The 72,089-nt window shown below is 38.3% G+C and overlaps 1 protein-coding gene across 1 annotated transcript; it reads right to left on the bottom strand.

Moving 5' to 3' along the window:
* Positions 1-28,253: 28,253 nt before the first annotated feature.
* slc7a11 (solute carrier family 7 member 11) lies at positions 28,254-58,299 on the bottom strand. The gene is made up of 12 exons (XM_017703727.2): positions 57,886-58,299; positions 48,234-48,360; positions 41,025-41,140; positions 40,587-40,712; positions 39,844-39,943; positions 39,050-39,094; positions 38,297-38,420; positions 36,259-36,362; positions 34,861-34,957; positions 33,787-33,936; positions 32,755-32,932; positions 28,254-32,607 (listed from the first exon to the last, which is right to left on the bottom strand). The coding sequence occupies exons 1-12, from the start codon at positions 58,127-58,129 to the stop codon at positions 32,552-32,554; spliced, it is 1,467 nt and encodes a 488-aa protein (XP_017559216.1). The 5' UTR covers positions 58,130-58,299; the 3' UTR covers positions 28,254-32,551.
* Between the last annotated feature and the right edge of the window lie 13,790 nt (positions 58,300-72,089).

Here is a 72,089-nt window from a genome sequence, read left to right as displayed (position 1 = left end):
TCTCTGCTTCCTTCTCAGCATATGAGAACTGTGCACAAGCTGCCTCTGCTTTGGCTCTTGCCCATGTAGCTGCTGAGCTGGCTGAACTTTGACTTGTGCGACTTAAGGGTCTGGAACCGGAGACCTGTTACCTTGTTTCAAAGGTTTGCTGCATTTGCTCAGACTCTTTGCCTTCAGCAATTTTGAGCTTTGAGTGTTAACTGTTCAATTTACAGACTGCAGTGTGCTGACTGTAACAATCCCCTTATTGAAGTGATGCCTTTTTACTATTCTGCCCTCGCAGATGCGTGTGTGAGCAAAAGCTAGACAGATAGCTAACAGGAATTCCAAGAAGAATCAAACTTCATAAAAGGACTGGCTTTATCCACACCCTTTGTTGTTTAATTGATTCTTTCCTTTCATCCGTACATGTAAAACTGTAAATACCAACACAAATACAAAATGTATTTTTACCATAAGCACAAATAAGATGGACATTACACCTTTATCATCATCTCTGAGTTGGAACTGATTCAAATAGTTAGCCATACTGGTTGTGTAAATATGTACAGATGCTAATTAACATTAAAATAACTACAGTGAGGTAAGAGCTATCAAAGCTAGCATAGTATTATAGTGCAGCAGCCTAGACTAGCTAGCTAACCAATGAACAGATACAGCATGGATTAAACACAAAATATCCAAAGCATCCCCTACCAAAGAAATACAAATCCTAAGTTTTATGCTTCTTAAAAGTGCTAACAGTAATGAAGTTCTAAGATTTTTGAACTTACAGGCATATATTCACAGATTCTGAATCTGAATCTGAATATATTTCCGTAGACTCAAGCAGAAAAGGAGAAAGTGAGTCCATGTGCACTGCAGCTCTCCTGAAGCTAGACTGAAAACAAAATGGAGGCTGCCTTGCCTGAAACAAATAATTCCCTGCACTACCAAAAATGCTATTAGCAAAAGTGCTAATGAACCTGAATAACTGAACCTGAATGGGGGACAGAATACTCCCCGTCTGGTATAATGTAACTGTTATACCACTAAACACAGTCCGTCCATTCACTCTGTACTAGATAGAAGTAAGACTACCTCTGAAATAGGTCTGAGATATACCCTAGCAGTCCCTTGTTTGAAGATCATCACTTCAACTTTGCGCACCCTGGTGTCCTTACTGGGCACAGTTTTCACAATGGTTGACATGGATTCAATGACTTCAAGGTGAACTGCTCTGGTGCTTAAACAGGTGAACATCACAGCCCATCTTTTACTCTCAGCACTGTTCTTTCTAGTGTAACTTGATGTAACACTTCATGGTGCTAATGAACCTGAATAACTGAACCTGAATGGGGGACAGAATACTATTGTATCCCTATGTTTTACAGTTACATTTTTTATTTGGCCAGTGCAGACTCTTTAAACTTTATAAAGCCCATATTCTAGGTCTAGATTTTTCTATATACCCAAAACAGTCATAATTACTGTTTCTGAACATGCATGACAAATTTTGCCATCTTTTTATTCATTAGAGTTAAACATGCTGTTTTTTGTTATTGTCCCTATAAGACTTATTTAGACTTAATTATTATTATTATTATTATTATTATTATTATTATTATTATTATGTACAACCCAAATTCCAATGAAATTGGGACGTTGTGTAAAACATAAATAAAAACAGAATATGATGATTTGCAAATACTTTTCAACCTTTATTCAATTGAAGACACTACAAAGACAAGATATTTAATGTTCAAATGGATAAACTTTATTGTTTTTTGCAAATATTCACTCATTTTGAATTTGATGCCTGCAACATGTTCCAAAGAAGTTGGGACAGGGGCATGTTTATCACTGTGTTACATCACCTTTCCTTTTAACAACACTCAATAAGCATTTGGGAACTGAGGACACTAATTGTTGAAGCTTTGTAGATGGAATTCTTTCCCATTCTTGATTGATGTACAACTTCAGTTGCTCAACAGTCCAGGGACTCTGTTATCATATTTTGCGCTTCATAATGCACCACACATTTTCCATGGGACACAGTTCTGGACTACAGGCAAGCTAGTCTAGTACCCACACTGTTTTACTATGAAGCCACGCTGTTGTAACGTGCAGAATGTGGCTTGGCATTGTCTTGTTGAAATGAGCAGGGATGTCCCTGAAAAAGACGTTGCTTGGATGGCAGCATATGTTGCCCCAAAAAACTGTATGTACCTTTCAGCATTAATGGTGCCTTTACAGATGAGCGTTACTCATGCCATGGGCACTAACACAGCCACATACCATCAGAGATGCTGGCTTTTGAGCTTTGCGCTGATAACAATCCGGACAGTCCTTTTCCTCTTTGGCCCGGAGGACAAGACGTCCATGATTTCCAAAAAGAATTCAGACCACAGGACACTTTTCCACTTTGCGTCAGTCCATCTCAGATGAGCTCGGGCCCAGAGTTTCTGGGTGGTGTTGATATAAGGCTTTCTCATGGCAGTTTTAACTTGCACAAAACACAGTTTTCCATTATATAAGCCAAACATAAACAATAAGAACAACAACAACAATAATAATAATAATAATAATAATAATTGTTAATTTAGAGCAATTTTCATACATGTAGTAGCTCAAAGTGCTTTACAATAAAATATGTAAAAAATAAAAGCAAATTTTAAAAATAAAATAAAAAAATGCAAGAAAAAAAAAAAAAAATATATATATATATATATATATATATATATATATATAATGACAAATTAAAAAGAAAGAAAATTACATTTAAAAAATATACAATCCAGATGTTTCTTTAAAGTGTATGTTGAATGTAAGAGTGGATTTAAGTGTATACTGAGTTCCACAGTTTAGAAGCATATTAAGAAAAAGAGTCTGTAATTTTGCAGGGGATTTTAATACGATCAGTGTGTGTACTATGGACATTCCAAGGCTTTAAGGCCATTCAGAGCTTTGAAAACAAGTTTTAGATCAGTCCTTAAGGTTACAGGTAAACAGTGCAGTGCAGGGGTTTGAGGACTTTGAGCAGTGTGTATTAAATGAAAGAATGCAAGCAAAGTAATATTATTTAAATTATTCTCTCTTTTGGGGTGACTCTGTCCCATTAAAATCTGGACCATATCAATTAGTCATTTTTCAAACTCAAATGAATCAATGAAATGTACAAACAATATATTTTGCCCATAGCTTAACTCACAGGTCATCTACGATAGACAAGTTTCTCACATATCCACAAATGCGGGTTTGAGCATTGTTCTGTCATCAGTCTCATTTCTGATTTTAAAATGTTCTTACACTGACTCAAAGGTGGATCATTTGTCGAGGATATCCCAGTCTCAGGAGTCCCGTCCACCCATTGCCACTTACTGTACATGGTAGTCAAACCAACCCAGGCTGAGCTTGACTTTGTCAGGAGACTCTGGATGAACTCCTGCTCCTCTATGCTGTTGATGATCACCAGTTCAGCATTCTTGTGCTGGCATGCCACTCGAGCCTCGGTCCAGGGTTCGCGCTCCTTGGACAGGTGGTAAAGGCTGTAGTTAAAGTATGTCCATCCGTGCTCCAGTACCTGTTCAAGATTAGATGGTGGGTTTGTAGGAATAGAAGCAGCAGCACGTAATGTGATCATGAGGATGACCAGCAGAAAGCTGAAAAACAACAAAGCCACAATTGCTAGCCTGTAAAGCCAAATCCGAGGAGGTTTGCTGCTTTCTTCTGGATTTGCTGGTGTGGTCGGCTCATGCCTTCCAAAGTTCCTGACCTGGGCAGTGCGGAGGGCTGACATATCTTCATAAATATCCATTCCCAGCAGTTTTGTGAGAGCCAGCAGCTAAGGTGTGGTATAATCTAGCTTGTCTGAATATCTTTAGTGTAAGTGGTATTAGATGGAACAGAAAGAGGAACTCCTCATCCTGTTGGGTATTTCACGACTAGTGTAATAGACTTACGTGGTCCACAACTGAGGATAGAGTGACAGGTTTCCTGCCACACTGAATTACCCAATCTTTTATTTATCAGCATTTAAGTTTCAATGTGATTACTCAACAGGGGTTCAATCAGTGAATTAATGGTGTAGATATGATCATAAATTATTATCAAAATCACAGGTTTTGTTTGAGATTGAACACACAGTTGAAAGTTTTAATAGTTTCTGAAATAGTTTTTCTCATATCCCAAGCTAACCATATTCTTAGAAGTATATTATGTAAGAACAAATGACTCATTATTATTGAGTGACTGTTGCTCATACTACACTGTAATCTCTGTGTGGGAATGCTTGGTTTGGTTTGACTGCTCATATCCTGATGTAGGCCATAGGCAGTGTTCAAAATAAAGGAAACATCATAGAATTGTCATTTACATTCATATTTACAGAATTTAGCAGACACTTTTATCCAGAGCGACTTACAAAAAGAGCTTTGTCTATCTAGAGAAAGTATCTTTGCTAGTTTCCAATAGGTTAGAGAGAAAGCTAGTCCTGAGCTCAGATACTGCTAGAAACAAAACATCACTCTTATTAATGAGAGAAAAAGGAACAGTGTTGAACTCGGAGCAGTGCTGTATAATGCAATACAATACAATATAATACATAAGTGCAGTACAATATATTACAATCAATGCTTAACTCAGTGCTCATTTAAGTGAGTGTGTCTTCAGTCTGCATTTGAACAGCGAGTAACTCCGCTATATAGGCAGCCAGTAGGAGTTCGTTCCACCACCTGGGTGCCAGTACAGAGAAAAGTCTTGTTGCTTGTCTTCCGTGCACCTTAGAGGATGGCAGGTCAAGCCGAGCTGTACTTGAAGCTCGAAGGGCTCACAGTACAGTTCGAGCACAACAGCGCCTCTTCTACCACAGGCAGCGGAAGTGGTTTGGTATGAACCCCCGCATCCTCAGAATATTCAATACATGTACTGTGGAGAGTGTTCTAACAGGCTCCATCACTACCTGATATGGAAACTGCACTGCCATTAAATGGAAAGCTCAGCAGATGGTGATGCGGACAGCCCAGCACAATACACCAGATTCTATAGGACTCCACCCACCCAATCCACTGTTTGTTCTCACAGCTGCTGAGCGGGAGAAGGTACAGGATCATAAAGTCCAGAAGCAGTCGGTTCCGAAACAATTTCTTCTCTGCACCCCTCAGTCATCATCTCCGGGACAATCATCACATCCACATCTCTTCAGACTCACTCTGATCCTCTGCACCTTCAATCTAGCAAATCTGTACTTACACATATAGATTGACATCTTGTACATCTTCTATCCATATCCTGTACAATCTGGAAGACTTCTATGTCAGTATTCTATCCCTGTGTACCTGCATCTCATTTATTATCTACCTCAGACTAACTGCACATATGGAATGTGTACAACAGCACATTTCATAGTTTTATTGTAGAATGTATTACTGTACAACTGTACATTGGAATAGTGCAATATTAGTGTATATTGTGTTTATGTGTAAATTCAGAGTCTGTGTGTGTTTTTGTGTGTGTGTGTATATATATATGTATTGTGTATACAAAAACACACATTGCACTATTCCAATGTACAGTTGTACAGTAATACATTATACAATAAAACTATGAAATGTGCTGTTGTACACATTCCATATGTGCAGTTAGTCTGAGGTAGATAATAAATGAGTGTTAATATTTGAGTAAACAATATATATATATATATATATATATATATATATATATATAGTAATTAAAAAGTAACTCCTGGTTTGGCCAATCAGTGCTTCATTAAATCGTGCTCATGATGTAATTGATTATATTAACAAGTCTCTGCTGTGGCTGTGAAGGTGTCAAGGAAACATATGGACCCAAGAAATTCTTGTTACTTTTTATAGTTTTTAAATGTTTATTTAAATTATAAAGATGCATAAAACATTCGCACAGTACTGTTTTTTTTTTTTAGGCTATTTATATACTTTTTGTATTTAAATTCTATTTAAGGGGGCTACCCACCTAAGATTTTCATTCACTTTTCACCTATGTAAATGTGATGTGACAATTAGTGTAATTTGATTTGACTTAATTTTGGTTTGAAATATGACCATTGCCATAAACTAGGGAGGGTCTGGTCCATTTTTGGCTTTGTAAGCAAGTATTAGGGTTTAAATCTGTTGCATGCAGCTACAGGAAGCCAGCGAAGGGAGCGCAGCAGTAGGGTGACGTAGCTGAACTTGGGGAGATTGAAGGTCAACTTTAACTCAATTGTAAAAGCACAATTGCCTTAGTCATGAAAGACACCAGGCAATCAGCTGTTTGATATGTACATTTTCAATGTAAAGCCATTTCAGTCTATAAGAGGCTAAATAGAGTGTGTTTGAATGAAAGATGCATATGACTCTCAGGGACTCTCATATTCAGTGGTCGCAAAGTGTTTTTGGCCATGCCTAAAACTGTATGAAGTTGATTGTTTTAGGAAACAAAATGTCAAACCAAGTCACATTTATTTTAAACACACCCTCATTTTCTTTTTTGGAAACTCATTCTTCAAAAGGCATCTGGTGTGTTTCATGTGATTATTGTTTGAGAAGTTTTTTTTCTAGATATCTGTTTGCCTCCAAAACACCCTTCTACATTTCAGAGCTCATGATCCCATCAAATAAACTCAGTGGCACAGATGACTCGTCATTCTTGTGTGACTGTTACTCATAGGTTATAGTACTTATTCTTTGTGTGTAGCAAAAAAAAAATAAAAATTGGCTTGGCTTCTTGTATCCAGATATAGGCCAGTGGGTGGTGTGTTAAAAAATGTAAAAATTAGGGTTTTTTTTAGTTTTTTTGCAAAAAAGAACATAATAGTGCCCCAGACCCAGATCCAAACATTCTTACCCCTTCTTTAGAGGGTTTGGAGAGCAGATTAGATTTGTTGCTTATTTCATTTAATAAAAACTGTTGAATGCTGTGCAGAGTGGGATATTACAAAAGAACTGAAGCTATACTGAAAACAAAGACAGTGACCATAATTTTTATTGGGTCTTTGATATATTAACCCATACTGAGTTATCATTTTTCAGGCAAACCCACCATACACATTTGATGTACTTTACAATTTAAAGTTACTAACTGTAACCCATTAAGTGTACAATGTATCAGTTGTCCTTTTCCCAGTTATTGGAAAGGGAGAATAAGACCACCATTGGTCCGATATTATTTGGCTTAGAGGGACATTCTCACGCCAGCCATGCAGTACCAGGAAAACCCCCTTCATCATATCTTTATGGCAGTAGAAACTTTTGAAAAACTTTTGAATCCGTTTCAGTGTCGGTGTTTGTGGGCAGGCTGTTATGACTGATTGTATGATTCATTTCTTTATAAGAAATGCTATATCACATCACTGCTAGAATGCTGAATATCTTCTTGTGGCTGTAACTGTGGTAACTATTTTTAAATCATTACAATGGAGAGAATAACAATAAAACTTATTTGTCAGATGTAGAGGACAACAAGGTACAAGCAAAAGCTAGCAAAAATTCCAGCTATCTAGATACCTTACCTCAGCTAGTTTTTTTTCCTGACTGAAAGTGTAAAACACCTTTCTCTAGTGTCCATTTGCGCAAAAAAAAATACAATTTTTGGACCAAACACTGGACCAACTCTTCACCCTCTCCAGGATTCTGGAGGGTTCATGGGAGTTTGCCCAACCAGTCCACATATGCTTTGTGGATTTGGAGAATTCGACTGTGTTTTCCGGGGTATTCTGTGGGAGGTGCTTCAGGAGTACAGGGTACATGGCTTTTTGCTACGAGCCCTGTACAAACAAAGCAGGAGTTTGGTTCACATGGCTGGCAAATCTGAGGCTATGGTTCTCAAGCAGAAAAGGGCGGAGAGCCCTCTCTATGTCGGGGATAAGCTCTTGCCTCAAGTGGAGGAGTTTAAGTATCTCGGGGTCTTGTTCATGAGTGATGGTAAAAGGGAGCGGGAGATTGACAGGCGGATTGGTGCTGGGTCAGCAGTGATGCGGGCTCTTTACTGGTCTGTTGTGGTAAAGAAAGAGCTGAGCCATAAGGCAAGGCTCTTGATTTACCGGTCAATCTACGTTCCCACCCTCACCTATGGTCATGAGCTTTGGGTAATGACCGAAAGAATGAGATTGCAAATACAAGCGGCCGAAAACAGTTTCCTCTGCAGGGTGTCAGGACCCTCCCTTAGAGACAGGTTGAGAAGTTCGGTCATCCGGGAGGGACCACTGCTTCTCCATGTCGAGGCGAGCAAGCTGAGGTGGTTCGGGCATCTGGTTAGGATGCCTCCTGGATGCCTCCCTCGGGAGGTGTCACAGGCAAGCGCAACCAGGAGGAGACCCCGGGGAAGACCCAGGACATGCCGAGGGAGTGCCTCGGAATCCCCCTGGGGGAGCTAGTGGAAGTGGCTGGGGAAAGGGAGGTCTGGGCCTTATTGCTTGGGATGCTGGCACCGCAACCTGAACCCCACAGAAGCGGAAGATAATGGATGGATGGATGGATGGATGGATGGATGGATGGATGGATGGATGGATGGATGGATGGTTGGATGGAAAAATAAAATAACAGTTTCTTCATGATTCTGATTGACAACTGAGGTAAGAGTTGCGCTAATGCTAGCTTTTGTATGTATTATATGTATTGGCCGACAGTGGCAGGATAGCAGTAATAATTGTTTGACACCAAAAGGATTCCCAGTGGTTGTATGATCAATGACAAAAAAAAAAAAACATAAAAAAGTGACACAGATTCATGATTGTGTCAAATCAATAAGTCTAATGGCTATGCTGCTCTATTTCAGAATACTGCACAACATGACAAATGACATGCTGAATTCTAGTTTTAGGCCTCAAAAACGCATGTTGAGTTAAAAGAACAAATGTCGGTGTGTTTTCTTGCGTGTTCTTTCGCTCACAAAAGAGCAATGGTATCTCAGTAACACTTTATTTGAAGGCTACCTACATAAGGTCTTCATAATGCATTCATAAGCACGGAATAATGTGTTTATGAAGCACTACTTGAACATTTATTAAGAGCTTATGCCAGTACTCGCAACATGACATCTTATGTCATGTTGCGAGTACTGGCATAAGCTCTTAATAAATATGGATAAATGTTGAACATATTTACAGCAAAAAACATATTTAAAACACTATACATAACTATTTATGTCAGCATTCTCAGGATGACACCCCCTCTTCCCTCCATGGTATGGATAAGATGATTGATGTAATTTTATACATATCACATCAGAAGGTAGATTATGACAGACAACACAAAGGGATGAATACACAAAGGTTTTTTTTTTTTACAGTTTATGTATGAATTTACGTTTTCTTCATGTCATTCTTTTTCTCTCTTAAACCACATATATGAAGTCTTGACAGTAGTGTCACCAGGACAGTGCTTACCTGTTAAGAAATATGTTTGACAACTTCATGAAGAAATTTGATACCCTTAAACTAAAGTGATGCATATTTGCTTCATTTGTAACACTGTTATGAAGTATGAGTCCCACAGGATGTAGAGTCTATAAGATAGATGAACAATACATATCAGTTCTATGAATGATTTTAAAGCCCTCAGCATATTTTCCATTCATAACACCTTCCTTAAGAAGAATTCACTAGACATGGTGAGTGAGAAAATGAAGATAATGTTATAATGAAAAAAAAGACAACAAATGGAATACTACTTTACTTATAACAAAACAACATCAATATCACAAATACAGCACCAGGTCACATCCTTATCCATATTACTGATATATACCCAACGTGCCTTAGAAAATACAAATATATGTGCCGTATACATTTTAGGCCTGTATATTTCTTGCCTTTGCAACAACAACAACAACAAAAAAAACAGCAGCATCGAGTTCACAACTTCCATTGTCTTTCAAAACAAAGGCATTATGCTTAAGAAAACAAAAAATATAAATGTCCTTCTCCTGAATATACTGCTGCTAAATCAAACAAACGAAAAAAAAAGAATTACAAGCTCATGCTTCTTCATGTTTATTTCTGTGAATGAATAATGGATAGAAGCTCCGCTTTGCCTTTCATTTCAGGGATTTGTTTTTTGATGTCTGCCGTGAGCGCAGAATGACATCTATCTGCAAATTCAGCAAGCTTTTGTCACTCCATGATGGAAGGCTGGCAAAAACATGTGGTGAGGCAATGCTGAGTTCTGTGATGGGTGCAGTAGGGGCAATTGTGTTCCTGTCCACACCCGGGCAGTCAAAAACTCTCTTTATTGATCCAGCTTCCTTGTAATACTTTAGGGCCTTCTTGTACCTGTTTATCACACCAGCCATGGTCTTCACTGCAAGTGAAAATAAAATTGTGTTAATAATAATAAGTGAGACATAATTTGACAACTTCTATAAGAAAGTAGGTCAAAGCAGCCGCAGGCCGTGTTTTTTGGGAAGCAATATTATCGATGACTTCGATTTTTTTAACTAGAAAATACCCTGCTAATTATTTTTAGATATCATCCAGGCCTTGTGAAAGCTAAAAGAGAAAAAAGGATGCAAGACAGTCCTAAGGGGGAAAAAAAAATATGACAGCAGACTGTACATCCTTGGTAATGTTATATATGAAACACATAGGCTGTAATCTGTGTCATTGCTGTCTCACAGGCTTAGTCACCTAAACTCAGTCCTATTTCAGGGTAGTATGCAAACAAATACTTCATCTCAAGAGTTTGGTCATTCTTTGTCCATCTCACACCAAATAAGCCTTAAAAGTTTGCAAAATCCTGTAATAAAATCCTTTAATGCTACTCTACATTATAAGTAAACATGATCTTTCTCTTTTGAAGTTGTCTTTGCTGGTGTTTTGCAGATATCCCACTCCCTAGCATGACCAGAGAAATAACGAAAATCAAGAGTGTAATCTGTAGTGTCCATAGGCCTTCATGATGCGCGTGCACAGAAAGGAGTGTTGGAAGGGGAACCCAAGACCAAAAAATTCCCGTTCTTGCATGTCATCATCATCATCATCGTTGACTGCTAGTCCAGATAGGGTCGAGGTAGCAGTTGGGAGAGCAGAGAATCCCAGATGACCCTGTCCCCCGCAACTTCCTCCAGCTCATTCCTGGGGACCCCAAGATATAATCCCTCCAGCGGGTCCTAGGACGACCCCGGGGTCTTAACGGTAGGCCGTACCTGGAACACCCCCACCAGGAGGCATCCAGGGGGCATCCAGATCAGATGCCTGAACCACCTCAGCTGGCTCCTCTCAATGTGGAGGAGTAGCGGCTCTACTCTGAGCTCCTCCCGGATGACCGAGCTCCTCACTCTATCACATAATGTGTAGCCCGCCACCCAACAAAGAAAGCTCATTTCCGCCGCTTGTATTCGCGACCTTATTCTTTCAGTCATTACCCAATGCTCATGACCATAGGTGAGGGTTGGGATGTACATCAACCGGTAAACAGAGAGCTTCGCCTTTTGGCTCAGCTCCCTCTTCACCACTATAGTCCGGTACAGTGACTGTACTGTTCTTGCATAATGCTTCTTTAAATAAATCTAAAATTCTAATATTATATTTTTCAAGAACAATGCCAACATTTAAAGTATTTATTTTAAAGTAATAATCCAAACTATTTAGACTGCTATTGGTCATGTGATTTCTGACTTTAACTACAAACTCAGAGAAGCTGCCTTATGAAATGATAATTATGTTTTAACAAAATTGGTAAATAGGAAATTAATTCACTTGTTAATCTATCATGTTTTGTGAATATTATTAACATTTGCTTTATTTGTCAAACAGAATTCTATAAAATATTTCTTAACAAAATCACCTTTATAGCAAACATTTATGTTGGCTTTGACATGTGTTCAGTATAGTCCCTCCACAATTGAACAAATATCTCAAACCAAAAGAATTAGTTTGCCTCAAAACAGACTAAGAAAATGTTTTATTGAAATAGTAAGTTAAATAGCATTGAAGATGGGCTTATATGACATTGATGTTTTTTTCCATATTTTATCAGCCATTTAATCAGTCATTCCGATACCAAACATATTAGTGTGCATGAAAACTGATGCACAAATACTTACGCTTCTTATCATCATCTTAATTTGATAAATTTACAGCACTAGTTTATGGTCATTACCAATTTGTAGCCAGAAAGACATGATAAAAGAGAATGTTGTACACAAAATGTAACACGTCACCATATGCATAATGGACAGAGTATTCAAACTCACTTCTTATACAGTGGTTGTCGTAGTGGGATGACTTCTCCTTTTTGACTTGTGGTTTAGCCTCTTCATCAGATGACAGCAAAAAGTTGAAGGACCCAGCAGACTCTGAGTCAGAAGATATCTTTATGCTGGAAGACATGGCTATAATATAGACCAAGAATACAGAACCAATAATTATTATGTGATAATTCATTATTATTATTATTATTATTATTATTATTATTATTCTGTGATAAAGAAAAAAACATGTATTTAAAGTAGCTTTACAGAAGAAGGCAAACACTTTTCAAGTAATTCTGTGCTACTTCAACCAAAATGAAATAGAGAAATTGTGTTGGGGTAAGATATTTTATTTGTGTGCAACTACTTTCATTTTTTTTCAGTGTAATGCAAGCTTTAGTCCTCCCTGTTAACAATAGCTAGCTAGCTAGTGTAGTAGGTCTTGCAGATTTCCTGACATGGTATGTTTAGCCAACAAATTTATTAAACCTTCTACATTTAAATGTGTACATGATCTGTATCTCTGTTTGACACTACATTGATCTGTTGAAAGAAGTACATCAGAGATGTGTCTGCACAAATGGCATCAAAAAAGAAGTCTGACTTTAGAACGTTTTGGTGTCATGGGCAATGTAAACATACATGCATAATATACACACAGCTAAGGACATTTTCAAAAACATACAAAAAAGTATACAGTACAACATATGCATATCTGTTTTAACTATATGACTGTTCTCCCATATCTGGATTCTAATCTATATTGATTATTATCTCACTTTCATCCATGGACTCCCAAGGAGAAGGTGAAAAAGCTTTTTTGGAGAGAAGTGCATTGTATTGAATATGTTTACTTGACCTTATGACAATGAAGTGCATGCAATGACAACTTTCTATTGCTAAGAATGGTGAACCATTTTATATACAATGTTGTTACAACATGCTGCATCATAATGTGATTTTGTATACTGAATAGCCATTTATTAGGACATCCCTAGTGTAACTCATCTTTAGTGTCAATATTTAGCATAAAAAACCTAATAAAATGGGTTTTGGTGCTTTAAACTAAATGTAAATGTACTGTTTAAATGAAATGACAACATTTTAAACAAACAAACAAACACTCAACATACAAGAACTTGAGGACTGGCCTTTCCCTTGTGATGTAAGCAGGCTCTGGAGGAAGGCTTTATCAGTTTGAAGCTTATGAACCTTGTCTTCAAGAAAATAATACTTTGTCTTTTCAGTCTGGAGCTGGGCCATCACTTTTTGCAGCTACAGAACTGCAGAAGGAGAATCTGACATGGGAGAAAAAACTCATGGTGCTAAGCTCAGTGAAATGGCCATTGCTTCAATGGCAAAAGTTAAAAACCTGCTGGTTACTCCTGAGTGGTGTGAGTTGGATCCCTGGTGATGCTACAGTCATCCGTAGCCGGAAGTCCAAGAGAGCAAAATTGGCCTCACTGTCTTTGGGTGCTGTGGCAGAACTTACGCAGCGACACTTTCAGGTATCCATCTTGATTGCTCTTTGAAATAAATACTTTCAGAGTTATAAGGGCTCTTAAAACGTTTAGCTACACAATAATATGATGTTAACTGTGATATACATATCCAAACACTGTTAAAATTAATAGTACTCACCACAGCAAAGTAATGTTACTTACATTCAAACCTAAGTTAGCTAGCTAGCTGATGAAGTTAAAAATCAAGCTTGTGATAAACATGTAAATAAGCAAGGTCGTTTTCTTGCTTAATAACTCTATTAACCAATGTGTGGCTAGATTACTTGCTCAGTGGCCCTGTCCATTCAATGCTCAGCATTTTCCTCTGGCATGCATCACAATCTCTCAATTCTCTGTAATTTTAGCTAGCTAGACGTCTGACAATCACGTTAGTCAGTGCATTGTGTGAGTCAGTGCAGTTTGCTTAGTCAGCCAACGTTAGCTAGCTAATTAAGCACAATTATCTGAATACCTGTTTAAGCATAAATACGGTTCTTTAATTAATAAGAGTATAACATATGACAAATAAGAGTAAAAGAGCTTTAAAATTGCAATGCTCAGCATACTTAGATTTATCTTCAGTGCCTTGTTTCGTGTTTTTTCAGGATGAAATGCTTGTTCGTGCTTGTTGCTGGAGGCTGGTAAAGACTTTGTGGGTGGGTGGTGTCACTAAAAGTGCATGTGCATTGCAGTGTTAAAACTTCTCCTGAAGTGTCTTTAAAAGTGCTGTGTAGACACTTAATATGTATTTGATTAATTAAAGAGGATATTAAAAATGTAGTTGCATTGCTCTTGTACTGCTTTTACCTCATTGGATTAGTTAACCAAAAGCTAACCAAAAGTCATTGTCATTATGTATTAGAAAGGCTCTTTCATGATATCAGACAAATGATTCAGTTGTTATAACCAGTAAAATGTACCAGTTGTGAGCTTGATACTGCTTTTTTTTCTGTCGCAAAAGCAATAAACATTGTATTTGTTTTGAGATAAAGACGTGACCTGGCGCTGTATTTGTGACATTTATGTTTTTTGCTATAAATAAAATTGTAGTATTCCATTTGTTGTATTTTTTTTAACATTATCTTCATTTTACCACTCACCATGTCTAGTGAATTCTGCTTAAGGAAGGTATCATGAATGGAAAATGTGTTACCACTTTAGTTTGAGGGCCTAAAAATCATTCATAGAACTGATATGTATTGCTTATAAATAGACATCTATCTTATAGACTCTACATCCTGTGGGAATCATACTTCATAACAGTGTTATAAATGAAGCAAATATCCATCACCTTAGTTTAAGTGTATCAAATTCCTTCATGAAGTCGACAAACATACTTCTTAACAGGTAAACACTGTTCTGGTGACACTACTGTGAGACCAAGACTTCATATATGTGGTTTAAGAGAGAAAAAGAATGACATGAGGCAAAAGTAAGTTCATACATAAACTGTAAAACAACCTTTATGTATTTATCTCTTTGTGTTCTCTGTCATAATTTACCTTCTGATGTGATATAAAATTACATCAATTATCTTAGCCATACCATGGAGGGAAGAGGGGGTGGTTTCCGGGCATATTTCACCTGATATCAAGACAGTATCATCTTGGGAATGCTGACATAAATAGTTATGTATAGTGTTTTAAATAAGTTTAGTGCTGTAAATATGTTCAAGGCTTACTCATTTTATTTCAGTACAATGTCATTTATTTCATAAAACATCTTATATCATATTGCGAGTACTGGCATTAGTGCTTAATAAATGTAGTCCTTCATAAACACATTATTTAGTGCTTATGAATGCATTATGAAGCCCTTATGTAGATAGCCTTCAAATAAAGTGCTGCCAGTATCTCCAAGCAGCAGGAGTGAGTCATAAGGTGAACCCTCTAGGGGTCACTGAACACACACATACACACACACATACACACATACACACTCAGAGATGTCTGCAGACCGCTGTGCAGGTATTTATTAAAAAGGGCATTTTCTCTAAATGGGTCAAAGACTCTCAGCTAACAAGGTCAGAGTGTGTTAATGTCAGAGTAGTTCAGAGAGCGCTGATTGTGTGAACGCGTGTGCAAACTTCCATTAATAATAGTATGACACATGTATGTTTCGCATGCAGAGACAACCAGGTGACTCGTACGCAGACGCACACATGCGCACACATACACACACAGGCCTTTGGGCAAACGAAATGTCAGTGTGACATGAATCACTCTGTGGGATATGGAGTGTAAGTAATGTCACTCACTCTGCCTGTCAATCAAACATCACACACACACACACACACACACACACACACCTACACACACAGACACACACACACACACACACACACTCAAAGTACACTCAGACAGAAAAGACAAAGAGACACAACTTTATACACACACAGTGCTGCAAGGCATCGGTGAGGAGTCTGCCCACCCTGCTGCTCTTTTGATGCTGCCTGTAAAAACACACACAGCTTTTTATATAATATTAGATCATGGGGTCATGCATACATCTCTCATGTACAAGTATCTATACACATATGTACATATGTAAAGAGACTACCCCATGTTCTGTGACAGCTAAATATATCCAAAACCATTATTTATAAGGTACTTCCTAACAGTAGAATTGCTAAATAAATCTTTTTGTATTTTAATATAAATATGATGTTATGTGAGTATGTTCCACATTTAATATATATGTGTTGGTACATACATATTAATTTTAATAATTCCTATATAGATTATTTGATTGAAAATGCCTATATATGGTTGCCGTGTATGTATTGTTTGTGCTGTTGGGCTTCTCTGACCACCAGACTATATGTCAATAATACTAATAATAAGCCCCATATGTATTATTTACATGTACATTGTGTAATGAAGATTTTTTTTAACTTTACCCTTGAACCTTAAAAAAATACTCTTTCACTTATGAACAAATCAAACATTAAAAAAGCACATAAAGAGCACTTTATTAAGTCGGCACCTTTTTCTAGTTTTACTATAAATTAAGGACCACGTTGTAAAAAAACAAAAGTAAAACAGAAAAAATGCCCTTTATTCTTCCATGAGATAGTACCATTCTGACAGCAGCTTAATGGAGGATCTCACGAAGCAGTGGTTCGGCATAAGCTTAACAATCCATGCTTGAGTGCTCCGGGTTTCTGAATCAACACAAAATGCAAGTTGATATATGTGCGCTTGGACAGACCGGTTATTATTATCTTTTTTTAATAAGTGGAAGTGTGTGGGCTCAAGGTCCAGTGTAGACTGGTCACTACTGATTGGGCTCTGTAATGAATTCATTAGCTGGACCTTGTGCTCGTGCCCTCACTGAATGCCAGAGGGTCCAGCCATGCTCTCAGCCTCACACACTCCCACACACACTGAGCCTCATGCTAATTTAGTGTCAAGATTTAATCGTCTTTGCATTCCTCCACTGAGAAGGATATGGTCAGAATCCTCAGCTCAAGGCTCAAATGCATCAGACATGTCAAGAGTGCTCTTCGGTTTTTGAGCTTGATGAGCCCTCGTCCTCACGTGTCTAAATATTTATGACTATAAATATACATAAACTGTTGGTATGACTTTAAATACATACAGTGTTTCCTGGAAACCTGACCAACCACAAGAGAATACTAAATTATTTGTTGATGTTACTGGATATCAAACATCTTGAAAAAAAGATTAGGACCAGTACTTGATCTGAGGTGGAAAACAAACAAATAAATAATTAATTCATAACCCCTTTTCTATCCCCTTTAGATTAATGTGATATTGCTAAAGGTGAACACCACTGTTTGTACAACATTTCTGCATAATTAAATGGTTACGATGCAAACAGAGTCATTCAGAGTGGTATTATGTGAAACGCTCTGTTCCAGAGTCAGACCTGTTCACAGTTCTGGTGATAGGAACCAGACATCCACATCTAAAAGCTCCCTCAAAGAAAGTTATTAGATGAAATGGTTAAGAATACAGTGCCTGATGTTTGAGACACATCTGTTTTATGATGACTTGAGATACTGTGTTGGCCTAAAACGTCTTTTAATCCATTGATTTTATTCCCCCAAAAAACATATTTCTTCAGATTTAGATATTTTATCATTATCAACATTATCAACATTACATATAAAACTCATATAAGGAAAAAAAAGATGTGCAGGTTCACTGGTCATTGTGGACAGTAAATAAAAATAGCTATATTTACATCATAGATGTTGTGACCTCTGTTTCCCACTGGGGAATTTTTCATTTTTCAGCATGTCTGCACAATTTAATTATTGAAATGTAAACAAAGTCAAAACCAATGTTCATTATAGACATGTATACTCAGATATCTTTACAGTGGTGACAGGAACCAGGGGTCATGATATCTGCAATGCAAATGTATTCATTTTAATTACTACCGAAATCAGAGCAAATAGAAAAAAAAACTGGACTACTTTAAACATTTTAAAAATGCATTTCAAGCTTAAACCATGTGACCAGATATCAGCTAGCACATTTATATCTGTTTCCTGCAAAAACTTTCTGTAAGGGAGCTTGTGGCAGTGTGAAACTGATCTGTTCAGAGCATTTCATATCAAAATATCATTGATGTTAACATTCATTGAATCATGTAGAAACTATGAAAAGTCAGTAGAATTCCTTTGCCTTTAACTTTACTTGATATCACTTGATATCATTTACTTGATATTAGTCCAAAGTCTTTTGTTTTTTTGTTTTTGGACCGAATTAAGCTTTTGAGCTAATACACCTCCAGGGAGTGCACAAAGGAGGAGGGGCTCAGCCCCCCTGTATGCATTTACAGAAGAGGTGGTTATGTAGAACTTCAGTTTCCAGTGGTGATGCAGTGGATTGTTTGTGCACCTGCCGTGGGGAATGCCACAAATGCAGCAAAGTGTAAACTTTCTTTAGAAAGAAAAATGGGTGTTATAACCAGCGTTAACAAGAGAAAGATGCTTGGACTGAAACTTATAAATTACAGCTTGTGATCTTGAAGACTTCTCTAACCATTTAATTAAATAAAGGTCAAATGAATATAAAAAGATGGCTCTACCAGCTGTGTCTCTACGATGAGGATTTACAAAGTTAGCTTAGTGACATATTGCTGCCAGCAATGTTGCTAATGCTGTTAATATCTAAATGTTGCCATTGGCAACTACTGTGTACAGTTTTGTTAGTGGGAATAAAACACAGGTTTAAGAACTGCTCATAGGCACCAATCCATCATCTAGCACTGCATGTAATAATAATAATGATAATGATAATGTTAATGTTAATGATAATGATAATGATAATGATAATGATAATGATAATGATAATAATAATAATAATAATAATAATAATAATAAGCTAAATTAGGTAAACACAAAGTGTCAAAGTCAGGGTATTCTGGGTGGTCCTGGAACCCCATATCTTGGACCTCTTGAATGTCTCAAAATCATAATTCTGGGGGCTCCCTTAAGAATAAATCTCTTCTAAATTTATGCTGTCCATAACATTAGACAGTCAAATCCAGATTCAGTGAAGCTCATTTTTTATTTGCTCACCCACAATCAGCTTCTGTCTTTGGTGTTGTTAACTAACTAGAGCTGCAGCACTGATCTGCCTCAGGGTGGTGCTATAGCAGACTGGTTTACCCAGTCGGTTCTTCATAGCCTAGAAACTGTAACTCTGAAAAACTTTACAATGTGCTGCAACATATCTAACTCATCCAGTTTCCCAAGAGTTTGATGTAAAGAGTGACTGTTCCTCATTTCTCAAACTGAAGACAGAAGATGAGTAAGATCTCAGTTAATGCGAGGAAGAGTGCATCACCTAACTAAAACAGAGCATTTCCACAAGAAGAATTGATAAAACAAACATTTTGCTGTCATTGAAGCATCAGTGCTGCTGTGGTGAGTGAGTTATCAGACTGACAACATGTTAAAAAAAAAAAAAAAAACATGTAACCAAACCCAATATTACTGACCACACAGAAACATGGTCATCAGCTAACCTTAACCCTACAAAGCACTGAACAGAGTCTTGTTATTCAATGGCTCCACTTTCAGTGACCTAAAAGTCTTCATGTGAGCAAGAGGCCAAACTGTTGAATGTTCTATCTAAAAATATCTGTAGACATGTGGGACTGAACAGACATAGATAGTTGGAAAGAAGGAAGGTGATCCAAAATCAGTGGACTTATTTAAATGTTTCATACTGTATGAGTCATGCAGTCAGCCCACCTGCTTCAATCAACCATCTATCATTCAGGTTTATATATTAGGGCGGATCTATATATTGTTTGTTAAATTAGCTGTTTGCCTAAGCAGTGTTTGTACTTGACTGTATAGATGAATGTTTCTGTGAGGGTTCTGATTGATGGTTTTCATCAAAACCATCAAAGGTACAGTTCTTTGGTCACAATGCAGGCTTTAACAGTGTCACATGACTGTTTCACTTGCAGTTTTTCTTTTTTTTTTCCATAGTGTATAAAATGTGATGATAACAGTATCTCACAATAGAATATGTAATATTTCATCCTCATTGTGCATCCCTAGAGCAGCCAGGAGGTGGGAAATTAAAACGTGACTACTTGCAGGTGAGAGATGGAGGAGAGAGAGGGGAAAAAGAAAGAGAAAGACAAAGAGAGAGATGGGAGGAAAGACAGAGAGAGAAAAAAAGGAGGAGATGAAAAGAAAGAGGGAATGAGAGAGAGAGCAAGAGAGAAAAATAAAGAAACAGAGAGAGGGAGAAGGAGAGAGGGAGAGAACAAGAAAAAAAGAGGAACACACTGAGATAGAGAGAAAGAAAGGGAGCGAACAAGAGAGTGAAGAGAATTAGGTAGCGATGGAAAGAGAGAGAGGGAAGGAGAGAAATAGAGAGAGAGAAAAGAGATAAATGGAGACAGAAAGGGAGGGAAGGAAAAAGAGAAAGATTAAGAGAAGAAGAAAAAAAGTGAGAGTAGGAAAATGAGAGAACAAGAGAGAGAGAAGGAAAGAAAGATAGAAAAAATAAGAGTAAATGAGAGCAAAAAGCAAGATAAGAGAGGGAGAAAGAGCATAGATATGGAAAAAGAGAATAAGAGAAAGAGAATAGATATGGAAAAAGAAGCTGAGAAATGGAGAGAAACAGAGAAAGAAGGATAGAGAGAGAAGAGAAAGATTGACTGAGAATAAGAGAACAAGAGAAAGAAAGAGTGAGAAAGAGAAGGGAGAAGAATAAGAGATGAGAAATGAGAGAAGCAGAGAGGAAGATAATAGAAAGAGACAGAGAAATGGGGACAGAGAGATGGATGGATGGATGGATGGATGGATGGATGGATGGATGGATGGATGGATGGATGGGCTAAAAGAGTAGAACCAGCTTCTATTAAATGGGCAGAGAAAGAGTAAAGGAGTAAAGGTAAAGAGAGATAGTGAGAGAGAACAAGTAAAAAATAAGGCAGTAGAGAAGAGCAGACGCAGCTCATATTGGGCAGTGACAGAGCGTCACTGAGGCCAAAGACCGACCAGTAAACACGATGCCTCGGGATGAGCAGACAGACAGACTAAAATGGACAGACAATTCTGTATGAGCTGCTGTTGTTGTGTCTGAGTGAAATGCCTCTGCGCTGCTGTTTTAACGAACAGATGCCGTCTGTTCAGCTTCACTCTATCGCCCTCAAGTGACTATAATGGGAACTGCAGTGTTGAGGAAAGGAGAGAGCAGAAATGAGGTTTGGAGAGAGGAAGAAAGGAAGAAAAGGAAGAAAGGAATGAGTGAGATAAGAGCAAGCAGAATGTATTGAACATTGACTGAACTCAATTTACCTCTGAAATAATTTCCTGATGGCTTTGTTTGTTAGAAGTGATTTTTTAGGTCATTCACTTTAAACCTTGAGTCCACACACTGTGCTAAATGGAAGAATGCTCAGAAACATGACTGTTTGAAAAAACAATTGACATTGTCACTCACAGCAATCTTTATGCACCACTTCCTCTCTGAGTATGAAATGAATGAAAACCTGAATCTAAATCATCCTTTTGTGCTGCTAAATGTTCAGTGTTTAGCTAATATACAACAGATGCACCCAGGTGGCCTGATCTGAAGGTTTTAGCAACATAACAATAATAAATAAGATTTGTCAGACTTATCAGAATTTTGCAGATAGTCAACTAGCAAAATTATGAGTCAGCTGATCACAATCGGCTCTAAATGTTCCTTCCTCTGTTGAGCCTGAAGGAAAAATGTAACAAATCTGCAGTGAGAACACTGAGTTTTAACAACAGAAAGTGTGAACTGGGGATCTTGTATATGTGACACTGTGATCATTTGATCTGGTTAGTTTTGGTTCCCCATTGCAGTTTAGTTAGCTCACTTAAGAACTCTGCATGTCACATGTGCATTCTGTTATCATCACCTGCATATGCTGCATCTCCCTGTACTGGACACTGATTGGTTTGTAGAGGAGTGTATGACATTGGCATGATGTCTGTACACACTTAAAAAGATGGCTCTTTAAGGGTTCTTTAGAAAAGGGTTCTTTGCATTGTGAAAGTGTTTTTCACATTGAGGGAGAATGTGATGTAGATGGTTCTATATAGCACCTTTTGAAAAGAGTTCCATATAGTACCAAAAAGGTACTTCTGTTGTTACTTGACATCAGAACAGTAAAAGAATACTTTTTAGTGCTATATAGAACCATTTACAGCACATTGTCAGTCAATCTGAAGAACCATTTCACATTGCAAAGGTATATGTGGCCTCCTCCCTGTGAGGTACTGCATCTCATCCTGGTTCTTCTGTTGTTTAATGGGTGATGATATCCTGCCTTAAATTCCTGCAATTGGTCTGAAGGTCGAAACCATCCAAAAAAGTGTTTTCACTTTTCTAAATGGGCTAAATGAAATGGTACTGACAAATCTTGAGATCAGTTTACTTACTAGCTGCTGACAGTTATATTCATAAATCAGATTAAATAGGCTTATACAGTGTTTACATTTGTGATTGATTATATGCAAAGATAAATATTAATGCACACGCTGTTCTTTGTATTGTGTCAGTAAAGTTTGGTGAAGGACTTTATGTAAAAGATGATGCATCCTCAGCAACTAGGCTCTGTTTGTCTTTAATGTTAACTTTAGCCTTAGCTCTTCTGAGAGATAAGTATTTGTTGCTCAAACCTCCACAAAATCAAACAGCAAAACTTACCACTTAAACAGACAGACAGATTTTCCCTGGGTCAGTTAATATAACATGCCTCCTCGTGTTCTCTGCCCCCAGTTTCAGCCACTTCTGCATATCTCCATTCTCTCAAAATTAAACAAAATGCCATTATTCAAAAAAGAAATTGCTTAGAAATTCAAATGAGTCTTAGACATTATGCAAATATTTCTCCTGAACATTAATTTAGGTGAGCATAGTGCTTTTGTTTATTTACAGCTTGGATCACTGATTTTTTGTTTTGAGGTGGCTGATAATAGATGTCCATAAGCTAAATGTAAACATGATTTCCATAATTCTTTTGTTTTGCTTTAAATTGGCCAACATGCATATTCTGACAGTTCCCATGCATATCTGACTGCATTAAACATCTTGTAAAGCCAGTATATAATTTAAATAATAACATATTTTCATCTGTAAAGTAACTTCTCAGTCTGCACCTACATTTTCCTCTTTGCGACTGAACCTTTTAGTTTGTAAGCACAGGTGCTATGGATGTTACCAGGTGGACTGAGCTGAATGTATGATGGACATAGCAACAGTATCTAAGGGAGAATTGTGTAAGAGGTTAGTTGATTTGTTGGGTTTTTGTTTGTAAGTGCTCACATTGGCTGAGCATGAAAATTGGACCATGTCTGCATCTCTATCTATAATGAAAACAAACATACACACACACTCACAAACTTTTCATGATGGTCCCCAGTTTAAGTATCTCATTGCATTTGGACGCTGTCCATGACTGAAAGGGCAAGACTGCATACCAAATGAAGTATGTGTGTGTGTGTGTGTGTGTGTGTGTGTGTGTGTGTGTGTGTGTGTGTGTGTGTGTGTGTGTGTGTGTGTGTGTGTGTCTGTGTCTGTGTCTGTGTCTGTGTCTGTGTCTGTGTGTCTGTGTATGATTTAAGCCAAGGCTGTGATTTAAGCCAAGGCTGTGAAGTTGGCACACAATCTGACTGCATCAGTTCCAAAGCGACACCTTATTCACAACTGTGCCTTGTAAAGCACTCGTTCATTTGAACTGACTCTGCAGCTGAATCTAACTTTTCTGTAGCATGTTTTAGTGTTTACTTTCATCAGTGTTACAGTTCATCTCAAAAATGTTCAGTGGGGTTGAGGTAAGGGCTCTGCACAGGCCACTGGAGTTCCTCCACATCAAACTGATACAGACAGTTGTGAATAAGGTGTCACTTTGGAATTGATGCAGTCAGATTGTGTGCTAACTTTACAGTCTTGGCTTAAATCTTTTACACAGACACAGACACACACACACACACACACACACACACACACACACACACACACACACATACACACACACACACTGATTTTTGCACAAAGGTTCAGTCAACAGGAATGGCTCTTCCATTCTACATAGTAGTATTTGGCTTGTGTTCAGCTGCTCAGCCTTGGAAAGCCATATTGTGCTGTTGTTGCTTTCAGAGGCAGTTGAGTGTTGAAACAGAGGGTAATTTTCAGAAATTTCACAGACTTACTTATGGCAGAGGTGCCACATATAAAGGTGCTGAACTCTAACTCACTAAAACCCATTCTACTATCAGTATCTATGGAGATTGCATAGCTGTGTGCTTGATTTTATACACATGTTAGCAGATGGGTGTGGCTGAAACGTTTGCCCATTTTGTGTATGTGTTTGTGCAGCTCTGTCTGTGACTGTTAGGGGATCCCTGCTGGAGAATTTATGTGAGCCAAGTCACTTTTCGACTTGTCGAAAGAATCAAAAACAGGCTAATGAGCTGATTTATTCAGCCATGTTTCACTCGTTCTCAAACATCTTCAACTTAAGATTCAACCCAGCCACTCTGCCTCTGTTAATACTTTGTATCACAAACTATGTTGAATGATCTGATCTGATTGGACAGTGAGATGTATAGCCGTTCATACCTGTCATTTCCACAAGTCTCAACTGTGTCTCCAGTGACCACATATGGTTGAATGCAAATGTAAATATAAGGGCAAACATTTAAGGTGATTCGTTGAAATTAACATTTTTAAAAGCACAGCTTTTGTTAAAATGACTCAAATGTATCATCGCTTGTCAGTTGAGCTGAGCATGAAATGATGCAGTTTTTGCCATGTTAGTGTGAGTATGTGCGTCAGCATTACTGATTACAACACAAACATTACTCACAGACATGAAGATGAATGGTTTGAGTTTGTGGTTGAACAAATACTTCCCTCCTTTGCAAAGTCTCACCATCTCAATTATCATCCCCCCTCTCTCTCTCTCTCTCTCTCTCCCTCTCCCTTGTCTGGGGCATTAAGTGGTAATATGATCATCCTGCTGCAATGGATCAATCATTCTGCCCCCAAATCCCCTTTCAATGCCAAAACCACCCCTTGAAAAACACACACATATACACACTTCAAGTTTCCGCTGTTATTTCATCGACTCACTCTTTTCTCTAAAGCCATGGGCTCCGTAGATTGAGACCTGTTCATTGATCAACGTCCTCAGGGGTGTGCAGTGACACCACTGCAAGCACACTTAATGCTTACATGTTCAATACACAACTCTCTATATATCAACCTGTTATTTATATTGCATCATTCACCGCACACAAACTCTACACAAGGTCTGAGCTTTCCTTTTAGCACGCATTGGGCCTGAACCATGACTTTTAAAGTGATTTATAATCATTTCAGCTACGTAAATATCCAGGAGAAAAGCCGGTGCACATTAATGGTGTGAAGACTGACTACATAGAAAATCTACTAACACTTTATTTGAAGACTGCTTATATACAGACTTCATAACCTCCATAAGCAATTAATGTCTTTGCAAATGCAATATAGAATAAAGTATCTTGAGCACCTTAAGTGAATTACAAAGTGTATTACTTAGGAGGTTTTTCCGTAACACTTGATTTGAATGTTATGTTTGAGAGAGACTTCATAACATATGCATACATTTTAAATAACTACCAATTCTTGAGAATTCTAAAACAACTCACATCAGTATTCAAAATATGACGTTTTATGAAGTAAATGGCATTTTATAGTCATACAGAGCCTAAACTGATTGATATTTATTCCATCTATAACATTGTTAAGAAGCACTTAATTTAACGTATAAGACAAAAAGATCAAAAAGGTCTAGTGAAGAACACCATTGGTCAGTTCTGTGAACAATTTTGATGGCCTTGTACTTTGATCATTTTCATGTATATTATCCTGCAACAAAAGTAAATGCACTGTATGTTATTATATTTATTATGGCCTATATTACGCCCTATTATTTTGATAAATACTCTCTATTGTGTGGCTGCAGACCTGAAAAAGAATTTGCTTTTCATGTATGCAGACATATCTCCTTAATAGAAATTATTCCTTTTGTACTTAAGAAATATACACAGATGAACGAAAACATAATTGCCATTCACAGATGAAGCTAATAACGTGTATTATCTGGTAACAGTGACACATGTCAAGATCTGAGATATATTAGACCATAAGCAAACAGTCAGTTCTTGTATTTGACATATTAGTTGAGGAAGAAATGGGCAGGCATGAAGATGGGGCTGTGTAGTTGCAGTAGCAGGTCAGAGTCCTAATAATCCCTGTCCACTGTCAAAAGTGCCTACCATAGGCACAAAATAGGACACTGGAGCAATAGAAGAAGATGCTTGGTCCAAAGGGTCACATTTTCTTTTTTATCATATGGATGGAAGGTATATGTGCACTGTTTACCTGGGTAGTGATGGCACTGGGATATAATGCAGGAAGAAGACATGCCAGTAGCAGTGGTGTGATGTTTTGCAATGTTTTGGCAATGTTCTGCTGGGAAACACTGGATTTAGGCATTAATGCGGCCACCTATCTAAACATCAGTTATCACACTTTCAAGGCAATGATATTCCCCGATGGCAGTAGATTCTTTCAGTCTACTGCATCCAGCTAGACCCCACCATGTGTGTTCCATTACCTGGGAAATGCCTTTGCTGAATGGCAGTGTCCATAAGGCTATACCTGACAACTGACATAAACCTACACTCCAGTGCAAAAAAGTGGGCCAAAATACAATATTTTTTTCTGATGGTTCTGGCTGGTTCAGATTTAAACCCTATAGTAAATATTTGGGCTCACATTTAAACACAAACTAGCTCAGCTGTTTGAAGCCGTCAATACTGATCAATACTGATCAATACTGACTCTTCTTTCTGTAAATATCTGCATATTTACACACAAAACCTTTAAAGAAATCAAAGAGAAAAGCCAGGCCATATGAAACTATTATACCTGTTTGCTTAATTCTTGTTAATTAATTGACAAATGATTAGTTTTGATATTTTTTTTCATAAGACTGTATTTGAACGTTTAGAAAGACTTATTCTAACAACCCTTTCTGAGGTGAAATGGCACTGAAATTGATAAAAATAAGGCTTTATGACCAAGAACACTCAAAATAAGCCTTGATACATGTTTATGCAGGTTTAGGTCAGTCATGAAAGGCTTATATAAGCAACATGTAAACATCAATGTTGCCCTTCACTGCACTTTAGATATTACTATTATTTTTGCTAATATTATGTCTAATAGTATACTGAGGTGTGTATACTCACCTGTGAAGAGGCATATTTACTGTATACCCACATTTCTGAGTACTGTGTACCCATCTACAAACAGCAAGGTATACTTTGATTCCAAAAGTATCCAGACAGCCCTTCTAAGAATTAAGCTACATTATGGTGCACCAAATGTTGACATGAGTTCAATTAAACACAGAGATTCTATAATCTCCATAGCAAAGCATATTGTTAGTTTAATGGGACACTCTAAAGCAGCCAAGTGAGGGCTAGAGGGGTATAAAGCCCCCCAGCATTCAGCTGTGGAGCAGTGATGGAGTTCCATCCAATACCTTTGAGAAGAGTTGGAGCAATCCAGAACTGACCATCCAACATTAGTACCTGACCTCACTATTACTCAATCAAATCTTCACAGCAATGTTCTAACATCTAGCGTAAGGCCTTCTCAAAAGAGTAGAGGCTGTTACTGCAATAATAGGTAGGCAAAAGCCCTTAAAATCTCAGGTTTATTACATATTACGGCTTATTTTTCAGAACTACAGGGACTTCACTGCAAATTGGCTGAGCTATTCTTACCTTATAGAAGTGTCTAATGAAATTTTGGCCCACTTAAGAGGTTAATAACCTTTCAGAAGAAATAATGGATGTGTGTCTACAAACTTTTGGACATGTATTATGTATTTGTTTCTGATATTGTTTTTGGCCATAACCTGCAAGAGCACAGTTGAGGATCCTTTAGAAAGCACAGTATACATGTCTATCTAAACCATTATACTACTGGACAAAGTCTTTCATTTATAAAAATATACTGTAAAAAAGGACAATATCTGTTAGTAAAGCAAATTTCAATAGCTTTATTTAGTAAAGTTGATAACATACAATAGATTTAAATAGATCTATTCAACATAAGAATATCAAATGCTGACATAGTGTAAAATAAATCATTCAAAAGTGATTAACAGTAGGGGAGTTAAGCTCAGCCCTGCAGAGATTGGTGTATTTCCTCCTCTAACACATCAAACTAAACTCCCAGAGGCATTGCTAATGAGCTGAAACAGGTATGCTAAATGAGGTAGAGTGCTAAACTCTTTATTTAGAACTGGAGCCTCACACACCTGGACCAACAGAAATATGTGACTGTAAATCAACTAAATCAGGATATAAAGGCAGATATTAAATTGACATGAGCCATCTATATACATTATATACATTATATTATTGATGTCATCTGCTTTTGACATTAGGGTAATATGTTTGGTATTACACCACAATTGCAGAATATTTTTGGTATTTTAAATCATATTACTTTGTCACATTCTTCCGAAACATTACAAAAATAGCATGTAAGAAATTGTCAGAATTATTAAAAATGCAACAGAAATGTTTAATCAGCTCAGAATAGAACAGAAACCGTAGCAGAATAGAAACCGTATGACAACATCATTGTACATAACAGAACAAACAGTGCATTAAAACTATTAGGGCTGTCAGTGTTAATATATTATTAATCCATTAATAAAGTGACAAATATTATATTGTTATATTGACCCTTTGATCCATTAGTAGTTCAGGCTGAAGCCCAGCATGTTTGTTGAAATGATAGAATCCATGATTATAGCGCTCACATTAAAATACGGCTTTAAAATGGCTTTTAAAGTGAAACCAGCACCTTCATCAGACTACACTGGACCTTGTGGAAGAATCATGGATAACTTGACCAAAGAACAACAAAAGCCACAAATGCAAAAGCAAAGTGGAGCTCCAGTTCCCCTATATATATTGGTTGGTACATGTAGCCACTGTTGGTACATGCACTCTCACTGGACATTGGTCATGAAAATGAGAAACTCCATTCACTCTATGAAAATCACATGATTTTCATGTTTAAGTTAACTAATGAATACATTAATAAATACATTTTGATAAAGCACATATAGCTATAATAAAATGTACTGCTATTTTAATGTGAAAACAGTTTTCTTTAGGGTAAAATATGGGCAAATAAATGTAATTAACTACACAAAATACTGTGATTAATTATGATTGTTTCAATTATTTGACAGCCCCATAAACTACTTCTTACAGCACTAACTCACAAACGAAATAATAATAAATCTACATAAGAAATATATTTCATAAAAAGTTCTTACATTCTTGAAATGTTAGAAATGTTTGCATACAAAACAGTACTGGGTGAGTCGAAAGTCAGAGGACACCATTTTATTTTATTTTATTTTTTATGCTGTCACAAGCCTCCATGATGCAATGCTGAAGGTAGTGTTTGTTTCAGATTTTCTCAGCATACATGATTTGTTTGAGATGACGCCAGAGATAAAAGTCTATAATAAAATAAAAAAATAAAATAAAATAATGTAAAACCTGTCCTGTGACTTTTGACTCACCATGTAGTTATGAAACTTTTCTTTAATCTTCCTTCACTCATCTATATGCATGTGCTGCATTCCATTCAGAATGATACCATAGAACTCTCACATTCCTAAAGAATGAATGATATTACTGTAATCAGACTCAGTTTTGAGTGGCTGAAGTCATACAGACATAGCCTGCAAATGCCTCACTGTCGTCTTCTTAGCATCTATGACGACACAAGTAGACATGCATGTGATACTTCTCTGCCACAGATTAGTACAAAAAGAGACATATGTGCAAATTCCACGTGGATCTGCAGTCATTCTTAGTGTGAACATTCCTCATACAGAACTGTATTTTGAGGTATGAAATAATCGATATAAATGTCATTACTAACTGCTAGATGGATGGTTAAGGTACAAACATACCTCAGCAAAGCGTAGTATTGAAGTGCTCATGCTTCACACTCTTGCACATAAAGGTGCCAAAAGGGTTCTTTGCAGCAAAGCCATAGAACAGAGACCTAATCCTGGTACAGGATATCTACCATGATGTAAAATTCAGCCATAATCATCCATATTCCAACTATAATCTAACACATCTAAAGGAGAATATAAGAAATAGGTGTGATAGATCTTTCCAGGGTGCTAAGTCTCCAGGACCAGGAATGGGCACTCCTGCCATAGAAGAAGCGCCTTCAGTTCTTTGAAGAACCAATTAGTGGTCTTTAAAGGAAAGATTTCAACCTGATCTCTATCTGCATCAGCAGTTTAGCTACGTTCCCTGGTATTTCCCCACACAGAACAAAAATATACACATTTAAAAATTATACTTCTTCAGAAAAGAAAGCAGTTCTATATGTGATTCTAAATAGAACCATGAATATTTTGCATGATTAAGGGTTCATTGCATGGTCAAATGGTTTTCAGATTGATGGAGAATATGTTATAGATAATTCCATTAAAAACCCCTTTAGACAAGGGTTCCATATAGGGCCAGGTTCTTTTATTGCTACGGTCAAGGTCAAGCTTGTCACAATAGAAAAACATTTTTGGTTCTATTTAGATCCCTTTTCAAAAGATTCTATGTAGAACCGTATACAATGCATTCTCCATCAATCTGAAGAACCATTTCACCATGCAAAGAATACTTTCATCCTGTAAAGGGAAGGATTCTTTGAGTGTTCATGGGTCCACATAGAACCATTTTCTTTTCTAAAGAACCCTTGAAGAATCATCATTTTAAAGTGTGTATACCAGATGTCAGTGCCAGTCTGTTTTGAGTCAACATAAATTGCAAATTATGCCAACAGCTGCAAAATACAGAGACTAGGTTTGTGAATGCTGAAGTGTTGCATTGACAGGATCATTAGGGAACCGAAAGTGGTTCTTTTTTGGCAATACTCCAAAGAACCCTTTTGACACCTTAATTTTGAAGAGTGCACATTGTCAGTTTTCATTTCATGCTAGTGTATATCTACTCTCTTGAACTGAAGCTAGCATATGAAGCTGGCAACCACTGAATTTCCCCGAATGACCAATTACGTGTCTGTGTTGGCAGTGGGGTTCTGCTAGCTGGCATGGGCACCGTGTAGAGCAAGCACACTGCAGGACATCTGTGACTGATCATTTTCTCCACAATTACATCAAACTGCTCATCCAAGCTGGGCTAATGTCACATCCTCGAGCAGCACGTTCCCACTTTCAGTCTGCTGCGTGAGCCTGTCAGCGCACATGTAATTAGACCAATTTCTGAATGTCCTTCTTAACATTGCTAAATTTCCTTCAGGATCAATAAAGTATCTATCTATCTAGAGACACTCTGACAGCCTCTTCTGCTTAAAATTTTTTACAAGTTGCAAGACAGAAGAGATGTTGGATGCATATCATTGCTGTCATTAGAAAACTTGAACATTTCAGTTTTATTTGAAAAGGACAGATTCATTTTAGGCTACATTGTGTAGATGTTTACAGATGTTCTCAATACTCTGTAGGTAGATCTTTTTAAAAAATTGGTTCTTCAAGGGTTCTTTGGCATAGGCAAGGTTATATGTAGAACCATGACATCTCAAAGAACCCTTTGAATGGCATATGGTTCTTCTCTATGAACGACCTGTTTTACCTGCTTCCTTAAAGAACCTTTTTAAAAATGGTTTTACATACCATAAAGCACCAAAAAGGGATCAGCTATAGATGCAAGTATAGAACTTCTTTTGGCACTAAATAAAACACGTACAGCATTTTGGAGATGTTTTCTTTTGACAGCAATAATATGTAACTACAGTTATATAAGACTAATGGAATTTGGCTCAGTGTAGGTCCTTAGAGCTCCGTTCAGTTCCAACCCATATTAACCAAGGTGTTCTGAAGCTGGATCAGATCTGTTAAATTTTAGATTAGAAAGTCTGCAGAAAGGTAGAACTTCAGGACTTCCAATACCGACTGCTGTAGACTACATGGGTAGCCAAACTAATATAAGGCCCTGCCAAAAGAAGGTGAATACAAATTCTAGCTGCTGTGTATGAACGCATTTACGGTTCAGAGGAGACAGTGATAGTGAAAGTGTTTTCCTGCATGGGTACTGAAAGGTCTCTCTCATTCTCTCTTGTGGTGCGAGAGACAGCGAGAGCATATCACTCAGAGGAGTGTTTTCTACAAAACATAAAAGAGGAATGAAAATGAGGGAGGGATGAAGGGAGCATGTTCTATAAAAGAAAGGAATGAAAAAAGGAAGGAGGGACAAGGGGTGTCAGGAAGGGTCAGTTATCAGCAGGAACTACCTCCAGGATGATCTGTAGTGATGTCTTCACAGAGTCTGCAAAATAAAACCCAAAGCAAACACAACATCAGGTATCTCTATACTTACTGTCCAGACACTGTATAATTGTAAAGGTCTACATTTGTTGCACTGTCTAAGAACATGTGTTGCATCTGTTTGTTCATCATGGAGGTGACCACTGACCTGAGAATCTCTGGAACCACTTGGGTTTCTTGTTGAAGACAATAAAAATGTAATAAGCAGGGATTCCCGTGAGCGAGATGGCAAAGCCAATGCCGGTGTTGACCGGGTCAGAGTACAGCGAGAGGAAGACCATGAAGAAGCTTGTGAAGGTGAAAACAGCTGGGATAAAAATGGGAACCTGGAAGAGAGTGAGCAGGAATGAAACAACATTAGGACAGATGATAGCGGACAATTTTAGGCTTAAATCTCTTCTTACCAAGTTCAGTTCCATAAAAAATCATTGTAATGTGCTAAACAGTTAAGATTTGCACTGGCGCTACAAGGCTAACATATATAAAACAACTTAGTTAACAACTAAGAGATGAACTTTGGCCCGTTTAATTACAGATAATAGTATGTCAAACAGGGTCAGAAACCACATAAGCAGGTCTGCTTGGGATTACTTCACAACTGTACACAGTTTGCGGTCTGGTAAAGGAGCAACTCTTCAAAATATCAGGCTTTTCACATCCCTAGGCTTATTAGTGAGTAACCACATGATTACTATTAAGCAATGTTATGTCACAAAAGTTTGGACCCATTGATGTATCCTCTCCATGGAAGTGATGAAGATGTTCTGGGAACTCAACTGCATAAACCATTTTAGGTGCTATTTAGAACCATTTCCAAAAATGATTGTATGTGAAACCATCTATAGCACATTCATGCACATTTTACATTAATCTGAAAAACCCTATAATCATGCAAAAGCCATTTTCTTTACTAAAGAACCATCTTTTTAAGTGTGTACATCAGCAACCTCTCTAGGTGAAATGGAGTCTTTTTTCATTTGAGTTATGCTTTAACTCTGAATCTCTTCTTACTATGATCACCACTATGTATTTGATTATCATTAATAATAATATGATGAGACAGACCATGCAGCATATTATGCGACACCTTCCACAGTTCCACACTGGTTTAAACCCTAACCCCAGCCAACTGAGATCTGTTGGTAAATGGGTTTGTTAGATCTGTGTGTATGTACATTACCTTGAAGGGGCGGGGCATCTCTGGTCGTGTGTAGCGCATGTAGATGAGCCCTGTTACGGCAACCCCAATGAAGAACCAGCGTAGAAAGCTCATGAAGTTCAGCAGACTGTAGAGGTCCCCCAGAAATAGGATGAGCATAGTGACAGGATACTGCAAAATACGGGAGGTAAATTCATCAGCATTTGACTTTAACAAGGTCTAACAGTACAGTGGTGTTCAAAACATAGCCTTGTTTTATCACACTGTTGTAATAGGAGGCTGAACACATTCCTGATACACTTCTCCACACACAGCTAATCTAGAAAAGCATGAATCTAAGGTCATCATGTCTGGTTAGCTAGAGGGGTATAAAGCACAACCCCCCCCCCCCCCCCCCGAACACTGGCCTGTGGAGCAGTGGAACTGTTTTCTCTAGAGTGATGGAAGAAATACTGATTATGAGCAGGTGTCCACAAACCTCTGGACATTGTATGATCTCTGGGCTTTTCATGAAAGCCTGCTGTGAAGTATAATAGGGAGTTTGTTCTTAAATGATTCTTCTTGCCATCACCACAAATGGTTCTTTAATGGCTCTTATGAGAGGTTCTTTAAAGAGCCAAAGTGCTTCTTCATTGAGCCACAGAAGCTTTAAAGCTGGACTTTTTTTTAGTGGTTCTAATGTTATTGTTTTTTTCCTTCTTTGCTTCTTTGGCATGTCAAATATTTCACTTTATATCTCAAAATAATGATTTTTTTTCTCAAAATATTGACTTGATATTTTAATTTTTAATGAACCTAGGATCTTTAAATTATGACCAAATATCTTGAAATAATTATTTAATATCTTTTTAGAATATTTTTACATTTTTTGTCCTTTTCATTTTCACTTAGTGTCCTTAGATTATGACTTATAATTTCAAAATCTACATTTACTTAATATCTAAAACAATTGTTTTATAAGACAGAATTCCTAACATTACCTAGCATTTTTTAGGTGCACTGTGGCATATGTGAACATGTTGACTAGTCTAAGGTGTTTGGTAAGGCAAATGTAGTAGTAAATCAAACATGTATGTGTGTGTGTGTCTGAATTACCAGAATAATAACAGCAGCTATCGGTGTATGTCGGCGGACATGAATCATAGACAGGATCTGAGGAAGTTGACCCTCTCGAGAGGCTACATAAAAAATTCTGTAGAAGAAGGAAAAGGATTGTGTAACTCTCTGAGTGAGTTAGTGAAATGAGCAATGGATCAACAGTGACTGGGATAATGAAAAACAGCAGCCTGCGTGGGCTCTAATAGGCGTTTCTGAAGTGAAGCTTACAGAGGCTGACATTCACCTCCAACAGGTACTTTTCTATAAGACACTGTTAGTCACGTCTGTCTGAAAGGACCACGAATGGTCAGCAATTTGTGGGAGCAAAACACAAAAAACACACAACAGAGTGGTCATTATTTTGAAGCTAAAGCAAAAAATATAATGGAAAAAGGAGCTTTCATATGGCCACTAAAGAAGCAGTACTGACAGCAGGGGCTCACTGTCTGAATTTTTTTTTGTACAGGTTTCATTCATCATGGCACAAACAAATGTCCCTTCGAAAATAAAATAGTGGTTTTAAGGTCCAAGTTTATGCCTTAAATACGTTTTTTTTTCTTCCCAGAGGAAGAGTACATATTTGTGCCTTTTCATGATATAATGTATTAAAACAATAATACCACGAAAAACCCGTGGATGAGACAGGGTGTGTGGAATCAATACAAATTATAAAATATATGACAGCAATAGAATATGGTCCAATTATGTCCATTATCTAAAGGTACTGCAGGCGCACCATCGTAACTAGTAACACACTAGTAAAAAGAGGGGCACCACAGAGACAGTTAAGTACCTTTTTTCTGGAAGTAGATTGGTATATTGGGGCATTTGGGACAGGATTCCTCCTTGACACCCTCAGCCATTGCATATATTCATTCGATTAACCAGGAAACCCAATTCGATGTAATGAAGTACTGATTGTAGGTTTTTAAAGGGTTAAATGAACACACATACTTGACAAGCATTTTAGTCTTTTGCTGAGTTTTATCTCTGCACATCCATCTTTAGGACAGGTATAGAGTATTTTCACAGCAAAAAGCTCTCACCCTCATTGCTCAAAAGCAGTTCAACAAAGAGTTACAACATTTCAACAATATCCTAGTTAGCCACTAGGGGGCCTTCAGACACATAATACATCATAACAAATCCATGCTATCGCTGGAGAGCAGTGAAAAGTCAGGAACCAAACCTGTGTTCTTCCAGCTGTATTCTTCTAACTAACATATCAGTAACTTCTTGTACATTTTACTGTGTTTATATTTATTTGTATCAATTCTGAGATTACAGGACGTTTTTACTGGCAGGAACTCACTAAAATGAAAACAAATTTCATGACTGCCTAGGATCTATGCATAATACTTTATGTCAACTTTATGTAGATCATCACTTGCTCACCTAGAGATGGCAAACAGACAACCATTCATAGAACCAAAGCACGAAAGAGCTACAAATATTGGAACTGCCATGGAGAAGTTGCCCATCAGCTTCTCTGCAAATGTCTGGAAGAATGACCAAGAGAGAGAGAGAGAGAGAGAGAGAGAGAGAGAGAGAGAGAGAGAGAGAGAGAGAGAGAGAGAGAGAGAGAGAGAGAGAGGACAGAAAACATACATTGTTTAAGAAAATAAGAAGACAACATTGATATTCCATTTTCTTCCATTCAGAGTGTTGTTTGTGTTTATGAATAATAGGTGTGGGTAAAAAAGCTTTATCTTCCCTATAACAGTGAATGTGTGGAGTGATGGGTGGAGAGCAACAGTCTTTAAATGAGTGCATTACGCAGGCCTAATGGGATGGGAAAGCTTTTAGAGCATCTCTGAGTCTAGTGGGAGATCTACATGCACACACTCTCACTATGCTGCTGTCAGGTAGAGTGAGAGAGATGTGATTACTGCAGCAGAGAAACAGACAGACGTTAAGAGTAAACGCCTCTATGAAATTACACTTACTTTCCCAAGGAACAAGGTGTGAGCTATTATAGTCAATAATGGCAGTGTAGAGTGTGATTTTAAAATGCCGGGGACTTGTCTTCTCTTGCTGCTTGGTAGGGGAGTGGGGGGTGGTGGGTGTAATGGTGTGAGAGATGCTCAGGCAGCTGCCTGATTACAGTGATCAGACTTTGTTCAGGCAAAATCTACAGATGTGTTTACATCTGTAAACCTGAACACCCGCACTAGCAAGTAAACAAGACAACAAAAGTAATAAATTAAAAATTGCATTTGTGAATGATCGTAAGTTTTTACATAGTTAGATTTCCATGAACCAGTACTCCAGGTGCATGCATTGTTGTCATTACACAATAAGCGACATACGTAGCTGCTTGTTGTCTCGTGGCCAAAAGGGGGACCTCTAATAACTTCTGAGTTATTGCTATAGTAGTAATAGTAGCAATTAATAACCTTTCATATGTATAACCTTTTTTTAAAAAACACTCATAAAAATGATGGTTCTTCAGAGGTCCTTTAGTAAAGCAAGGTTCTAAACAGAACCAAGAATACTAAAAGAACCCTTTACATTAAATGGTTCTTTGCATTTTAAAAGGGTTCTTCAGGTTCACATTCACAGAGAATGTGCTGTGTATGGTTCTGTACAGAAATGTTTTGAAAAGGGTTCTACATAGCACCAAAAAGAGTTATTTTATTATTACCATGTCAAGCTTGTAACAATAGAATAACTTTTCAAAAAGTACAGCACATTCTCCCTCAGTGAAGAACCATTTCAAGATCCAAAGAATCCTTTAATCAGGCAAGGGCTTATTTGCGTGTTCAAGGTTTTGCTTTTACTAAATAATCCTTCATTTTTGAGAGTATACCTAAATATAAACTGTGTGTATTACTTTTTTACATACTAACAAATGTATACTGAATGTGCTGTGTATTGTTCTCCATAGAACCTATTTGAAAAGGGTTCTATATGGCAACAAATAGAGTTTTCTGTTGTTATGATGTCAAGTTTTTAACACTAGAAGAACCCTTTTGAACAGGGTTCTCTACAGGACCATTTACAACACATTCTCCATCAATCTGAAAGAACCATTTCAAGATCCAAAGAACACTTTAATCAGGCAAAGGCTTATTTGAGTGTTGTATTTTGTACAGAACCATTGCCTTTTCTAAAGAACCCCTCTTTTTAAAGAATATACCTGAATATTTAGTAGGTAAAGCATTTATACACTGTTGTTACTGTTTGATGGAAGTAAGCTAACTTAGCTGAGTAAACATTAAATACTGTGTTGTGACACAGAGACCCCTTAGTAGATCTATAACTTATTAAAACCCCAAATGTGCAGCTCAAAGAGTTTACGGTGATCATTGTTATGTCATAGTGTTAAGTTAGCATTTAAGTTTACAGTGCATCTGCTGGAACATGAAAAAATCCAGCTCATGGCCAGAAAGTCTAGAGTCCCCCATGATTGTTGTGTCTTCATTTCACTCACCACAGCAACGGCATGCGAGGCCAGTAGCTCTGCTGCTGAAATAACTGTGTAGTAGGCCACATTGGCTAATGTGTAGCCGACAGTAACGATCACCATGGAGATGCATATAGCCAAGGGGACATTTCTGGAAAACAAAGTCATTACATGAAATTATTGAATTACAAGTTTATTTATTTTTACTTTAATTTTACTTTATTTATTTTTTTCTCTTTCTTCTTAAACAGGCTGTGTTTTGTTGGTTTGTCTTTTAGACACATGTATGTCTCTGTGAGTATGATATATGTAAATGACCTCTGTTCTGACTGGCTGCCCTATAGTGTGTCTTATTCCTTGAATCAGGTATGTTAAATCAGGTAGGAGGCTGAAGTCTGCAGCGATGGGTTCCTTAAAGACTAGAGACATTGATGTTGTACTCAATGACAGCGATCCTCTAGTGAGCAATCAATGGATAGTTTTAGGTGGTAGAAAACTTGCAACATAGTAGTCCAGCAGCACACGTTACCATGACATTGTCAAAGCTCTGCTGAGAATGGACCACCACCCAAGTAATACCAGGTCAACAGTGGTGCTTTTGTCATAAACTGACCAATGATGAACTGTGCAGCAAAGAATGTGTTGAAGTCACACTGTACACCTATTGGACCTTAATCAGCTCTTATGTTAAACTGACTGATTGATGTTTACAGGTGCAGCCCCTTTCCAGTGAGGCTGGCAGGCTCTGACTTCTATTTCTGATTGGTGGATGGCACTGACCTCTCAGGATTTTCCACCTCCTCTATCACAAAATTCAAGTAAAACCTGTAAACAAAGGTAGAATTTGTCAAACAGTGAGGTCATTTATTATTTACATTTTTTTCTGCACATTAAGCAATAAAACATGATTAGGAAAGGCATTAAAGCAAGTAACTTCACAGCTTTGATTTTAAGCACAAGCTGAAGATTGTTTCAAATTATTTTTTTTAATAATGGAAATGTCCTCCACTAGATAACATGTTGTCCTAATGCAGAGTGATTATGTGGTGTTGCACTGTGCAAAGCTTTCAGGATGTCAACACTGGAAACATCAAGTGGAAGCATTAACAAACTGCAGACATATCGGCTAATCAGAGGTTGGCTATCCTGGCTACTTTAATAATATTCAGTGTAAATGTTAGAAGATAACATTGGTAAAAATTAGCTTACTATAGTGGGGTTGCATTCATTTAGTCCCACTTTGTTTGCATAGCACCCTATAGATTATTTAGATATGTTGGAATTATGAAGAAACCATCTGGAGATACTCAACAGCATTAGAGTCAGGGTTAGTATTAGAACCCAGGTTTAGATTTAGGTTTTGGGAGTAGGATGAGGACTGGGGTTAGGATGAGTTAGGGGATACTTAGTTCATATTTATTTGAATATAATAATAACCATTGCAAGCTAAACATGTACAATGGGATGTCCAAATAAAGTATCACCCTTATTGTTGTCACTCATTTGTTGCTTAGTAGGTGTGTTAAAAATAATATGGTGTTATATCAATTTTCTACCAATTATATTGGACTCACCAGCCAGCATAGGCATACATCCCTGAGTAGAAGGCAAGGGGCAGGTTGGTCAGCTGGACTGTGTCCACTTGAAATGCATTCTGGAAGTTTTTGGTCTCTCCTAGAGAAATAAGAACCCAAACATGTGACAGCAGTAGCTTTCATCGACCAGATCAAGGAGTTAAGATGAATGAGTTGTCAATTCTCAGTGACGTTATGTTCAATTCCTCTTTTGATTAGCTGTCAGTAACTAGATGACTACAAAGCAAAGATGATTGGCATGGAAGTTTTGATATAAAGGACAAAGACTGTCTTTCATGAAAGGTGAAAGCACAGTGAACTTACAGAAGTGCTGTCTCAGGCTTACATAAAGAGAGTTCCCTTTTGTGGTTTGACAGCGTAATTAACTCCTAGCAAGGCTGTTTGGCTATCATTGCTTTGTTCCCAGTCATGATGTTGGACATCCCCTACATATTGTGGCATTTCCTTCCTCTAAAAACATGGTTAGCTATGTAACTGTTTCCTCAGTTTTCAGTCCCCATTTCATATTTTTTCTTTGTCCATTGCTCCAATGTCAAACTGATAACTTGAAGCAATACATGTAATTTTTGTTTGCTTCTGCAAAACAAGACAGTAGGCAACATGAAAATGTAATATTGTAATGTAATATAATGTAATAGTATTGTATTATTTTGACCTTAATGATGACCTTATTATCAGCAGCAATAAGTGTGACTGTGTCATAAGCTTTTTCCGATGTTTACCTTTAAACAGTTGGTACAGTCCTGGGATTATGATGATGCTGATGGCCAGCAGTTTGCTGAATGTGAGGAAGATCTGCAGCCTGGCTGTCCAGCTCACACTCATACTGTTAATGTACATCACCATAGCTGCACAGACCGAAGACAAACCATGACTGTGATTTGAATAGAGTAGTACAGGGCTAATGTTTACACATACAGTGCAGGATACAAGATCTGGGAACAGCTTCCATCTTTGTTCATGCAGATGTTATTTGCACAAAACCTCTAGACCTTCAGTTAGTGCACAAGGCAAAGAGGCTGTCTATACCCAGGCCAGAGGAAAATGCCTGTGCTGTAGATTTTTGTAACTGTGGTTGTATAAGCAATTTTTTTCTATGACGTTGAACTGACAACATGATAATAATACTAATGACAAATGTTCATAAACTGTAGTCTTACTGATTCCGATTGCTGTGGTCAGCTTGATGGCCATCTGAGGGACTCCACACGGCATAAAGATCGGCTCCAAAATGTAACGGGCAAAAGCCAGAGAAATCACAGCCACACCTGCAGGCCTAAAAAAACATTCAAATGAATCAAGCATTATTACATAGTAACAATATGTTTATAATACACAGTCGAAGGAAATGTCAACCATAATAATAATAACATATTCTTCTTCTTCTTCTGCTTCTTCTTCTTCTTACTATTATTATTATTATTATTATTATTATTATTATTATTATTATTATTATTATATTTTAAAAGCTACTAATGTTGATGTTATAAGTAGAAAATGAAAAATATATACCAAAAAAACTAAATGCATTATAAAATACCAATATTAATACATATAAATAGAAGCTTATGCTGAAAACATGTATACATATACAGACTATTATAATTATTCATCCATCATCTTCCGCTTCTCCAGGGTTCGGGTCGCGGGGGCAGCATCCTAAGCAATGAGGCCCAGACCTCCCTTTCCCCAGCCACTTCCACTAGCTCCCTGGGGGGGATTCTGAGGCACTCCCAGGCCAGCTGGGCGATATAGTCACGCCAGCGTGTCCTGAGTCTTCCCCGGGGTCTCCTCCCGGGTGGACTTGCCTGTGACACCTTCCAAGGGAGGCGTCCAGGAGGCATCCTAACAAGATGCCCCAACCACCTCAATTGGTTCCTCTCGACGTGGAGAAGCAGCGGCTCTACGAGTCCCTCCCGGATGGCCGAACTTCTCACCCTATCTCTAAGGGTCCAGACACCCTGCGGAAGAAACTAATTTCGGCCGATTGTATTTGTGATCTCGTTCTTTCGGTCATTACCCAAAGCTCATGACCATAGGTGAGGGTGGGAACGCAGATCGACCAGTAAATCGAGAGCCTTGCCTTATGGCTCAGCTCTTTCTTTACAACAACAGACCGGTAAAGAGCTCGCATCACTGCTGACCCAGCACCAATCCGCCTGTCAATCTCCCGCTCCCTTGTACCATCACTCGAGAACAAGACCCCAAGATACTTAAACTCCTCCACTTGAGGCAAGAGCTCACCCTTTCCCGCCTGAGAACCATGGCCTCGGATTTGGAGGTACTGCTCCTCATCCCGGCCGCTTCACACTCGGCTGCAAACCAATCCAGCGAAAGCTGAAGTTCGCGGCCTGATGTCCCCAATAGGACCACATCATCTGCAAACAGCAGCGATGTGACCTTGAGGTCACCAAAACCGGACACCCTCCATCCCCTGACTGCGCCTAGAAATTCTATCCATAAAAAATATGAATAGAATCAGTTAGTCCAACTCTCACTGGGAACGAGTCTGACTTACTGCCGGCCATGCAAACCAAACTCCTGCTTTGTTTGTACAGGGCCTGAATGGCTCGTAGCAAAGAGCCATGTACCCCATACTCCCGAAGCACCTCCCACAGAATACCCCGGGGGAACACAGTCGAATGCCTTCTCCAAATCCACAAAGCACATGTGGACTGGTTGGGCAAACTCCCATGAACCCTCCAGAATCCTGGAGAGGGTAAAGAGTTGGTCCGGTGTTCCACGACCAGGGCGGACCACTGCTCCTCCTGAATCCGAGGTTTGACTATAAGCCGGACTCTCTTATCCAGTACCCCTGCATAGACCTTACCAGGGAGGCTGAGGAGTGTGATTCCCCTGTAGTTGGAACACACCCTCCGGTCCCCCTTTTTAAAAAGAGGCACCACCACCCCAGTCTGCCAATCCAGTGGCACCACCCCCAATGTCCACGCAATGTTGAAAAGGCGTGTCAGCCAAGACAGCCCCACAACATCCAGAGCCTTGAGGAACTCGGGAAGGATCTCATCCACCCCTGGAGCCCTGCCGCCAAGGAGCTTGTTAACTACCTTAGTGACTTGGGCCTCAGTAATGGACAAGCCAATTCCTGTGTCCCCAAACTCTGCCTCCTCACTGGAGAACGTGTTGGTGGGGTTGGTGGGAGGTCCTCAAAGTATTCCTTCCACCGCCCAATGACGTCTTCAGTCGAAGTCAGCAGCACACCATCTCCACTATATATAGTGCTAGTGGCACACTGCTTTCCCCTTCTGAGTCGCCTGACGGTTTGCCAGAAACTTTTTTCGGAGCCGACTTAAAGTCCCTTTCCAAGGCCTCACCGAACTCTTCCCACACCCGGGTTTTTGCCTTGGCAACGACTGAAGCCGCAGATCGCTTGGCCTGTCGATACCTGCCAGCTGCCTCTGGTGTCCTACAGGCCAACCATGCCCGGTAGGACTCCTTCTTCAGCTTGACAGCATCTCTCACCTGGGGTGTCCACCACCGGGTTCGAGGATTACCGCCCCAACAGGCACCAACTACCTTGCGACCACAGCTACAGTCAGCCGCTTCAACAATGGAGGAGTGGAACATGGCCCATTCTGAGTCAATGTCCCTCACCTCCCCTGATTTCTGGTCAAAGTTCTGATGGATGTGTAAGTTGAAGATCAATCTGACAGGTTCTTCTGCCAGACGTTCCCAGCAAACCCTCACTATACGTTTGGGTTTGCCTGGTCTGACCGGCATCTTTCCCCACCACCTGACCCAACTCACCACCAGGTGGTGATCAGTTGACAGCTCAGTTCCTCTCTTTACCCGAGTGTCCAAAACACATGGCCACAAGTCCGATGACACAACTACAAAGTCAATCATTGAACTGCGGCCTAGGGTGTCCTGGTGTAAATTTCAAATGTAAACAATGTAAAGGGGAACATGTATTTTCAAATTACGTCAAAAACTGAAAAATGTCAAAAATGGAGATTCGAGGTTTTCTTCCGACAGCAGCGATATAATAGTATATATTAGATTTTAATGTAGTGTTATAGTCTACATTATAGCATTGTAATGTTTATGTTTATGTAAATGGTTTATGTATGCTTTGACAACTGGTATTTTTGGTGTGAATTTCAGCTACTAAAATCAAGACCTGAAATATTATTTTTGTGGGTCATGTTCTCATTACATTCCATCCATCCATCCATCCATCCATTTTCCAAGCCGCTTCTCCGTCAGGGTCGCGGGGGGGTGCTGGAGCCTATCCCAGCAGTCTTCGGGCGAAAGGCACGATACACCCTGGACAGGTCGCCAGTCCATCACAGGGCACTCATTACATTCCATGTGGCTCAATAAGATTTTTCACTCAGATCTGATAGTTCTGCCTCAAATAGTTTGTGTTTATACACAGCCAAATTCTCAGCAGTTCTTTTAAGGTTTAACTGCTTTTAAGGTAGAATTGCACCAAGATCGCACTGAATTTTAAGGTGGAACTTTAATTTAAGGTGGAACTAGCATAACAATACATTTAAGATAGAACTTCAATTAACATAGCAGTATATTTAAGGTGGAACGGCTATTAACATATCACTAACTTTAAGATAAAACTTCAATTAACATAGCAATAAATTTAAGGTGGAACTGCTATTAACATGGCACTAAATTTATGGTGGAACCGCTATTAACACATCACTAAATTTAAGGTGGCACAGAAATTAAGGTGGAACTTCAACTAACATAGCACTAAACTCAAGGTGGCACAGATTTTAAGGTGGAACTTGAAATAACATTGCACTAAATTTAAGGTGGCGCAGTGTTTAAGGTGGAACCTTTTTAAGGTGGCACTAAATTTAAGTTGGAACTTCAGTTAAACATAGCAATAAAATTAAGGTGCCACAGACCTTAAGGTGGAACTTATTTTAAGGTGGCACAGATTATTAGGTGGAACTGCAATTAACCTGTCACTAAATTTAAGGTGGCACAGAATTTCGGATGGAGCTCTCTTTAAGGTAGCACTAAATTTAAGGTGGAACTTCAGTTAAAATAGCATGGAATTAAAGGAGGCACAGAATTTAAGGTGGAACTGTAATTAACATAGCAATGAAATTAAGGTGGCACAGACCTTAAGGTCAAACTTTTTGTGAGATGGCACAGACCTTAAGGTGGAACTTGAAATAACATAGCACTAAATTTAAGGTGGCACAGTGTTTAAGTTGGAACTTTAATTAACATAGCAATAAAATTAAGGTGGGACCTTTTTAAGGTGGCACTAAATTTAAGGTAGAACTTCAGTTAACATAGCACAAAATTAGAGGAGGCATAGTGTTTAAGGTGGAACTGCTATTATCATAGCAATAAATTAAGGTGGCACAGAATTTAAGATGGAACCTTTTTACAGTGGAACTTCGATAAACATAGCACTTAATTAAATGTGGCACAGAATTTAAGGTGGAACTTTAATTAACAAAGCAATACAATTAAGGTGGCACAGAACGTAAGGTGGAACTTTGTTTATGATAGCACAGAATTTAAGGTGGAACTTTATTTAAGGTGGCACAAAACTTAACGTGGAACTTGAAATAACATAGCATTAAATTTAAGGTGGCATGGTGTTTAAGGTGGAACTTTAACATAGCAACAAGATTAAGGTGGCACAGAATTTAAGCTGGAACATCTTTTAAGGTGGCACAGAATTTAAGGTGGAACTTCAAATAACATAGCATTAAATTTTCGGTGGAACTGCTATTAACATATCACTCAATTTAAGGTGGAACTGCCAATAACATCATTACATTTACAACTGACCTTCAGTTAACATCACAATACATTTAAGGTGGAACTGCTATTAATATATCACTAAATTTAATGTGGAACTTCAATTAACACAGCATTAAATTTAAGATGGAACTGCTATTAATATATCACTAAATTTAATGTGGAACTTCAATTAACAGAGCATTAAATTTAAGGTGGAACTGCTATTAACATATCAAAAAACCAGACTACATCGGTTTAACCATTATCTACAGTTTTAAACCTTAGTAGTAATATTTAAATGGCTTTAACACACTCTCCAGTCATCAGGTCACAACATTTTAACCATTATGTATAGCATTAAACCTTAATAGTTTTTAATTTTAACTAAATTAGCTGGCTTTTTCAAGCCAAATTAAAGTTTGTTCATGAACTTTCCCTTTTTAGTTATTATTGTTGTTGTTGTTGTTGTTGTTGTTTGTTTGTTTTGTTTTGTTTTGCTTTGGGTTTTTTTTTGGTCGACAAGCTGATTTGCTAGTTTTGTCAGTTTAAATAAATGAATGCAGCCATGGCAATGCTATCAAAAATATATTTTTCTTGATGCTTGCATGTGTGGGTTTATGTACCAAAACCTGTCATAATTCATTTACATGTAACTATTTTTTAGCCTTCACTACTTTGCTTGCAATTAAACAGACTTTTCAGTTGCTGTGCCTTTAAGGTTCATATATGTAAATGAGCTCTGTTCTTATTCGCTGCTCTGTTTTGGTCCTCATTCAAAAAGTCTGGACTGAAACATTCTTTATAACTTTAACATGATTGGATGGGGCTGAACTGGTCTATGCTATGAAAATTTGTTGGTTTTGATAACATCAGAAAAGTAATAAACTTAAAAGCCAATTGGCCAAAAAGTAGTGATTGTTCACTATAAGGGCCCTAATATGGAATCAATATAGCAAACAAGTAATGGAAGCTTACAGACATACATTACCATAACAGTTAAAATGATTGCACTTGTGTCACACCTTGTTGATAAATAAATCTCAAGCAGGCTTGATTATTTGATTCCTAACACTGTATGACTGTATGATGTTATCTATAAAAGAATGTTAAAAATTAAGGCTAAAAAGTAAAAAGTATGTGCTGATATAAAGTATGTGCTGATATGTATATGTTGCCCCTCCCTCTTCTACCCACATGCTTCTTCTGATGTTGTGAATCCTTTTTATTTTGCACTGTCTAATGAAGACATTTAGCTCAGGCTTGGACTCCATTATGTTGTATGTGTTTCTTATTAAACACTGGATTGAACTCACACAGGGCTCAATAAAAAGTCACTGTGTTAGATCACAGAGAAACTGCACAGGGACTTTGACCTCTGGCACCAAGATTGAATCCCACCAAACCACCTACAAATTATTTCAGTCTCTCATGAGCCACAGCACCACATTTCCTTTAATTACTTTCAGTTGTTAGTTATAAAGGAGAATTTATTAAAGGAATCAGGTGGGTTAGTTCAACTGGCATTACCATGTAGATTCTACTGGAATTATCAGGGGTTAGTTCAACTGCGATTATCTTTAGTTTAGTACAGTACATTATCTGTAGTTTTAATCGCTTTGGAAGCATCACATTATGTTGAGGTTATTTAAACTTTTCCAAAGGTTATTCACATTATCAGAAATTATCAGTGGTTAGTTCAGGTCGGATTATCAGGAGTTAGTTCAACTGTCTCAACAGTGCGATTATTGTGCATTATTGCAACTAGTAATACAATTATTATAAACTTTCATAAAACTGACTTCCAATTATGTGCTAAAACACATCATAATGTCTAAAACTTAACGCCCAATGAAGAAACCATTTAGAAGAGTGTAATTTGGGCTTGGACATTAATAAACTACCGTATATGTTCCTTAAACTAAAGTGTTACCTTCTAATCTTGCTATTGTTGTATAATTGTAATCTGTTGTTTAGTTTTGGACAATGTAGGATGGTAACAGCACTGCTGCTGGACAAAGTCTATAAACTCATCATATTCCATAGCAGGACATAACACATTTGGAAAATTGTCTGGCAACTTGCTGTTGTCTTTCTGTTAGCAGCACAGGTCAACACAACCTTCTGGACAAAATGGATGAGAAGATAATAACAGTGCTAATTGTGTTAATATAATACTGTCATCAATCAGCTCAAGCCCAACAGTTGCACCTATTAAACTGGCCACTCATTTTAACTCAAGTACTGAAGTATTTTGAGGGGAAGCACTGCAGTGGGTTGTGTAAACAGGCCCCTATATTACTGCATGTGATTTTTTTTTTGTCGTATGTAAGCCCACTTTCTCACTTATTAAAAAGGCATAAAAGTTAAACTCATAAAGCTGTTGTTGTTGGACACGATCTGAGCCAGTTCCTGATCCTATGCGTGAGAGGTTCATGCAATGAAATCTGCAGAAAATCCTCTTCACCATTTGGGACGGACTCGAATTTACTGTATTTGCTCCAGTGCTCCCAACGTAAGCCTCTTCATTTCAGCAGCTCATCCACATCCACAGCCAGGCTCAGATATGAGTGTGTGTGTTTACTGTATCTGTATGAGCTACAGGACGAGGACAGTCAAGCTTTACTGACCTAATGGCGATGATGTCTGCCCACAGCTGTACGAAAGCCACCTGCGGGCCGAAGGCCTCCAGAATGTACGTGTAGTGACCTCCAGACTTCTTTATGCTGGTGCCCAGCTCAGCATAGGACAGAGCACCTGTGACAGGGAGAGAGAGAAAGAGAAAGATTAAAAAAGGGATGACAATTTCCTGAAAAACTCAATATGATCTTACCCAATTCAGATGGTTTAATCTCAACCAAAGGTGTAATTATATCAGATCTGCCTAATGAAAGGCCTTGCTATTCGTTCTCCCTAGAAGACACATATAATTGCTGCCACATCAAATTTTTGACATTGTAAATTTCAGCTGCCCTTTACAATGTTTGACTATTTAAAGATGAATGGGCCAATAGAAATGCTCAAAAAATTGGTTTCTAAATGGTCCTTGGCTTTGACACACAGTTCTACAAGAAAAGGAAAAACAGAAAACATTCAATTCATTAAAGCTGATACAAAAAAATGTCAGTTTCTGCTCTCTGAGTGCTCAGTTCTGTTAATGACATAATTTCACAGTGCTACTCTTACCTTTATTTGATATGTAGAAACAGAGGTAATGATCTAACAAAGCAAAAACTTCATAGATGTTTGTTTCATTAGTTATTATTTTGTATGTTGTATTTTGTGTTACGAACACCATAGTTGAACAAGAAGGCTGTGCTCTGAATGCCTTCACATGCTAACTTACACATCCAGCAATGAAATTATTCATATGTGTCTTTTATACAGCGATAGAAAACAGGGTAGCTCACAGAAATCTCCAATTCAACTTACTGATGTTTAACTCTGGCCAACTTGGACATGCTTGCACCATAACTCCTCTGGCAGCAGATTTAAACAAGTTTAGGGGGCCGTCTCCAAAGTATCTGAACGGATCCCCAGTGAGATGTTCAGTTCTCTAGCTTTAATCGCTTTGGAAGCATCACATTGTGTGAGATTATTCAATCTTTGCAAAAGGTTATTCACATGTCTCATTTTCTTTTATGGAGTGAATGTAACATTAGGAGTCTTGACCAAAGACTCTTGGGCCCAGTCCCATTTCCTATTTTTACCCCTACTCCTTGTACCTTGCCCCTTGGAACTGAGTTATAAGGATTAGTGGTTAAAATCCACCCTATGAAATCGAACAACCCTCAAATAAAAAGAATATTACTTCATTAACCCTGCCAGTCTGCAGTGATAGCAAAGGAGGGGAAAGTTCTTCAACCTCACTGCTGCAGTTTAGTTACATTTAGGGCATCATATGGCTTCAAAGAGGGGAACAATTATTTATCGCCAACCCCTAATTCTTCAGTGATATGAAGCAGAAGTCAGCTGTTCACCAGCTTCTGGTTAAATTCTACAACTTAATGACATAAGCATACTACTAGCAACATTTTATGTTTGAAGAAAAGGACCACAATACATTGAAATTACACTAAATTAAGATAATGCAATGTATTGTAAGTTTTTAACTGAGAAAATTCTTACATTTGTATGTTTGGTTAGTCATTTGTGCAGCCTTCTTGTCATTTTTTTGTTCCCTCATAACACTCTGTTTGGAGTGTGTCTCTGTATAACCTCTGTTTGGAGGGCTATGTAGCCTTAACACTTTGCCCCACCCCTCTGTCTCAACAAGAATCAACCTACCACTAGTCTGGAACATACAAAACTGAGGGGTAGGACTGAGTGGTAGGGCTGAGGGGTGAAGTGATACAGGACATTGATGATCTGATTACATGGATTAGAAACTGAACTTCAGTCTGCTGTGTGGAAAGGTGGTACACTATACCAGCTACAACAGTAGCTCTTTTCCAAAAACGGCTCTTTGAAAACAATCCATTGAATGTTTCTTTACCATCCATTGAACGTTTAGTTTGAGGACCACTGATCTAAAGATACTTTGAAAGGATGGTTCGCATCACCACGTTGGCTCTTCTATAGCACTTATTCAAAAAAAAAAAAGTCTCACATCTTTATTTAAAAGATTAAAAGTTTGTGCAAAAGAGGCAAATGAGTTGCTTATGGTGATTTAATCATCTGTGCATTGCAGTTATACAGAATGATATGGCTATTGTGCATTGCAATTGCAGTCCCCATTATGCATACATGACAATAAGTCTACAGTTTAATAATCAGTGTGTGGGTGAGTACTTGACAGCATTTGGATGAAAACTGTCCCTCAGACTAGTTAGTTGGGCTTGTCTTACTGAAGTGTTTCTCCTGCTACTCACATCCACAGAACCCAGTCAGCACCTGGGAAATCAGGTGAGAGCACTGTGAAGTTAATTAGATCCTTAGATCAATTCATTTGGGTTCAGCTGCCATGAAAGACTTCTCTCAGACTTCCAAAGAATGTCGGCAGACTACCTTGATGAACAATACATGTGTAATTCCTCAAACAATGAGATGTTTCTTTCAAGCAATGTTTTGTAGCAGTGAAGTAGGGTCAACAAATAATGTTGAATTTCAGAACTGACTTGTGGACAATGCATGAGATTGTTAGAGAGTTGATATGGTGTGAGGAAGTTGCCATTCACTGCTGTTTAACCTGGTAATTTCTGAGCTGTGCACTCTAAAAAATCCTGGGTCTAAAGTGTTGGTTCAATCAGTCGGTTCTGCTGGGTTATTTCTCTCCCTCATTCTGTTACCCACTGTTTAGGTTGGCTGCTGAGTTACCTTCTTTAAACAGCAGTCGGGTTTCTGTCACCACTAGTTAGCTTTCTGAGCAACACAAGTTTGAATTTCTAACGACAGAAGGCACCGGACACACGGGAGGTTTGATATTTCAGATTTAAGGTGAGTGCTTCTTTTTAATTCTGATCAATTACTGCTTATGAACATTTTTTGGAATAATATTAATGTTGCATTTTGTTTAGTTACAGCTTTCATTTGGCTTCATGAAGTGAAGTCTCTGCCTGTATGTCACCAGCAAGCAGTAAGTTAGATTCAGTAATAAGTTGATGTAGATACAGTAGTTCACTATAAGGGCAGCATACACACTGTCAGAATAACTGTGCAGGTTCATTAAGGTACACACAATGTAAATGCTCCCTCAGAGGTACAACTGTGGTTTTAGGGTCCAACTGTGCACCTTAAATAAGCTTTTATTCCAGGTGAAAAGTACATATTTGTAATTTTTCATAAATTAATGTTTTAAAACAGGACAATAAAATAAAAAGCCTGGAGATGAGACAAGGTGGAGTCAATACAACAACTGACAATTGAAAATTTCAATGGATTACTATACAATTATGTTCCCTGACTAAAGGTACTGAGATGTCCCCCTGAGGGTTCTACACCAGTGACAAGAGGGCAGTAACCCCAGTGATCGTTTGCTGCTACCTGGCTAGCTTTGTAGGATAGGAAGCCATCTAATCTGATTCTTAATGTGATCCTGTGTGGTCACTGTATCCAGCTAAGCTATAAGTTTACTAATTACTTATTAGCTAAATTGCTAGTCTGCTAACTGGCTAGCTAGCAACACTGATGAGTTAATGTTACCTCAGAGAAACAATCAAGGTGAAGGGGCAGAAAAAGATCATACATTTTCCAAACACATCCCCATGTTCGCTACTTTATTCAATAGTTTTAAAAGCACTTTGGTCCATCATGTTGAAAAAAGCTGCATTATTAACTAGACATACTGTTCTCTTGTGTTTTGATGAACACCAGCACTAGCAGCTTCAAGTTCTAATGTTTTGAGGTGAAAAGCTGCTGATTGTTCATAATGCAGATTATTATTATTATTTTTTTTTTTTACCAAAACTGTGCACTAAACTTTGCAGAACAGTGCATATTTAAGTTCGTGTAGGATATAGGATAACTTATGCAACTTTTGCACATGGGCTGGTTTGAGTGTTTAAACAATAAAGAAAAAAATAAAACATCAAGGGAGCAGCAGTTCCGCAGACAAAAGCAATTTGTTGATGAGAGAGGTCAATGGAGAATGGCCAGACTGCTTCAAACTGACAGAAAGGGCTACAGTATAGTAACAATATGTATGAAAGTATGTAAGTATGAAAACCTTCTAAAACCTTAAACAGAAGATAGTAAGGTTTCTGCATGCTTTGATATTTGTTTTTTAGCATTTTGTCATTCCAAGATGTGTAAAATATGTCAGTAAGTCCAGACTTTTTACTGGTACGGTATGTCCAGCCCCTAAATCAAATCTTTACTGCTACATGGAACTACATGTAAAACAAAGTGTTAAGGTAGGAGTAAGGTGTGTAAGAATGGACTGGCTGGTGGGCCTGAGAAGGTTAAAGAGAGTTCACTCTACATTAGAATAGTTTAGCTGTCAGGAGGAGAGTGCATGGGTGCGTATGTAGTGTCATGATGCTGTATCTGAAGGATAGTGGTAGCAGATCGGCCTGGGAATGAAAAGCATGGCTCTAAATTCCCCTGTTCTTAAAAGCCTGCAGGCAGCAGTGCACAAAAGAGTGCTGACAAGTGTGAAATGACTTCTGACACACACATGAATACACACACAGTTAAACAATGCTGCTCTGACACACAAATGAATTCAGCCCCATACACACAGCCATCAACCTCGACAGCCTTGATTCTGCTGAGAAAATAACTGCCAAGACAATACAAATCTCTCTGTTTCTGTTCCTCTATCATGCGCATACATGCACACACACACACACACACACACACACACATAGACTCTCTCTCACACACACACACACACACACACACACACACACACACACACACACACACACACACAGACTCTCTCTCTCTTACACACACACCCACAAACATATACTCACACACATGACTTTGACCGTTGACCTTTTGTCAAGAATTTTACTACTATAATATATTTCGAGTGAAATTTTGCAAATTGTAACTGCTCAGTGCTAAACATTTTGTTAAAATTTTGAGTTAGTGAGCCACCATTACATTTACCTGCAGCACAGTGGCTTATTATGCTCTTATTAAGCCTTAAAACGTTGATGGAAATTAACTTCTCATTACTGTGTTATTAAGCAATATGTAGGCCGAATCAAGCATTTCCAGGTCACTATTCACATTCTATACATCATATTCTTTTGCACAGGCTGAGACATCAGAACTTACACACTTGAAATGTTCTTTAGTAAAGATAACAGTTTCATATAGAACTGCAAACGCTCAAAGAACCCTTTTCATGTATCATGAAAGGTTTTTTCAGATGTGATTTATATGGTCCTTGATAGAACCCTTTTGTTTAGAAAGGATTCTATATAGCACCAAACTGGGTTCTTCTATTGTTACAGGTTTGGCATTGCAACAGCAGAATTTTTTTAATGAAATATATAAGCCTTCTCAAAAAGGTTCTATATAGAACCATCTATGACACACTTTGCTTTAGTTTGAAGAACCAGAGGGCTCTTTGAGTGATCACAGGTCTATGTAGAACCAATTTATCTACTACAAAATCCTTGAAGAACCAACATTTTAAACAGTATTAAGGAGTTACTCAGAATTTTTTCACTTTATAATAGATGCCTGTTTTGTCTTTGTTTGGAGGTATGTAGTGAGAAAGTAAGCACATTATAGATTAAATGATTTGGTAAGGATTGTGCATACAATTATGATAACACATCTTAAAGACTTAAAGTGCTCTGAGAAATGTTTAATTCACCTGCTTAACACAGTAGTAATGACAGAGCCAGTCAGTTAGTAGTTACTGGCTTGATAGGGCTTTAAAATGTTCTAATAATGCACACCTAAAATGTGTAAACAATTATGTATAATGTTGCTTAATTTACTCCAGCTTATGCTTAATAAGACAGAAATGAGCAACCAGTCAATTACCAGCTAAAGGCTCAGTAAAGCATAACAAATTCATTACTATATTCCATGTATAACAGTATTAGTAAACTCATAGCTGAAATGAAGGCTGTGTGTGCTCTGTGATTGATTTAATGGGCCTAAAAGGTCTAGGCCCAGCTAGACATCACATTCAGTCCCGTTTCTGAGGGCATGGATAGCTTGGGGGACTTCAAAACATGAGTAACTGACAGGAAACTAAATGAATAGGCAAATAAAGGTAAACACCGCCTGACATTAGATGAAAGCAAACAACAGCACCTTCTATTAGAGGAAAGCAAGGAATGACAATTGCATGTTTTGTACTTGTTATTAACACACACCTCATTAATTTAGCTTTAAAAATGGTCTGACACAGCTGTTTTTTTTTTCAGTCTAAATACAGCATATTGGTCAGACAACACAGCTGCACTTTTCAGGACAGATCCAGAGCAGGCCTGTACAGGACAGAGCAGACTCTACCTGCTCAGGAGACTGAGGTCATTTGGAGTGCAGGGGCCATTCCTGAGGACAATTTTTCGACACAGTGGTGGCATCAGCGATCCTCTACGGAGTGGTCTGCTGGGACAGCAGCATCTCCACTGCAGACAGGAAGAAACTGGACAAACTGATCCGGAGGGCTGGCTCGGTCCTAGGGACTCTTCTAGACCCAGTGCAGGCGGTGGGAGAAAGGAGGATGCGGAACAAGCTAGCATCCATGCTGGAGAACTACTCCCACCCCATGCATGAGACTCTGGCAGCACTGGGCAGTTCCTTCCTATCCTTATTTTCCTGTAAATAGTCTAGAGATTTAGCTTTAATTTTTATTATTTATAATGTTGATAAGGTTTATACTGTTTCCCATTTCTATTATTGAGTGCCTTACTCCTGTTACTCTGCTGCTGCTGTAATGCTGTGAATTTCCCCGCTGTGGGACTAATAAAGGATTATCTTATCTTAACTTATGTGAAGCACACTCTAGTTCTAGAGTTCTAGAGACAGAACATGAGACTGGACACTGTGGTCTACACACTTTCAGCACCTTCAGCACTCTTGCTCATCATTTCAATGTCATAAAAAGTGTCACAATCAGTGCTACTACTGTTTGTTACTATTCAAATACTTTTATAAATTTTTATCGATAAAAATATGTCTCATAGTGTCTGTTCAGGGCTGGTTCTCTGTTTCTAGTGGCAATTTACTAAAATATCAAGTCTCACTCTTTGATAGTTTTGGATAGTCCACTATGGTCCCCTATTAATTATCTACACATGTTCAGATTGTTAACATACTATCTACTGAAACTCCAGAAATTGGGCTTGGATCAGAGAGAGAGCTGAGTTCAGGTTTTGAGCTAAGGTTAAGTTTGAGGAAAATGATGGTCAATTTACTGGATATTTAGTTGAATGTAGCTGTAAAGTTAATTGATGTATCTACAAGACATCTAAAGTGGACTATACAAAAAATGATACCAAATATTGACTTGTTACATCAAAACAATTACATTTTCTTGATATTGTTACCTAATACATCAAAATAATTAAGTTTTTTCTCAAGATGTTGACATTCTGTAGCTTTTTTTTGTGTTTTCAGTTATTGCTATGATCCATCCATCCATCCATCCATTATCTTCCGCTTCTCTGGGGTGATCAGTTGACAGCTCAGCTCCTATCTTTACCCGAGTGCCCAAAAAAGAATAAAGTCCAGCCCCTCTCAAGGAGATTGGACCCAGAGCCCAAGCTCTGTGTTGAGGTGAGCCCAACTATATCTAGCCGGTATCTCTCAACCTTGCGCACCAACTCAGGCTCCTTCCCCGCCAGTGAGGTAACGTTCCAAGTTCCAAAAGCCAGTTTCAGCAACCGAGGATCAGAACGCCAAGGCCCACGCCTTGGGACACTGCCTGATCCACAAAGCACCGAACCCCTACTACTGCCCCTCCCATTGGTGGTGGGTCAATGGGAGGGGGGACTCATGTAACTCCTTCGGGCTGGGCCCGGCCGGCACCATGAGTAAATGCCCGGCCACCAGACGCTCGCTGGCGAGCCCCTCCCCCAGGCCTGGCTCCAGGGTGGGGCCCCGGTAACCCTGTTACGGGCAGGGTACACAAGTCCTGTTCTTGGCTTTTCATAGGGGTTATTATGGATCACACTTTGTCTGACCTGTCACCTAGGACCAGTTTGCCATGGGAGACCCTACCAGGAGCTTTTGCTCCAGACAACATAGCTCCTAGGATTATTCAAGCACGCAAACCCCTCCACCATGATAAGGTGGTGATCCATGGAGAGGTATTGCTATGATATCTGAAAGAAATCTTAAATTATTATTTTAAACAATGTTTCATTGAATTTTGAAGTCCTTATTTTGGGGTAGACATTATTTTGCAAATAAGTGATTATGTGAACATGATCAGTCAATATTTTGAGAAAAAGTCATTAATTAAACAGCATTTTCTTCATGTTCCGGTGTTCTATTATTTTAACATAGTATTTCAGCATTTTGACATAATAAATCGCTATTTTCAAATGCCAGGTCAAAATTTTGACATACTCCTTTTTCAGAATGTTAATTGTTTAGATATTATCTTGAATCAGTTGCTAGCAACATTATTCTTATAGCTGTGGTGTAAAACTAAACAAGCAAACTTCAGACGCTAAACACATCCTTTCTAAGCAGCAACACTTGGGGCAAGAAATTCATTCATTCATTCATTCATTCATTCAAAATTTTCATTCAGCGTCATCATGCAGACTAGCATACAGTGCACATATCTCTTCAAATTAGCAACTTCCTTAGCCTTTCATTCATGCAGAGTGAGGAGCAAGGAGCTCCGTGGAGGTCACTTTGTTCCAGCCTTTAGGCCTGTTCATGTCTAAAGAATCCTAAACAAACAGAAACTGCAGGCCTTGAGTAAATGAGCGAAGCAGAAAACGGGTGTTGTGCCTTTTTAAAAGCACCTGCTCCTTTCACACTGTGTGGTGTGAGTCGCTAAGCTATTGAATAAGTGGAGCTGACGTTACCGAAGGAGCAGTGACAGTTATGTTGACGCACATGCTCGCCATGTGGCCAAGATATTTCCTGAATAGACAGCACTGTAGTGTAAGATCAGACTCTGAGCCGGCCTGCTGCTCCTCATTCATGAAAGATAATATGAAAGCTCAAATAACACTCTGAAAACAAGTTTGAGTTACAAAGTGCTTGTTCTGTCATGATTGACATTCACATTGTTTGAGTTATGATTCAGATATGGACATTCACACTGTTCGGGTATGTGGATGTGAATCAATGACACCTCAGTCATGATTCAGCAAAAATAAACACACGTGTGTGTGTGTGTGTGTGTGTGTGTGTGTGTGTGTGTGTGTGTGTGTGTGTGTGTGTGTGTATGTATGTGAATAGCTATGTACATGTGTATATAGCTATGTGGGTATACCTACAGTTGTGCATATGTATGAATGTATATATGTGGCTGTGTATGTGTATCTGTATATCAGTATGACTGTGTATATGATGGTGTATTCGTATACGGTTGTGTGTTGTACACCGATATGTATGTGTATCCCCATTTTAAGTATGTGTATGTGTTTATCTATGAATTTATCTATGTATTTATATCTGGCTTTAAGTATATTTATGGTTATGTGTACATGTATGGCATATCCATGTGTATGTATATGGCAATACATATATGTATGGCATGGCTATTTGTATATGTGTTACATTGTGTATATGTATAGCTATATCGTTTTGTTTCTATGGCTATATGTATGACATTGACTGTGTGAATGGCTAAGCATTTAGGAATGTGAATGGATGGCTGTATGTGTAAATATATGTGCCACTTACCGAATAAAGACAGCAACCCACAGGCCACCCACACCACCAGGGACATTCCTATGCTTCCGGAATTTTGCAGGATGCCCTTTGGAGAAATGAAAATTCCCGCTCCGATGATAGTGCCAATGATGATGGAGATTCCTCGCAGCAGAGTAACCTTTTTCCTCAGCTCCACTTTACCTGGGGGGTCACATGCTGCTTTGACACCCCTGTCTGCTTTGGTCTGTCCATTCTGAGAGGCCTTTCTGGTCATTGTAAAGATTCACAAACACAAACACTCTCACTCAGTGCAAACTGACCCAGCCTGTGTTTTACAGCCTCCACTGCAGACGCTGTAACAATGTCGTGTGTCACTGTGTCGTCTTTTTCTCAGCTGGAAAAACCTGACAGGAACTAGGTGTTCCCCAGCCAGAGCAAACTTTCTGATAGGCTGTGGCCCAAACTAATTCACTCCTAAATAGTCAGCAGCCCCACGCCTCTCTCCCTCCCTCTCCCTCCCTCCCTCTGTCTTCCTCTCTCTCTCTCTGTCTCTCTCTCGCTCTCTCTCTCTCTCTCTCTCTCTCTTTCATAAACATACCTCGTTTTCTCCTTCTTTACTGTTATGTTCCTCCCCTTTTTCTGCTTTGCCCTTTCATCAGCCCTCTCCGTGTGGTGGGAGGGAAATGGCTGATTGTGTGGAGTTCGACCACTCTGAGTCATGATGCAACAGCAGAGTTTCCCTCTGTCACCTGTTCACTCAGAAACTTTACACTCTTCGTTCACTGCACTCAAACTGTTTCCTTCCTGTTCATCTACCCTCTGACTCTCCCTCTCTCTCTCTCTCTCTTTCTCTCTCTCTCTCTTGCAGTCACTCTAATTTTGTTGTTCAAACAGTCTTACACACATTGTTTCAGTATCAGCTTCTCTTTTGTTAACTCAGTCACGTTTTATCTTCTCTCTGTCACTCATTTTTGCCTTTATAATCTTTCTCTCTCTACTACATATCACTATATTTATCTATCCCTCACGTATTTTGTTGCACCATCAGCCATTCTTTGTCTTTCTCTATGACTTTTTTGGTCTGTTAGGACATGTCTCCCTTTCTCTCTCTCAGTCATTGATCAGTATTGTATTCTCTCTCTGTCCCTCTCTCTCTTGCTCTCTCTCTCTCTCCCTCTCTCTCTCTCTCTCTCTCTCTCTCTCGCTGCTCTCCCCTTTCATCTTTCTTTATCTATATTCAGTTTTTTTCTCTCTCTCATTTTTTCTTTCACAATCAGCCTCTGTCTGTCTGTCACTTCTACATTTCATTCTCTCTCTCTCTCTCTCTCTCTCTCTCTCTCTCTCTCTCTCTCTCTCTCTCTCTCTCTCTCTCTCCTCTGTTCATGTGCCCTGATTACTAAGTCATTGAGCCTGAGGGTGAACGCTTTTGTTTCTTGCTGAACTACAAAGAGCTTCTTGAGTCAAAGTGCAAAAAGATTTCGATTTTTGATTTGGCTCTAAAATCTCTTTTTCTTAATGCAGTGGACACGAAGGGTGAAACTGAATTTCTGGGTCAAACTTTGATAAAAGTCCTAAGCAGAATTCTTACCAAGTGTGTTATTATGAAAGCCTGCTATGTGTGTGTGTGTGTGTGTGTGTGTGTGTGTGTGTGTGTGTGTGTGTGTGTGTGTGTGTGTGTGCACGCTTAGGTACAGGTCTGACAACAGCGTTTGAAGAACAATATTGAGGAAAAAGGAGAGTGATGCAACATTACATCAACCTTAGCCCCGCCCCTCAACAACCAAACTGGATCAGCATCACAAGATTAAACCCATAGCCCACACTTTTAGCACCACTAATGTGGCACAGACCCTCCCACAGTGTCAGTTCTGTCTAAAACTGATCTGAATCTAGAGCTAAATGTGCTTTCTGGTCTGTTCTAGTACGAACATTGTCAAACACACTGGAGGAAGTGCACCAGGGAAGTGCTTCGGTATTAGCTGGAATGCAAACACACTTTCAGTCACTATGACAGAGCAACTTTACTGCACAGTAATTATTCCTTGGACTTGTGTAGCATCCTGTGGGCGTGGGGGTTTATAAAAATCAATATACTTTCTCATGAACCACAGATAGACAGCATTGGGGTTGGGGTGCAGATTAAGTCATGAATTAGGTGAAGCTGTTGACAGCATTTCATTTTTTTATGTTGTATTTACTTCCTGTAAGTTTCCCCTGAGGGCAACATAGTATCTAGAGGAAGACAAAAAAAGAAGCAGGCAGAGTGATATGGGTGATGTATCTCATACTTCATCAGACCATGCTGAGTCTGGTTATCAGTGGAGTGGAAAGCAAGTCAAATACATCAGCTACACTGGTCAGAAATGAGTCTAACACACATTGTTTTTTGCAAAACAAATTGTAAAGCATATAAGTGGGAATAATCATATTTTTATACAAGCAACATAAACATATCTCCTACAAACACTTGAACTTTGTTTCTATCTCCTACTGTTCAGTACAGTTCCACCCAAAATGAGGGGAAGTGCAGGGTTACAGTTTAGCCCATGTTCACTGTAACAAACAGCAGGTCAGTTTAACACCTGCCAGAATCAGTGCAAACAAAGTTAATTCAATGTAATTCTATTGTGTAAGAAACATACTGAATTTTCCAGCTGTACTGTATTAAATATTATCATCTATTAGACAGACACAGATCAACTGATAGATACAGACATCAAATTATATATAAACATTTACATGAGATTGTATGTCAAACAATGGCATTTATTGTCATCCAGTGAAGCAAAAGAAATGCACCAGTAAAATATGGAACATTGTTTCTGAATTACTGCAGCTTTACCAACTATTAATTTCAATTTCATTAAAATAATTATTTAAAACTAAAATAACATCGGAATGATACTAATAAAGCAGAAGAATCTGTGTAAACACCTGGAACAAAGACTAAATGTACATTGTTTAGTCATTGTTTACTAAAGGTGTCTGAGCTGTAACGCCATGTGAGAACTAACCCTGCAGTAAGAAGACTGTATTTAAACCAGCTAACACTTGCTGTGAGCTTGTCTGCTGCTTCTAAACAGTGCTGCTTTATAAGATTTAGGTGATGTAAGAAAAAGAACCTTAAATATTTTTGAACGGGTAGGTTGTTCTTCTTTGTGATGGAGAAGATGTATATTGTTCTTTATCTAACCTTTTACAAAAGGTTTTATGTAGCATCAACAGGGTCACAGAACCTATGTTTAATACTACCCTTTTTGCCAAGAGTAGGTGGTTTAATGGCAGTGACCCCTGCTGGAACAGGTGTTGACCTAAGGTGGACAGTCCATTTTTGAATCACAAAGAGATGTAATCATTTCAGAGAGAAAACAATTTTCTTATGCCTATAATTAAATATGGGGCTATTAATGATATTTTAATGTCACATTAGAAAAGAAAAGGAAAATGGTAGGTAACGCACTGGTTCTTTAAGAGAGCGGTTCGTGCTCTAATTTACAAAGACCTGTTGAGGTCTGATCTTTAACCAAAAAAAAGTTTTGTTTTTATTTAATTGTATTTTATTTGGCTATTACTATTGCTTATATTTATGGCATTGTTCTCTTTACTGTCTTTTCAGAGTCTTTATGATAACTGTATCAATCTGTAAAGTTTGAATGACTGTTTCTTGTGCACCTATGTAAATATTAGAATGATTCATTCATGTGAATGTAGTGTATTTTCTCCTCTTGCTCTGCAGAAAAGAGAGCAAGCCCAGTCCATTGCCTCTGTACTGCTTGGGAACACTTTTGGAAGGAGACAGAGCTGCTTGTAGCTAGGCTAGTTCCCGCTCTGCTGGTTACAGGATCTAAAATGTATTTTCTCAGCTGATCTCTACGCCAGTCTGCTGAGATCAAAGGCCCTGAAGCCGATGCGTGTGCAGTTACAGAGAAGACTCCTCCAAAGACTGTCTGCTGCCCTGCCTGACGAAACACAATGAAACAAAAGTGAAGGAGCTTTTATTCTCTCAGCCTGGGTATTTCCCAAGCTCCCCACAGTATAAAGAAACAACACAATTTGGTGCTTTCGTCTTCAAATATCAAGAACTGCATCTCTTCTAACAAAAAACTATCTGTCTCTACAACAGGATTTGGCACAGTTTGGTGTTTTCATCAGGCCAGCCTGTTTCAGTATTCAGACAGCCTTGCTAATGAGTAAATTCAGCATGGAAGGTCACCCATATTTGACACAGTGTTGTGTCATGTACAGCTTCTATGATCTCCATAGAAAAGCACTGAATAGAATTTGACACTCTAGAACTGCACATGAGCCAATGGTTACCATGCCTAATGTCAAGCATTCTCTGGAGTGTTGGAGCTCCATCCAGTACCTTTGGGATGAGCTGGAGTGATCCAGAACTGAACGTCCAACATCAGTACCTGACATCACTAATGCTCAATCAAATCCTCACAGCACTGTTCCAACATCTAGTGTAAAGCCTTAACAGAAGAGTGGAGGCTGTTACTGTAGCATGAACTCAGTACTAAAACCCTTCATTTCAGAAGAAACTGATATCCACAAACTTTTGGAAAGTTGGACACTCTTCACAGAATGCTGGCAAAAATTCCGTTCACACCAGTGAGGAACTGTAGGACTCCTGTCATGTGTTAAATTAGATTCATTTTGTGTGCATGTGAAAGGTCACAGTCTCAGGGCAGATTGTTATTTATTTATTTATTTATTTATTTTTATTTTAATAAAATGCTAGTCACCTAAGGCAAAATGTTCCCAAAGGAAACTTTTTTTTTAATTTAACACAGTTTTTCTAATAAAACACCTCACACCATGACTGTATTTGTGGTGTAGACCTTATGACTCCTTGTTCATATCACCACCATTGTAAAAATAATACGAAGCTACCAAGTTTTTCTATAGCAAGCCAAGCAGGATGGCTTTGTTTTACCTAGACAACTGAATTACACAGAAATTATGAAAGTGGAAATCTTGTAACTTTGTAGCCGTGGGTCAGTAGTTACGGCTGCATAGCTGAAGGTATTCCAAAGGGTTTAGAACAAAAAACACATGTCACTTGCTGACATTACTTGCCTATTCCTTCTATTGGTCAAGTATCCCTAATGTCATAAATTGAACCTATAAAAAATCTGCATTGGCTAATAAGTGACTAAATACTGGGACATTGACTCGAAAGAAGCCCCAAATATTCTGTTATAACTCCTGTTATGATCAAGCAATCTGAGCCAAAAAATATGGTACATACCTTGACGTATGTGAAAGTCTGTGTAAGTGTGTAAGTATGTAACGTATGTATATTGCATTATATGCAATGCTGGAGGTGATCTTCAGTTTCTGCCAGACACAAGAAGGGGTACTGCGCTATGCACCTGGAAGGAGGGTAAATGTCACAACAGCTGTCTGGCGCCTACCTTATCGGCATCCTGGCTTGTTCGAAGCTCCATATACTGAGGAGCATATTATATGTTGTTTCATTCAGATTGCTCCGTACTAGCGATAGTTATTACAGAATATCTGGGGCCTCTTTCGAGTAAACCTCCCTGTATTTTATTTGCAGAAAACAATGAAAAATGGCACAGGACCATCCCTAAACTCTAAACACTCGCTAAGAATGTGTAGATGTATGAATCTGATATACGCTTGAAGAGGAAGATGAGACAGAAACAAATAAGTTCCTGCTGTAACATTCATGAGAAAACAAAATAGTGAAATCTTCAAATCATCACCAATGTTAAACCAGAGGTTTAATAGCTATTGGTAAGTGTTGAACAGTGCTGAGGAAAGCAAAGTCAGTTATGTGCTATCTTAGCAGGCTAGCACGACACGACACAATACAGAATAGGTGAGAGTCTTTTTGTCTCTTTAGCACCAGCTGCTGAACTTCACTCACAGATTTGAGTCGTTATACTTTTAACCTGCAGATATTGAACCTGTTTTGTAGTGTATAAGAAATACAGTGCTTTACAGGGCCATAGCATGCTTAGCTACTGCTACCTGCTACTAGAACAGTTCTACACTGTATCTGACAGTTTATTAGATATAAATGGAGCATAAATTGTTAACCACATCTTAAACACTTTTAGCCATGCTATCTCTGGCTTTATCTAACTATACATGTCCTGTTGTGTCATATTCCTATTATTTGCATATTTTAGTATTTTGGACCATGATAGGTTATAAACAAGGCAACAGGTCACTGGTTGGAAGATGAGTGAAAAAGTCCTTAATGCTTAATATCGGTTAAAGTCTTACACTTCAATAAAAAGGAGCCAATCAGTTTGCTGGCAAAGTCACATGCAGGAAAAGTTCCTATTTCTTTGTGGACATATGTGCATGTGCAGTAGCCAGAACAACCAAAACTTTTTGAGCTCTTTTTGTCAAAGTTTTTAGGCTCTTTTTGTCAGACATTAACTGCAGTTTCTAATATGTTTTTGAAACATCAATAAGGCTTTTAGTTGTGGATTAATGGGTCTCCCCATTCAAAGAAACAGGAACTTAGTCTTGCATACCTGGAAGTTACAGAGGGGATTGCCATGACAGCTGTCATGTGGATGTACTGGAAAAAACCTGTTTTTTCATAGGGAAAATGTAAAAGCAGTATTAACACAATTGGCACAAATGTCAGAATATATAGCCATCCAAGAGGAGTTAATCATTTAAAAAGACATTTTCATTTTGTTCTATTACTAATCACAGGAAAATGCTTCAAAATGATTGCCTGTGGTAATCAGTACAGATGCTACAGATGTGACAGACTGAGACTGTAAAGTATTCCTCATATAATATAATATATAGTATATAGTAACTCAGTGATATTCAGTGACTGAGTGATTCACAGTATAATCAGTGCATAGCTGTGATGAGCTTTTCTAAGGTGAAAGACTGCATTTCTAAGGTAAAAACTCACTGCATCTTTAGACCAATGTAAATTTCAAGTAAATAAATAAATAAAATGTTACTATAATCCACCTGGCACTGTGCCTGGGGTTGGTTTCTTAACTGCAATTTAAGGCCAATCTTAGATTAAATTAAACATTTAATATTAAAACACTTATATAGTGTTCTTTGTACACTATGATTTGTTGAATTTACCACAGTCATTTGTGGAAAGTAATTGTATATCGACTCATTGGATTTCCTGGTTGTTAATTTATTAATGTAGCTACTAAACTGAAGTGAAATGCTTGCTGAACTGCTTTCCTGCCCTTTGAGCTGCTGTGCTCCATTACAGGATTCATAAAGCCACGACGCTGCAGAGATTGAGACCTGTTCATTGATCGAAGTCCTCAGGGGTGTACAAGGACACCACATCTTGATCTGCAAGCACACACTTAATCCATTCTCTTAATGCTTTATTATCCTGTTGATTACATGACTTTGTGTTCACTCGCCAACATCATGAGCCAAACCTATGAGGTCAGATATGGCACAACACAACATTAGCAAAGTGTGTCAATGGCAATTCTTTAAAACAAATAATGCTTTTGGCTTACTGTCACACTTAACATTGTCTGGATTAGATTAAAATAATTGAAATCCTCTGTGACTTGTTAAACTAGTCCAGCTCTTTCTCTGAGTTCCCAATATTGCTCAAGGCCTCTCTTTAAAAAATCATGATTTTTGACATGGCTGCCATTTCTCTTTGTTTTCAATGAATCAGTCTGCCATTTAAACTGATGTAATGGCAGTAGCTGGAATAAATCATTGTAGGAATAATAGCATCAACTGTTAATTATATCAACTTTTAGAAATGTCAAAATCATCAACTTCAGCAACAAGCACATGTGGAACAGTAAAGAACATTACTGGATAAGTACTGTTTAATTTCAGAAAGCTAAGCTTGATGTTATTGACACAGCTGTTGACATTGTAGCTCTTTTTTTCCTTGAATGGGAGCCAACTTGAACAACGTAATTCTTCTGTGGACAGTTTTTGGCCAGGTTATTAAAGGTTTTAAGGTTGAGTGAAAAGGTCCATTATATATTATGATGCAATTTAATGTTCTACATGAGAAATGCATACAAAATCAAAATCTGTCATGCAAATAACAATAATTACAAATAACAAAATAACAATGGAAGTAAAATGGCACTTTTTGTCTTCTTTTTGTTTTACTCTTTGGTAATCTTGCCAGGTTATTTGCGCATGACTGAGACGGTTTCTTGTTCTTGTTTTCCATTCTATCCAGTATCCTGACTCATGTTCAGTTTGTTTTAATTCTGGATTGCCCTGTGTTTCTGTGTTTACCTATCTGCCCGAGTGTTGACCCCAGGCTGTTATGATGACTGTAGAGTATTGGAAGTCCACAAAGTGCATGTTTCCTCCTGCCTTCTCACTGTTAGTAAGCAGGACTTGTTGTCTCAATACAACAATGAGTGTTTATTTGGCTTGAGTGTTTATTTGGCTTCTATAATTTTGGATGCTGAAAGTGTGATAAACACTGATTTATCCTTTGATTTATAAGTATTTTTGGTACAATAGTAATACAATTCTTATTGTAAATAATATTTGCTAAAAGTGAAAGTCTGTTAATCCAAAGTCTCGATTTAAAGTACTAACTTACTTTGGTGTTAAAACTAAACAACCATTTGTATAACCATAAAGACAATAAACTTGAGTAAGGTTAAATCAATTTTTGAATATAATTTTGTGATAGTGGCACAGCCCTCTGTTTACTTTCAAGCTTTAGCATCTTAGTTATTTACTTCAGATTTAGACCACTGGTCCAATTTTAACCATTTTATTCATCCATAGATGATGATTTTATTGTATTTATTGTATATATTGTGATTTACTGTGATTAAAAACATACTCTGATATCCTCTTTGTTCTTCTGTTGGAGTAATGAAGTCTCATTATTCCTTGAAGTTAACAATTCATAATTTAATCCTATTGTTAGCCTGAAAGTTACAGCTTTTAATTCTGCTACAAACAACCATTACAGATATAATTAGATGTGCATTTCATGAAGGAACTGCAACAGTGCTTGAAAAGAGCTGTAAGTGTGTGTGTTTGTGTGTGTTTCTGTGTAGGTGAACAACACCTCCTTAGGTATGTGTCCGTTTGTGTGTCTGTGTGGTGTGTGTGAGAGGGAGAGATGTATGTGTTTGAGGGGGAAGGGAAAGAGTCATTCAAATTAACTGTCACTCTGTTATTATGCAGCTGTTAATGGAGAAGCCTTGTTTGAGTCCGATTTGCACCCTTTGAACAGTCATAACTCTGGAAATGTTTACTCTATTGCTTAATAAATGGTGTGAGTTAAGACCCCTTGAAGATTATTTTGGTGTAATGTTGTGTGTATTGAGAAGAAAATGTCTGAGTTATGACGAGTTAAACACAGAAAAATCTTGAAATAAGCAGATTCTGATTTTGAGAAATTTACATGCGAGTAAATGGGGCAGTTTTCTGTGCCTAGTGCCAAACAAATGCTCATGACTCTAAAGCTAATTGATAAAATGATGAAATATTTTGAGGTTTAAGAAAGGACAGGTTTCTGTATCATTTAAAACTGGAATGAAATGGAATTTCTAGGTGATAGTTTAAGGATTTTAAAGCAGATTTCCTGCATGACAGCTGTGTCTGTGAGACTGAGTCCAGTGAGTGCTGAAGGCATCCATGTGATTCAGCCAAAAGAACAACATCGTCTGCAAACAGCAGAGACGCCACCCTCTGGCCTCCACACATAATGCCCTCCTGACCTTGGCTATGCCTTGACACCCTGGCAATGAATATCACAAACAGGAGTGGAGACAGGGCACAACCCTGCTGGAGCCCAACACTAATAATGAAAGGGTCAGACTAAATGCTGAGTATACGAACACAGCTCTCACTCTGGGAGTACAGAGATCGAATGGCCTGCAGTAGTAGCCCCGTACCCCATACTCCTGGAGGACCTCCCACAAGATATCTCGGGGAACCTGGTCATAAGCCTTCACCAAATCCACAAAACACATGTAGACTGGGTTGACAAACTCCCATGCCCCCTCAACAATCTGCAAGTGGGTTAAAAGCTGGTCCATTGTTCCATGGCCAGGACAGAATCTGCATTGTTCCTCCTCAATCTGAGGTTCAACTATCAGTCGGAGTCTCCTTTTGAGCAACTTGGCATAGACTTTCCCAGGTAGGCTGAGCAGTGTGATACCCCGATAGTTGGCACACACCCTCCTGTCCCCTTTTTTAAAAATGGGGACCACAACCCCAGTCTGCCAATCCATGGGTACTGTTCCTGAGGTCCATGCAATATTGCAGAGGCACATCAGCCACAACAGCCCCACGATATCCAGAGCCTTAAGCATCTCCGAAATGGAGCTTGACATGCCAGAGACCTCCAGCCCTGACTCCTGTGAGGGAGGCATGTCTCCCGGATAAAGGAGTTCTTCAAAGTGCTCCTTCTACCGACCAACAATATTCTAATTTGAAGTCAGAGTTTCTCCACCCTTGCAGAATACAGCTTGGGCGCAACCACCCCGACCACTCCTGAGTCACCAGACAGTTGTCCATAACCTCCTTGAAGCCGACCGAATGGCTTCGCCAAACTCAAACAAAAATTTTGCTTCTGCCACCGTTGCAGCTGTTACCTTTTTCGTCTGTCGGTACCTCTCTGCTGAGTCGGGAGTCCTTTGGGCCATCCAGTCCCTAAAGGCCTCTTTCATCAGCTTGATGGCCTCCTTCACTACTGGTGTCCACCAGGGGGTACTTGGGTTACTGCCCTGACAGGCACCCACAAGCTTTTGGCCACAGCTATGCCTAGCAGCTTCCACAATGGAGGTTTTAAAAAGGGTCCATTCAGACTCCATGTCCCCTACCTCCCCAGGACATGAGAAAAGCTCTCCCAGAGGTGGGAATCATTCCAAACAGGGGCCTCTGACAGTTGTTACCAGCACACACTCATTATTTGCTTGGGCCTACTGGGTCTGACCATCAATTTTCCTTGCCATCTGATCCAACTCACCACCAGATGGTGAACAGTTGACAGCTCAGCACCCCTCTTTATCCGAGTGTCCAGAACCCACAGTCCCAATCAGATGAAATGGCAACAAAGTCAATCATTGACCTCTGACCCAAGGAGCTCTGGTACCATGTACACTTATGAACATCCTTGTGTTCAAACTTGGTGTTTGTTATGGACAATCCATGCCAGGCACAGAAGTCCAAACAATTCACCTTTCAGGTTTTGATTGGGCAGGCCATTCTTCCCAATCACGCCTCTCCAGGTCTCCCAGTCATTGCCAACATGAGCATTGAAGTCCCCCAGTAAGACTATGGAGTCTGTCGGCAGGACTCATAAGCACACACAACAGTCAGAGTTTTCCTCTCTGTGATTTTAATTCGCATTGAGGCGACCCTCTCATCCACCGGAACAAACTCCAACTGCACGGCCGCCAGCCAGGGACTTGTGAGTATCATTTTCAAGCACTCTAATCACATATTTGCTAAAGTACAGTATTCAATACTATATGCCCACTTGCTTATTTAATTTTTTTTCTTTTTAATAGAGGTGTTAATAGTATGTTTGTGCTGCAGTAACAGCCTCTACTCTTCTGTAAAGTCTTAACACCAGATGTTGGAACATTGCTGTGAGGATTTGATCGGACATCAGTGAGGTCAGGTATGGATGGTCAGTTCTGGATCACTCCAATTAATTCCTAAGGTATTAGATGGAGCTCCATCACTCCAGAGAACACAGTTCCACTGCTCCAAAGTCCAATGCAAGGGGCTTTACACCATTTACTTTAAAATACAATTGAAATGAGTTCACTCATTTCAAAAGCTATCTGGTTATGTTTGGGCATACAGCGTAGCTCTTTCTCACAGATGTTTTGCCTGATGTTCTAGATGTCACTTGGCTGCATAATAAAAAGTAAAATGTCTTTTTTTAATTGTAAAGGAATGCACCTGAACCAACATTTTAGACTTATAGAGCTCCAGACAGCATTGATTTGTGACCTTTAACATATTTGCACTTACATAATTTAATGCACTTGTTATTCTCATTATTTTCTTTTGTTTTGTTTTCATTTTAACTTCTTTTGCTTATATGATTAGTTATATTTAACTTTAATTGTTTATATGAAATGTACTATAGTGATTAGATTTAATTAATTTTATTAAATTGTCATTTTGATGATTGGAATAGATATAATAATTGAGGCTGAACTTGCTGGACATTTTATTTATGAACAGTTCCACTTTATGTGGTATAATTCTAAAGGCTTGTGTGTGTGTTTAAATGTTGTTTCAGGGCCTCCTGCGGCAGCTCTGTTGTGGACTGTAAGAGCAGATGTGAAACTTTTTTTTGCCACTGATATTTTTCTTCCTTTTCTTTACATTGTATGGTGTTTCTGTCTTTATTCTACTAGCTGCATGCTTCATCTCCCCCATAAAATTAGAACAACAAGCGGCGAGCCACAGGCCATAAATGAGTGCATTACGCAGGTCTAATGGGATGGGAAAGCTTTTAGAGCATCTCTGAGTCTTGCGAGAGATCTACATGCACACACTCTCACTATGCTGCTGTCAGTTAGAGTGAGAGAGATGTGATTACTGCAGCAGAGAAACAGACACACATTAAGAGTAAACGCCTCTATGAAATTACTTCTCTTGAGCAAGAATGTGTCACCTGCTGTGATGATAATGCAGTAGATTTAAGCTTTAAGATACCAATGTGTTGCTTTTACATAGATTACTGACACATTTTCACATATAAATTCTGCTTAAGAATGTAACATTTCATTGTGTTTTTCTGCAGGGCACAACATCTAAATGGTCATAATATAAGACTTTTAAAAAAGTGTTTTTGTTTGATGTCAGTCATTACAATAATGCTAATTTTTGCATGTTGTCCCTATAAGAATCACAATAAAACATTAGCACCAAGCTAACTGAGATATACTTTTCTCCATACTGAATCCAATGCTACTTTCAGCAACTCTACATAAATAAGGCCATTAGAAGAAGGTAATTTTTTGTTGTTCAGCAGTTTGTAGTGAATTCTTCAGAGAATGTTCCATGCAAATCGTTTCAATATCATTGTTATCTGAGCTTACTGCCAAGATGGTGAGTCAACAGTTTTTACAATTTAACTACTTATAGATGCAGTTTGCATCTGCAAACTGTGAGTTTTGTGTGCCTATGCATTTACTACAGTTTTATGCTTCACATCCTATTTAAAAATGGCAGGTTAACAGCAGAGATTATTTATTTAATCCAAGCATGCCACCCATTTCTATACTCATTGTAACATGCCCTCATCAAACTTTACATTTCCCCTTGATAGAGTCCCAGATGCCTTCTTTATGGCAGTAGTGATAGCTTTTTAGCTACAAGTGTGTTAGATGAACTCTTGGAGGGATCAAGTGAACAGTAATATTGATTTCAGCAGCAGAACCACTCAGGAATCATTGAAATCCGACACAATTACCTTTTAAGCCCCAAAACCATTATGAACAACCTAGTTTATAAGCTGTAATTCTTAAAGTGTTCAAATTTTAACATTCAATTAATTACACACAAATTGGAATGTGTGGGACAAATCAGACCATTATGACTGCTAATGCTACATCATTATTTTACTCTGCTTGCTTGCTAGGCAGCAAGTTAAAGGCTGCAAAAATAGGAAATACAATATGTCCTGAACAAAGTACTGCACTACAAAATGTGTTCAGCTAACTAATTAGTACACTGAGGCTAAAATAGTCAAGGACGTGTGCACTTCACTTAAAAAGTCCACTTTTCTGTCCTCTTGTAGTTTGATAATTTGTTTAATGTACACTCTGAGAAAAAAAGGCAATAAACTTTTCCTGGGGTACGTATTCATTACCTTTAGATAGAGGAGATGATTGAATCCTTTTCCACTGCAGTTACATTATTTAAGTTGCATTAGTTTTTCTACTTTAAACAAATACATTATAAAAAAGTACAAATATGGGAAAAAAGTATTTAAGGTCACATTTGGACATTAAGACACAATTACACTGTTTGTACCAGTGGTGGACAGTAACTAAGTAAATGTAATTAGTTACTGCACTTAAGTAGTTTTTTTTTGTGTATCTGTACTTAAGTATTTCCATTTTGGGCGACTTTTTACTTTCACTACACTACATTTCAAAGTCAAATATCTTACATTTTACTCCACTACATTTTGAGAAATCTGTTGTTCCTTTTGGTTTTTGTGTGTATAAAAAATTTAACATCAAAACAAAAGAACCACAAAGCATCATACCGAA

The sequence above is a fragment of the Pygocentrus nattereri genome, chromosome 8 (genome assembly GCF_015220715.1).
Source record: "Pygocentrus nattereri isolate fPygNat1 chromosome 8, fPygNat1.pri, whole genome shotgun sequence".
Classification (NCBI taxonomy): domain Eukaryota; kingdom Metazoa; phylum Chordata; class Actinopteri; order Characiformes; family Serrasalmidae; genus Pygocentrus; species Pygocentrus nattereri.
This window is presented reverse-complemented; position numbering and strand designations above follow the sequence as displayed.

Coding starts and splice junctions, on each gene's coding strand:
- slc7a11 (XM_017703727.2), bottom strand. CDS start 58,129: ATGACCAGAAAGGCCTCTCAGAATGGACAGACCAAAGCAGACAGGGGT. Junction 40,713..41,024: donor GACCACAGCAATCGGAATCA/GTAAGACTACAG, acceptor CGGTCTGTGCAG/CTATGGTGATGTACATTAAC. Junction 32,933..33,786: donor AGATGCCCCGCCCCTTCAAG/GTAATGTACATA, acceptor ACTCTCTTCCAG/GTTCCCATTTTTATCCCAGC.